Source organism: Petromyzon marinus (assembly GCF_048934315.1).
Source record: "Petromyzon marinus isolate PM22_M1 ecotype Great Lakes invasive population chromosome 67 unlocalized genomic scaffold, UKy_Petmar_22M1.pri1.0 chr67_unloc.1, whole genome shotgun sequence".
Lineage (NCBI taxonomy): Eukaryota > Metazoa > Chordata > Hyperoartia > Petromyzontiformes > Petromyzontidae > Petromyzon > Petromyzon marinus.
The window spans coordinates 353948-426036 of NW_027422591.1; the positions used below are offsets into that span (position 1 = coordinate 353948).

Genomic DNA, 72089 nt, shown 5'->3' on the forward strand with positions numbered 1-72089 from the left:
CCCGTGACCACGTGACCCCGTGACACGTGTCTCCCCCACGTGTCTCCACCCCGTGTCTCCGTGACCCCGTGTCTCCGTGACCCCATTACCCGTGTCTCCCCCACGTGTCTCCGTGACCCTGTGTCTCCTCCACGTGTCTCCGTGACCCCGTGACCCCCCCACGTGTCTCCGTGACCCCGTTACCCGTGTCTCCCCCACGTGTCTCCGTGACCCCGTGACCCCGTTACCCGTGTCTCCCCCACGTGTCTCCGTGACCCCGTGACCCCGTTACTCGTGTCTCCCCCACGTGTCTCCGTGACCCCGTGACCCGTTACCCGTGTCTCCCCCACGCGTCTCCGTGACCCCGTGACCCCGTTACCCGTGTCTCCCCCACGTGTCTCCGTGACCCCGTGACCCCGTTACCCGTGTCTCCCCCACGTGTCTCCGTGACCCCGTGACCCGTGTCTCCCCCACGTGTCTCCGTGACCCCGTGACCCCGTTACCCGTGTCTCCCCCACGTGTCTCCGTGACCCCGTGACCCGTGTCTCCCCCACGTGTCTCCGTGACTCCGTGACCCCGTTACCCGTGTCTCCCCCACGTGTCTCCGTGACCCCGTGACCCGTGTCTCCCCCACGTGTCTCCGTGACCCCGTTACCCGTGTCTCCCCCACGTGTCTCCGTGACCCCGTGACCCCGTTACCCGTGTCTCCCCCACGTGTCTCCGTGACCCCGTGACCCCGTGACCCCGTTACCCTTGTCTCCCCCACGCATCTCCGTGACCCCGTGACCCCGTGACCCCGTTACCCGTGTCTCCCCCACGTGTTCCACAGCAGCAGAGATTTATCCCCTCGCGTCACCGACGTCCCCAGCAGAGGGAAGGCGTGGAACCCTCCCAGAGCATCTACGTCGACAACATCGTCATCGTCATCATCATCATCATCGTCATCAACATCGTCATCAACATCGTCATCATCATCAACATCGTCATCATCAACATCGTCGTCGTCATCAACATCGTCGTCGTCATCAACATCACCATCATCGTCATCAACATCGTCACCATCATCATCATCAACATCGTCACCATCATCATCATCAACATCGTCATCATCATCATCAACATCGTCATCAACATCGTCACCATCACCATCATCATCATCGTCGTTGTCATCAACATTGTCATCAACATCGTCACCATCATCAACATTGTCACCATCATCAACATCGTCATCATCAACATTGTCATCAACATCGTCATCATCATCAACATCGTCATCATCATCAACATCGTCATCATCTACAGCGTCGTCATCAACATCGTCACCATCATCAACATTGTCATCGTCATCAACAACGTCATCATCAACATTGTCATCGTCATCAACATCGTCACCATCATCAACATTGTCATCGTCATCAACATCATCATCATCAACATTGTCATCGTCATCAACATCGTCATCAACATCGTCATCATCAACATCGTCATCAACATCATCATCAACAACATCGTCATCAACATCGTCATCAACATCGTCATCAACATTGTCATCAACATTGTCATCAACAACATTGTCATCAACATCGTCATCAACAATATTGTCATCAACATCGTCATCAACATACAGGAGGGATGCACCACCACCATCACCACCACCATCACCACCACCATCACCACCACCGACGCCACTATCACCACCACTGCACCACCACCACCACCACCACCACCGACGTCACCATCACCACCACCACCATCACCACCACCATCACCTGTGCTTGAGCCATGATGGACGCAGCACGTCACCCATCCTCCCTCCGCCAGCCGTCCCAGCCTCTCGAACCAATCGCAGGGCAGGGAGCGCCTCACCGCTCGGCCCCCGTCACCACCATCGCCATCGACGCCATCACCGTCGCGGCCGCCATCCCCATCACCGCCACCACCGCCATCGCGATGGTGGAGGTGCTCACCGGCTCCGGCCGTGGTGATGCCATCACCACAATGGTGGTGATGGTCTGGCAGCTGCTGCTGCTGGTTGTGGTGGTTGTGGTGGTGGTGGTTGTGGTGGTGGTGGTTGTGGTAACGCCGTGTGTACCACTTCTCTGCCACGCCCCCCGTGAGGCTCACAATGGCGTCGGTCACCTGACCCGAGCCCAGGGCTTCGTAGCAGCCGTAGAGCCTGTGAACAACAACAACAACAGCCATAGAGCCTGTCAACAACAACAGCCGTAGAGCCTGTCAACAACAACAACAACAACAGCCGTAGAGCCTGTAAACAACAACAACAACAGCCGTAGAGCATGTCAACAACAACAACAACAGCCGTAGAGCCTGTAAACAACAGCAACAGCCATAGAGCCTGTCAACAACAGCCGTAGAGCCTGTCAACAACAACAACAGCCATAGAGCCTGTCAACAACAACAACAACAGCCGTAGAAGCCTGTCAACAACAACAACAGCCATAGAGCCTGTCAACAACAACAACAACAGCCGTAGAGCCTGTCAACAACAACAACAGCCGTAAAGCATGTCAACAACAACAACAGCCATAGAGCCTGTCAACAACAACAACAGCCATAGAGCCTGTCAACAACAACAACAACAGCCGTAGAGCCTGTCAACAACAACAGCCGTAGAGCCTGTCAACAACAACAACAGCAGTAGTACAGACTGTCAACAACAACAGCCGTACAAACTGTCAACAACAACAACAGCCGTACAGACTGTCAACAACAAGAAAAGCCGTAGAGCCTGTAAACAACAACAACAGCCATACAGACTGTCAACAACAACAGCCGTAGAGCCTGTCAACAACAACAACAGCCATACAGACTGTCAACAATAACAACAGCCGTACAGACTGTTAACAACAACAACAGCCGTAGAGCTTGTCAACAACAACAACAACAACAGCCGTACCGACTGTCAACAACAGCAGCCGTAGAGCCTGTCAACAACAACAACAGCCATACAGACTGTCAACAACAACAACAGCCGTACCGACTGTCAACAACAACAGCCGTACAGACTGTCAACAACAACAGCCATAGAGACTGTCAACAACAACAACAGCAGCCGCACGGCCTGTCAACAACAACAACAACCACAACAATACAGACACTTTGTCTACGTAGGGTGCAACAGGCAGTTGTGTACAACTCACTTTGTCTACGTAGGGTGCAACAGGCAGTTGTGTACAACTCACTTTGCCTACGTAGGGTGCAACAGGCAGTTGTGTACAACTCACTTTGTCTACGTAGGGTGCAACAGGCAGTTGTGTACAACTCACACTGTCTGCGTAGGGTGCAACAGGCAGTTGTGTACAACTCACTTTGTCTACGTAGGGTGCAACAGGCAGTTGTGTACAACTCACTTTGTCTACGTAGGGTGCAACAGGCAGTTGTGTACAACTCACTTTGTCTACGTAGGGTGCAACAGGCAGTTGTGTACAACTCACACTGTCTGTGTAGGGTGCAACAGGCAGTTGTGCACAACTCACTTTGTCTACGTAGGGTGCAACAGGCAGTTGTGTACAACTCACACTGTCTGCGTAGGGTGCAACAGGCAGTTGTGTACAACTCACTTTGTCTACGCAGGGTGCAACAGGCAGTTGTGTACAACTCACTTTGTCTACGTAGGGTGCAACAGGCAGTTGTGTACAACTCACTTTGTCTAAGTAGGGTGCAACAGGCAGTTGTGTACAACTCACTTTGTCTACGTAGGGTGCAACAGGCAGTTGTGTACAACTCACACTGTCTACGTAGGGTGCAACAGGCAGTTGTGTACAACTCACACTGTCTACGTAGGGTGCAACAGGCAGTTGTGTACAACTCACTTTGTCTACGTAAGGTGCAACAGGCAGTTGTGAACAACTCACTTTGTCTACGTAGGGTGCAACAGGCAGTTGTGTACAACTCACTTTGTCTACGTAGGGTGCAACAGGCAGTTGTGTACAACTCACTTTGTCTACGTAGGGTGCAACAGGCAGTTGTGTACAACTCACTTTTGTCTACGTAGGGTGCAACAGGCAGTTGTGTACAACTCACTTTGTCTACGTAGGGTGCAACAGGCAGTTGTGTACAACTCACTTGGCGAAGGCCTTCTCAAGGAGTGGCAGCCAGAAGAGACGTGGATTTGGGCAGCGGGCGAAGCAGAGGACGGGCGGCGACAGCGGCAGCACGGGGAGTCGGTCATCAACCTCCACCTCCACCCACCCGCCGTCTGCACAACAACAACCACAACAACAACAACCACTACCACAACAACCACCACAACAACCGCAGCAACAACGGCAAGTCAATCACGGTTCCACAACAATCACAACGACTACCACAACAACCGCAACAACAACCACAACAACAACAACCGCAAGTCAATCACGGTTCCACAACAATCACAACAACTACCTCCTCCACCCACCCACTGGCTACACCGCCATCGCCACCACCACCCACAGCAACAACAACAACCAAACGTCAACCACGATTACACAAAAATCATAACAACCAGCTCCATCCACTACCACCATCGCAACAACAACAACAACTGCAACAACAAATGCAACAACCGCATAAAAACAACAACAACCACTTCCACCCACCCACCACCTTCACCACCACCACCTCCACAACAACCACACGCCAACCACAATTACCTCCACCTCCCCACCACCACCACCACCACAACAACCACAATTACCAACACCGCCATTTCCAACCACCGCCGCAACAACTGCACGTCAAGCACAACTACACAGCAACCACAATTACCACCTACCCACCCGCCACCACCACCACCACCACCACCACAGCAACCACCGCATGTCAACCACGGCTAAACAACAACAACAACAACCACCACTGCCGCAGGCCCCTTACCTGTGCTGTCTCTGTGTGGTTGCCACAACCGTACACACAGGCGGCCTGTGTAGGCCTCACCGGGACACAACACCTGGCCCGGAGGGAACACCTGCACACAGGTAGACACACACACAGTGTACACACACAACAACAACAACAACCGCCACCTATTCTGAACACCTCCTATGTCAGCCAGGGTCTCTGGGGAGGTCTGGACCGCGTACCCAAAGCGGCCATTGCAGCTGCATGAGTCACAGTCCTAAACCTCGCCCATTTACCCTCGACATCAGGAGGAGTGGGGGACGATGCCAACCCCAGCCGCAAGCGATGATGAAATTCTCGCTTGCAACTTTCATCAGATAACTGAGGCCAGGCCACTTTAGGTTGGAATGGGGTCCTGGGTGTACACCCACCACCGGAGTGGAAGAATGGCAGACGCATGTTACAGATGACAAGTCGATGGTAAGTGGGCAGATGAGCTCCGCGGTAGGTCCTGGTGTCAAGGACATGGGCCCGCATCCGCTGGTCCGTTACTACGTAGTCCAGCAAATGTTCTTGCTTGGACCCGGCATGCATCCATGATGTTGTGTGGATGCGCCGATGCCGGAACAGCGTGTTGGTAATTACAAGCCCATGGGCTGCACAAAAATCTAGCAGCCTCCTAATGTTGTTATTGAGCTGATCTGGCCCATGCCCTACAATCACTCCAGACCAAGTGCCAGCATCATGACCAACTCAGGCATTAAAGTCACCCAACAAGATGACTCTATTCCGAGGGGCCACTTTAGCCAGCACCTGTGACAGGAGGTCATAGAAGGCATCTGACTCATCGGCTTTGCCTGCATCCCTCCACGGATGTTCGTCTTCGGTGGGGGCATAAGTAACCATGACCACCACTCCTCGCCTCTGGTTGATGGGAAGGCGAGCCCAAAGTAGCCTGGGGCTTACAGCTTCCAACACCTCACCGCCACACTCCCACGCCCCCTTCATTCTTTTGTTCAAAAGAAGAGCCACACCCTGTTGTTTGGTAGTCTGCTGCCCCGAGTAGAGGACTGTCCACCCCTCATGGTGGCAGGAGCCAGAACCAGTCCACCGGACCTCCTGAATGCCACAGAGATCCAGGCGGTACCGGTCCAGCTCCCGACAGAGGAGTGGCAGCCTCTCCTCCGCAGTGAGCGTTCGAATATTCCACGTGGCCACACGAAGTGGCTTTTCGTTGTTTCTGGAGGAGCCTCAAGGGTAGAGATTCAATCTCCTGGCTCCGCCAATTGGGGTTTGGCCAGGAGATGTCATAGACGCCTGTCCCCCCGGGGCCTCCAGCACAAGCTTATTAGTTATTTTTTTTTACTCGTGGTTTCGTGGTAAAATTGTTGAAGGTGGAGGGGTTACCAGCCCCTTGCACTCGTCCAGAGCCCCCGTTTAGCCACTGTGGTGGTCACAGACGCCATGAGAGGAGGGCCAATCAGAATTGGCCCTCCCCCCACAGCACTGTCCACGACAGAGTTTCCTGTCCGGCACCGCGAGGAGGAAGGGGGTTGTTTTTACGGACTAGGTACACACACACAGTTACACACACAGTTACACACACACACAGGTACACACAGGTAGACACACAGGTAGACACACACACAGGTAGACAACAACAACTGCCATTCGCCACTAAGTGGCGGTGACGTCACCACGACGCTTGTGCCAGGCCATGTGCACCTTGAGGCCACGTGAAGTGTCGAACGCCCGCTGGCAGGAGGTCACGGGGCAGACCCAGCAGGTGCCACGGGTCGACTGACTGAGATGACTGAGATGACTGGCTGATGCACCACCTGTGCCCCCTACTGTGCCAACCTGCTGTGCTTTAGCCAGGTAGACACACACACACACACAGGTGTACACACGCACGTAGCGCTTGCCCCGACAGCCCCGCTTGGGGCTCCACGGGGGCGACCTTTAACCTTCGCCAGTCCCCCCCCTGCTCCCCCGACCCCCCACCCCCACCCTCCGCTCACCATCTCCAGGAGGTGAGGGTTCCTCAGCAGCGCCACGCTGGCGCTCAGCAGCCAGCAGTCCCCCAGCGCGCCCTGTACGGGCCGGGCCTGGGCCCACAGCCCGGCCCAGGCCTCAGCCGGGCCCTCCTCCGTCGGGGGCAGCAGCGTGGGGGCATCGCACAGCTCCTGGGGGGCACAATGCCGCCGTCACCACCGCACTGCCGCCGTCACCACCGCACTGCCGTTGCCACCACCACCAGCGCGCTACCACCAATACCGCCACCACCACCACCACCATTACCACACCGCCACCACCACCACCATTACCACACCACCACCACCACCACCATTACCACACCACCACCATTACCACACCGTGCCCACCTCCATTACCACACCGCCACCACCACCATTACCACACCGCCGCCACCACCACCATTACCACACCACCACCACCATTACCACACCACCACCACCATTACCACACCACCACCACCACCACCATTACCACACCGCCACCACCACCACCATTACCACACCACCACCACCATTACCACACCACCACCACCATTACCACACCACCACCACCATTACCACACCACCACCACCACCACCATTACCACACCACCACCACCACCATTACCACACCGCCGCCACCACCATTACCACACCACCACCACCATTACCACACCACCACCACCATTACCACACCACCACCACCATTACCACACCACCACCACCACCACCATTACCACACCACCACCACCACCACCATTACCACACCGCCACCACCACCATTACCACACCGCCACCACCACCACCACCATTACCACACCGCCACCACCACCACCACCATTACCACACCACCACCACCATTACCACACCGCCACCACCACCACCATTACCACACCACCACCAGCAGCACCACCATTACCACACCGCCACCACCACCACCATTACCACACCGTCACCACCACCACCACCACCACCATTACCACACCGCCACCACCACCACCACCATTACCACACCACCACCATTACCACACCACCACCACCACCACCATTACCACACCGCCACCACCACCACCACCATTACCACACCACCACCATTACCACACCACCACCACCACCATTACCACACCGCCACCACCACCACCATTACCACACCACCACCACCACCATTACCACACCACCACCACCACCATTACCACACCGCCACCACCACCACCATTACCACGCCACCACCACCACCATTACCACACCGCGCGAGCGCCGCTGCGTACGTGCGGGCGCCTCCACTCGACGGCACGCAGACGCCGGCGGAACTCGGCTCCGGCGCCTCCTCCTCCTCCTCCGCCTCCGGCGTGACGGCGCCGGAACAGCGAGGAGGGAGCAGCCGGGAAGTCGCCATCCTTGTGGAGACGCGGGCCGGGCATGGCCAATGGAGGGTTGCGGATGCTGCGGAGACACAGACCCACACACACACACACACCACTCACCACACACACACACACCACTCACCACACACACACCACTCACCACACACACACCACACGCCACACACACACACACCACTCATCACACACACACACACACCACTCACCACACACACACCACACACCACTCACCACACACACACACACCACACCACTCACCACACACCACTCACCACACACACACCACACACCACTCACCACACACACACTCACCACACACACACACACCACTCACCACACACACCATCCACCACACACACACACCACTCACCACACACACACACCACTCACCACTCACCACACACACACACACCACTCACCACCCACACACACACCACTCACCACACACACACACACCACTCACCACTCACCACACACACACACACACCACTCACCACTCACCACACACACACACCACACACCACTCACCACACACCACACACACACCACTCACCACACACCCACACACACACACACACACCACACACCACTCACCACTCACCACACACCACACACACACTCACCACTCACCACACACCACTCACCACACACCACTCACCACTCACCACACACACACACACACCACACACCACTCACACACACACCACTCACCACACACACACACACCACTCACCACACACACACACACACCACTCACCACTCACCACTCACCACACACCACTCACCACACACACACACACACACCACCCACCCACCCACACAAACACACCACCCACCCACACACACACACCACTCACCACACACACACACACCACACACCACTCACCACACACACACACACCACTCACCACACACACACACACCACTCACCACTCACCACACACACACACCACTCACCACTCACCACACACACACACACCACTCACCACTCACCACACACACACACACCACACACCACTCACCAATCACCACTCACCAATCACCACACACCACTCACCACACACCACTCACCACTCACGCCCGCCACTGTGTGCGCATTGCAGGAACCCTCCTCGACCTACGAACGCTCGAACTTACGAACTCTTCCGAGATACGAACTGAAATCAAGGGACCCCTCCTCGACCTACGAACGCTCGAACTTACGAACTCTTCCGAGATACGAACTGAAATCAAGGGACCCCTCCTCGACTTACGAACGTTCGAACTTACGAACTCTTCCGAGATACGAACTGAAATCAAGGGACCCCTCCTCGACTTACGAACGTTCGAACTTATGAACTCTTCTGAGATACGAACTGAAATCAAGGGACCCTCCTCGATTTACGAACGTTCGAACTTACGAACTCTTCTGAGATACGAACTGACATGCACAGACCCTCCTCGACTTATGGACGTTCGAACTTACAAAACTCTTCCGAGATACGAACTGACACGCAGGGCCCGCTCCTCGACCTACGGACGTTCTTCAGTCTCGGCACCGCCAAACGCCGGGAGGCTTTAACCGAGAGGTTGTCATCAGCCGCTCGCGACTGCTGCCGCCTGCCACGAGTTCATTCGTGAAGAGGCAAACAACAGAGGGCAGACACCTCCCGGTAAGTTGTTGTTCAAGAGATTAGAGAGGAAAATACGAGCACCGAGGTGAATGAGTGTCTACATGTGCAGAACGTGAAGAACCAGCGGCATCTACATCTGCAGAACGTGAAGAACCAGTGCATCTACATCTACAGAACGTGAAGAACCAGTGGCATCTACATCTAGAGAACGTGAAAAACCAGTGGTATCTACATCTGTAGAACATGAAGAACCAGTGGCATGTACATCTGTAGAACGTGAAGAACCAGTGGTATTGACATCTATAGAACATGAAGAACCAGTGGCATCTACATCTACAGAACATGAAGAACCAGTGCATCTACATCTACAGAACGTGAAGAACCAGTGGTATCTATATCTGCAGAACGTGAAGAACCAGTGGCATCTACATCTACAGAACGTGAAGAACCAGTGGCATCTACATCTGTAGAACGTGAAGAACCAGTGGCATCTACATCTGTAGAACGTGAAGAACCAGTGGCATCTACATCTGCAGAACGTGAAGAACCAGTGGTATTGACATCTATAGAACATAAAGAACCAGTGGCATCTACATCTACAGAACATGAAGAACCAGTGCATCTACATCTACAGAACGTGAAGAACCAGTGGTATCTATATCTGCAGAACGTGAAGAACCAGTGGCATCCACATCTACAGAACGTGAAGAACCAGTGGCATCTACATCTGTAGAACGTGAAGAACCAGTGGCATCTACATCTGTAGAACGTGAAGAACCAGTGGCATCTACATCTGCAGAACGTGAAGAACCAGTGGCATCTACATCTGCAGGACGTGAAGAACCAGTGGCATCTACATCTGTAGAACGTGAAGAACCAGTGGCATCTACATCTACAGAACGTGAAGAACCAGTGGCATCTACATCTGTAGAACGTGAGGAACCAGTGGCATCTACATCTGCAGAAGGTGAAGAACCAATGGTCTTTACATCTACAGAACGTGAAGAACCAGTGGCATCTACATCTAGAGAACGTGAAAAACCAGTGGTATCTACATCTGTAGAACATGAAGAACCAGTGGCATGTACATCTGTAGAACGTGAAGAACCAGTGGTATTGACATCTATAGAACATGAAGAACCAGTGGCATCTACATCTACAGAACATGAAGAACCAGTGCATCTACATCTACAGAACGTGAAGAACCAGTGGTATCTATATCTGCAGAACGTGAAGAACCAGTGGCATCTACATCTACAGAACGTGAAGAACCAGTGGCATCTACATCTGTAGAACGTGAAGAACCAGTGGCATCTACATCTGTAGAACGTGAAGAACCAGTGGCATCTACATCTGCAGAACGTGAAGAACCAGTGGTATTGACATCTATAGAACATGAAGAACCAGTGGCATCTACATCTACAGAACATGAAGAACCAGTGCATCTACATCTACAGAACGTGAAGAACCAGTGGTATCTATATCTGCAGAACGTGAAGAACCAGTGGCATCCACATCTACAGAAAGTGAAGAACCAGTGGCATCTACATCTGTAGAACGTGAAGAACCAGTGGCATCTACATCTGTAGAACGTGAAGAACCAGTGGCATCTACATCTGCAGAACGTGAAGAACCAGTGGCATCTACATCTGCAGGACGTGAAGAACCAGTGGCATCTACATCTGTAGAACGTGAAGAACCAGTGGCATCTACATCTGCAGAACGTGAAGAACCAGTGGCATCTACATCTGCAGAACGTGAAGAACCAGTGGCATCTACATCTGCAGAACGTGAAGAACCAGTGGCATCTACATCTGCAGAACGTGAAGAACCAGTGGCATCTACATCTGCAGAACGTGAAGAACCAGTGGCATCTAGATCTATAGAACGTGAAGAACCAGTGGCATCTACATATGCAGAACGTGAAGAACCAATGGCATCTACATCTGCAGAACGTGAAGAACCAGTGGCATCTACATCTGCAGAACGTGAAGAACCAGTGGCATCTACATCTGCAGAACGTGAAGAACCAGTGGCATCTACATTTGCAGAACGTGAATAACCAGTGGCATCTACATCTGCAGAACGTGAAGAACCAGTGGCATCTACATCTGTAGAACGTGAAGAACCAGTGGCATCTACATCTGCAGAACGTGAAGAACCAGTGGCATCTACATCTGCAGAACGTGAAGAACCAGTGGCATCTACATCTGCAGAACGTGAAGAACCAGTGGCATCTACATCTGTAGAACGTGAAGAACCAGTGGCATCTAGATCTATAGAACGTGAAGAACCAGTGGCATCTACATATGCAGAACGTGAAGAACCAATGGCATCTACATCTGCAGAATGTGAAGAACCAGTGGCATCTACATCTGCAGAACGTGAAGAACCAGTGGCATCTACATCTGCAGAACGTGAAGAACCAGTGGCATCTCCATCTGCAGAACGTGAAGAACCAGTGGCATCTTCATCTGCAGAACGTGAAGAACCAGTGGTATCTACATCTGCAGAACGTGAACAACCAGTGGCATCTACATCTGCAGAACGTGAAGAACCAGTGGCATCTACATCTGCATAACGTGAAGAACCAGTGGCATCTACATCTGTAGAACGTGAAGAACCAGTGGCATCTACATCTGCAGAACGTGAAGAACCAGTGGCATCTACATCTGCAGAACGTGAAGAACCAGTGGCATCTACATCTGCAGAACGTGAAGAACCAGTGGCATCTACGTCTGCAGAACGTGAAGAACCAGTGGCATCTACATCTGCAGAACGTGAAGAACCAGTGGCATCTACACCTGTAGAACGTGAAAAACCAGTGGCATCTACATCTGCAGAACGTGAAGAACCAGTGGCATCTACATCTGTAGAACGTGAAGAACCAGTGGCATCTACATCTGCAGAACGTGAAGAACCAGTGGCATCTACATCTGCAGAACGTGAAGAACCAGTGGCATCTACATTTGCAGAACGTGAAGAACCAGTGGCATCTACATCTGCAGAACGTGAAGAACCAGTGGCATCTACATCTGTAGAACGTGAAGAACCAGTGGCATCTAGATCTATAGAACGTGAAGAACCAGTGGCATCTACATATGCAGAACGTGAAGAACCAATGGTATCTACATCTGCAGAATGTGAAGAACCAGTGGCATCTACATCTGCAGAACGTGAAGAACCAGTGGCATCTACATCTGCAGAACGTGAAGAACCAGTGGCATCTCCATCTGCAGAACGTGAAGAACCAGTGGCATCTTCATCTGCAGAACGTGAAGAACCAGTGGTATCTACATCTGCAGAACGTGAACAACCAGTGGCATCTACATCTGCAGAACGTGAAGAACCAGTGGCATCTACATCTGCATAACGTGAAGAACCAGTGGCATCTACATCTGTAGAACGTGAAGAACCAGTGGCATCTACATCTGCAGAACGTGAAGAACCAGTGGCATCTACATCTGTAGAACGTGAAGAACCAGTGGCATCTACATCTGCAGAACGTGAAGAACCAGTGGCATCTACATCTGCAGAACGTGAAGAACCAGTGGCATCTACATCTGCAGAACGTGAAGAACCAGTGGCATCTACATCTGCAGAACGTGAAGAACCAGTGGCATCTACATCTGTAGAACGTGAAGAACCAGTGGCATCTACATCTGCAGAACGTGAAGAACCAGTGGCATCTACATCTCCAGAACGTGAAGAACCAGTGGCATCTACATCTATAGAACGTGAACAACCAGAAGCATCTACATCTACAGAACATGAAGAACCAGTGGCATCTACATCTACGGAACGTGAAGAACCAGTGGCATTTACAGAACGCGAAGAACCAGTGGCATCTACAGAACGCGAAGAACCAGTGGCATCTACAGAACGTGAAGAACCAGTGGTATATACATATACAGAACGTGAAGAACCAGTGGCATCTACAGAACGTGAAGAATCAGTGGCATCTACAGAACGTGAAGAACCAGTGGCATCTACAGAACGTGAAGAACCAGTGGCATCTACAGAACGTGAAGAACCAGTGGTATATACATCTATAGAACGTGAAGAACCAGTGGCATCTACAGAACGTGAAGAATCAGTGGCATCTACAGAACGTGAAGAACTAGTGGCATCTACATCTACAGAACGTGAAGAATCAGTGGCATCTACAGAACGTGAAGAACCAGTGGCATCTACAGAACGTGAAGAACCAGTGGTATCTACATCTGCAGAACGTGAAGAACCAGTGGCATCTACATCTACAGAACGTGAAGAACCAGTGGCATCTACAGAACGTGAAGAACCAGTGAAAGGGCCACTGGTTGGGTTTATCTTTGATGGCTTTTGCGAGATATTTCAGATTCAAGCGAGATTTCAAAAAAAAGAATAATTCCGCATTGTATGACCTTAACATCTGAATAATTCGAAAACGCTAAACCGTAGGCGAACGGAAATGATGGCTGAGATATTTTTTTAATGTACATACTACCAACGAGAAAACGTGGCGTGCATATCGTGTCATTCCTTCACGTAAAGTCCCGGTCACAGAAGCAAAGCTTGTGGTGAATACGTGTGAGACATAAGCAATTCGAAAACAACACTTACTACCCAGGAACAAAAATGGGTGACCAAATAATGCCCGTCAATACGGTAACGCGCATTGAGCTATAGGGTAGCGCTCTAGACTAGGCTGTGTACGGTAACCCCGTCAATACGGTAACGCGCATTGAGCTATGGGGCAGCGCCCTAGACTAGGATGTGTACGGTAACCCCCGTCAATACGGTAACGCGCATTGAGCTATGGGGTAGCGCCCTAGACTAGGATGTGTACGGTAACCCCCGTCAATACGGTAACGCGCATTGAGCTATGGGGTAGCGCCCTAGACTAGGATGTGTACGGTAACCCCGTCAATACGGTAACGCGCATTGAGCTATGGGGTAGCGCCCTAGACTAGGATGTGTACGGTAACCCCCGTCAATACGGTAACGCGCATTGAGCTATGGGGTAGCGCCCTAGACTAGGATGTGTACGGTAACCCCGTCAATACGGTAACGCGCATTGAGCTATGGGACAGCGCCCTAGACTAGGATGTGTACGGTAACCCCGTCAATACGGTAACGCGCATTGGCTATGGGACAGCGCCCTAGACTAGGATGTGTACGGTAACCCCGTCAATACGGTAACGCGCATTGAGCTATGGGGTAGCGCCCTCGACTAGGATGTGTACGGTAACCTCGTCAATACGGTAACGCGCATTGAGCTATGGGGTAGCGCCCGCGACTAGGATGTGTACGGTAACCCCGTCAATACGGTAACGCGCATTGAGCTATGGGGTAGCGCCCTAGACTAGGATGTGTACGGTAACCCCGTCAATACGGTAACGCGCATTGAGCTATGGGGTAGCGCCCTAGACTAGGATGTGTACGGTAACCCCGTCAATACGGTAACGCGCAATGAGCTATGGGGTAGCGCCCTAGACTAGGATGTGTACGGTAACCCCGTCAATACGGTAACGCGCTATTTGGATACACGCGGTAGCAGTAACGCGCACTTTGGAAAAAATACTCGGAGACCCACAGACTCACACAGAGACCCACAGACTCACACAGAGACCCACAGACTCACACAGAGACCCACAGACTCACACAGAGACCCACAGACTCACACAGACACCCACAGACTCACACAGAGACCCACAGTCTCACACAGAGACCCGTAGACTCACACAGAGACCCGTAGACTCACACAGAGACCCATAGACTCACACAGAGACACATAGACCCGCACAGAGACCCATAGACTCGCACAGAGACCCACAGACTCACACAGAGACCCACAGCCTCACACAGAGACCCACAGACTCACACAGAGACCCACAGACTCACACAGAGACCCACAGACTCACACAGAGACCCACAGACTCACACAGAGACCCACAGACTCACACAGAGACCCACAGACTCACACAGAGACCCACAGACTCACACAGAGACCCACAGACTCACACAGAAATCCACAGACTCACAAACAGACCCACAGACTCACACAGAGACCCACAGACTCACACAGAGACCCACAGACTCACACAGAGACCACAGACTCACACAGAGACCCACAGACTCACAAACAGATCCACAGACTCACACAGAGACCCACAGACTCACACAGAGACCCACAGACTCACACATAGACCCACAGACTCACACATAGACCCACAGACTCACACAGAGACTTACACAGAGACCCACACTCACACAGGGACCCACAGACTCACACAGGGACCCACAGACTCACACAGACTCACACAGAGACCCACAGACTCACACAGAGACCCACAGACTCACACAGAGACCCACAGACTCACACATAGACCTACAGACTCACACAGAGACCCACAGACTCACACATAGACCCACAGACTCACACATAGACCCACAGACTCACACAGAGACTCAAGAGACCCACACATATACCCACAGACACACACAGAGACTCACACAGAGCCCACAGACTTACTCAGAGACCCACAGACTCACACAGAGACCCACAGACTCACACATAGACCCACAGACTCACACAGAGACTCAGAGACCCACACATCTACCCACAGACACACACAGAGACTCACACAGAGACCCACAGACTCACAGAGACCCACAGACCCACACAGAGACCCACAGACTCACACAGAGACCCACAGACTCACACAGAGACCCACAGACTCACACAGATAAAGGTCCCCCGTGTAGCCTCAACAGACTGTAGGGGCAAGTGCTGTTAGTAGCGAGTAGCAGCACCTATGAAGGTAGACACAGACAAAGATCCCCCGTGTAGCCTCTAACAGACTGTAGGGGCAAGTGCTGTTAGTAGCGAGTAGCAGCAGCTATGAAGGTAGACACAGACAAAGGTCCCCCGTGTAGCCTCTACAGACTGTAGGGGGAAGTGCTGTTAGTAGCGAGTAGCAGCACCTATGAAGGTAGACACAGACAAAGATCCCCCGTGTAGCCTCTACAGACTGCTGGGGCAAGTGCTGTTAGTAGCGAGTAGCAGCAGCTATGAAGGTAGACACAGACAAAGATCCCCCGTGTAGCCACTAGACTGCTGGGGCAAGTGCTGTTAGTAGCGAGTAGCAGCAGCACCTATGAAGGTAGACACAGACAAAGATCCCCCGTGTAGCCACTACAGACTGCTGGGGTAAGTGCTGTTAGTAGCGAGTAGCAGCACCTATGAAGGTAGACACAGACAAAGATCCCCCGTGTAGCCTCTAACAGACTGTAGGGGCAAGTGCTGTTAGTAGCGAGTAGCAGCAGCTATGAAGGTAGACACAGACAAAGGTCCCCCGTGTAGCCTCTACAGACTGTAGGGGGAAGTGCTGTTAGTAGCGAGTAGCAGCACCTATGAAGGTAGACACAGACAAAGATCCCCCGTGTAGCCTCTACAGACTGCTGGGGCAAGTGCTGTTAGTAGCGAGTAGCAGCAGCTATGAAGGTAGACACAGACAAAGATCCCCCGTGTAGCCACTACAGACTGCTGGGGTAAGTGCTGTTAGTAGCGAGTAGCAGCACCTATGAAGGTAGACACAGACAAAGATCCCCCGTGTAGCCTCTAACAGACTGTAGGGGCAAGTGCTGTTAGTAGCGAGTAGCAGCAGCTATGAAGGTAGACACAGACAAAGGTCCCCCGTGTAGCCTCTACAGACTGTAGGGGGAAGTGCTGTTAGTAGCGAGTAGCAGCACCTATGAAGGTAGACACAGACAAAGATCCCCCGTGTAGCCTCTACAGACTGCTGGGGCAAGTGCTGTTAGTAGCGAGTAGCAGCAGCTATGAAGGTAGACACAGACAAAGATCCCCCGTGTAGACACTAGACTGCTGGGGCAAGTGCTGTTAGTAGCGAGTAGCAGCAGCTATGAAGGTAGACACAGACAAAGATCCCCCGTGTAGTCACTACAGACTGCTGGGGCAAGTGCTGTTAGTAGCGAGTAGCAGCTGCTATGAAGGTAGACACAAAGGTCCCCCGTGTAGCCTCTACAGACTGCTGGGGCAAGTGCTGTTAGTAGCGAGTAGCAGAAGCTATGAAGGTAGACACAGACAAAGATCCCCGGTGTAGCCTCTACAGACTGCTGGGGCAAGTGTTGTTAGTAGCGAGTAGCAGCAGCAGCTATGGATGGTACCGGCAATGTGGCACACGAGGGGGGTGGGTGGCCAGCGCCACGCCCGGCCGCCTTTGTCTCTCCCAGTGGCGACGTTTCACACTACGCACCGTGATACCAGGTAACTCACTCGAGGCCGAGTCGACCTAGGGGAGGCCCAGGACCGGTTCTGTGGGGTCCGGGCTAGGGGGTCTGGGACCCCCCCCAAAATTAAATCCCCGTCGCCGCTGAAACAGCCAAGCCGAGTGGGGCCCCACCTCGTAGCGTCTTGAGCGGGATGGTGGTAGGCGTCTCTATCAGAGTGAATACGACAGCGAGGGGGCGTGGCTAGGCGCCCCGATCAGAGTGATTACGACAGCGAGGGGGCGTAGCTAGGCGCCTCTATCAGAGTGATTACGACAGCGAGGGGGGCGTGGCTAGGCGCCTCTATCAGAGTGAATACGACAGCGAGGGGAGCGTGGTAGGCGCCTCTTTCAGAGTGAATACGACAGCGAGGGGGGGTGACTAAGCCCCTCTATCAGAGTGCACACGACAGCGAGGGGGCGTGGCTATGCGCCTCTATCAGAGTGAATACGACAGCGAGGGGGGCGTGGCTAGGCGCCTCTATCAGAGTGAATACGACAGCGAGGGGGGCGTGGCTAGGCGCCTCTATCAGAGTGAATACGACAGCGAGGGGGGGGGCAGGCGCCTCTATCAGAGTGAATACGACAGCGAGGGGGGCGTGGCTAGGCGCCTGTATCAGAGTGAATACGACAGCGAGGGTGCGTGGCTAGGCGCCTCTATCAGAGTGAATACGACAGCGAGGGGGGCGTGACTAAGCGCCTCTATTAGAGTGAATACGATAGCGAGGGGGCGTGGCTAGGCGCCTCTATCAGAGTGATTACGACAGCGAGGGGGGCGTGGCTAGGCGCCTCTATCAGAGTGAATACGACAGCGAGGGGGGGTGACTAAGCCCCTCTATCAGAGTGCATACGACAGCGATGGGGCGTGGCTATGCGCCTCTATCAGAGTGAATACGACAGCGAGGGGGGCGTGGCTAGGCGCCTCTATCAGAGTGAATACGACAGCGAGGGGGGCGTGGCTAGGCGCCTCTATCAGAGTGAATACGACAGCGAGGGGGGCGTGGCTAGGCGCCTCTATCAGAGTGAATACGACAGCGAGGGGGCGTGGCTAGGCGCCTCTATCAGAGTGATTACGACAGCGAGGGGGGCGTGGCTAGGCGCCTCTATCAGAGTGAATACGACAGCGAGGGTGCGTGGCTAGGCGCCTCTATCAGTGTGAATACGACAGCGAGGGGGGCGTGACTAAGCGCCTCTATTAGAGTGAATACGATAGCGAGGGGGCGTGGCTAGGCGCCTCTATCAGAGTGATTACGACAGCGAGGGGGGCGTGGCTAGGCGCCTCTATCAGAGTGAATACGACAGCGAGGGGGGGTGACTAAGCCCCTCTATCAGAGTGCATACGACAGCGATGGGGCGTGGCTATGCGCCTCTATCAGAGTGAATACGACAGCGAGGGGGGCGTGGCTAGGCGCCTCTATCAGAGTGAATACGACAGCGAGGGGGGCGTGGCTAGGCGCCTCTATCAGAGTGAATACGACACCGAGGGGGGCGTGGCTAGTCGCCTCTATCAGAGTGAATACGACAGCGAGGGGGGCGTGGCTAGGCGCCTCTATCAGAGTGAATACGACAGCGAGGGGGCGTGGCTAGGCGCCTCTATCAGAGTGATTACGACAGCGAGGGGGGCGTGGCTAGGCGCCTCTATCAGAGTGAATATGACAGCGAGGGGGGGTGACTAAGCCCCTCTATCAGAGTGCATACGACAGCGAGGGGGCGTGGCTATGCGCCTCTATCAGAGTGAATACGACAGCGAGGGGGGCGTGGCTAGGCGCCTCTATCAGAGTGAATACGACAGCGAGAGGGGCGTGGCTAGGCGCCTCTATCAGAGTGAGTACGACAGCGAGGGGGGCGTGGCTAGGCGCCTCTATCAGAGTGAATACGACAGCGAGGGGGGCGTGGCTAGGCGCCTCTATCAGAGTGCATACGACAGCGAGGGGGCGTGGCTATGCGCCTCTATCAGAGTGAATACGACAGCGAGGGGGGCGTGACTAGGCGCCTCTATCAGAGTGAATACGACAGCGAGGGGGCGTGTCTAGGCGCCTCTATCAGAGTGAATACGACAGCGAGGGGGGCGTGGCTAGGCGCCTCTATCAGAGTGAATACGACAGCGAGGGGGCGTGGCTAGGCGCCTCTATCAGAGTGATTACGACAGCGAGGGGGGCGTGGCTAGGCGCCTCTATCAGAGTGAATACGACAGCGAGGGGGGTGACTAAGCCCCTCTATCAGAGTGCATACGACAGCGAGGGGGCGTGGCTATGCGCCTCTATCAGAGTGAATACGACAGCGAGGGGGGCGTGGCTAGGCGCCTCTATCAGAGTGAATACGACAGCAAGAGGGGCGTGGCTAGGCGCCTCTATCAGAGTGAGTACGACAGCGAGGGGGGCGTGGCTAGGCGCCTCTATCAGAGTGAATACGACAGCGAGGGGGGCGTGGCTAGGCACCTCTATCAAAGTGAATACGACAGCGAGGGGGGCGTGACTAAGCGCCTCTATCAGAGTGAATATAACAGTGAGGGGGGCGTGGCTAGGCGCCTCTATCAGAGTGAATACGACAGCGAGGTGGGTGAAGAGGCGCCTCTATCAGAGTGAATACGACAGCGAGGGGGGCGTGGCTAGGCGCCTCTATCAGAGTGAATACGACAGCGAGGGGGGTGTGGCTAGGCGCCTCTATCAGAGTGAATACGACAGTGAGGGGGGCGTGGCAAGGCGCCACTATCAGAGTGAATACGACAGCAAGGGGGGGGTGACGAGGTGCCTCTATCAGAGTGAATACGACAGCGAGGGGGCGCGTCGCTAGGCGCCGCTATCAGAGTGAATACGACAGCGAGGGGGGGGGCGTGACTAGGCGCCTCTATCAGAGTGAATACGACAGAGAGGGGGGGGGGGCGTGGCTAGGCGCCTCTTTCAGAGTGAATACGACAGCGAGGGGGGGAGACTAAGCCCCTCTATCAGAGTGCATACGACAGCGAGGGGGCGTGGCTATGCGCCTCTATCAGAGTGAATACGACAGCGAGGGGGCGTGGCTAGGCGCCTCTATCAGAGTGAATACGACAGCGAGGGGGGCGTGGCTAGGCACCTCTATCAGAGTGAATATAACAGTGAGGGGGGCGTGGCTAGGCGCCTCTATCAGAGTGAATACGACAGCGAGGTGGGTGAAGAGGCGCCTCTATAAGAGTGAATACGACAGCGAGGGGGGCGTGGCTAGGCGCCTCTATCAGAGTGAATACGATAAACTCACACAGAGACCCATAGACTCACACAGAGACCCAAAGACTCACACAGAGACCCATAGACCCACACAGAGACCCATAGACTTACACAGAGACTCATAGACTCACACAGAGACTCATAGACTCACACAGAGACCCATAGACTCACACAGATACTAATAGACTCACATAGAGACCCATATATTCACCCAAAGACCCATAGACTCACACAGAGACCCACAGACTCACACAGAGACCCATAGACTCACACAGAGACCCATAGTCTCACACAGAGAACCCACAGACTCGCACAGAGACCCATAGACTCACACAGATACTAATAGACTCACACAGAGACCCATAGTCTCACACAGAGACCCATAGACTCACACATATACCCGTAGACTCACACAGAGACCCACAGACTCCCACAGAGAGCCACACAGAGACCCACAGACTCACACAGAGACCTATACATTTCCCCAGAGACCCATAGACTCACACAGAGACCCATAGACTCACACAAAGACTCACAGACTCACAGAGACCCACAGACTCACACAGAGACCAATAGACTCACACAGAGACCCACAACAGAGACCCACAGACTCACACATAGACCCATAGACTCACATAGAGACCCATAGACTCACACAGAGACCCACAGACCCACACAGAGACCCACAGACTCACACAGAAACCCACAGACTCACACAGAGACCCACAGACTCACACATAGACCCATAGACTCACACAGAGACCCACAGACTCACACAGACCCACAGGCTCACACAGAGACCCACAGACCCACACAGAGACCCATAGACTCATACAGATACCCGTAGACTCACACAGAGACTCACAGACTCACACAGAGACCCACACAGAGACCCACAGACTCACACAGACACCCACAGACTCACACAGAGACCCACAGTCTCACACAGAGACCCATAGACTCACACAGAGACCCGTAGACTCACACAGAGACCCACAGACTCACACAGACACCCACAGACTCGCACAGAGACCCACAGACTCACACAGAGACCCGTAGACTCACACAAAGACCCACAGACTCACACAGAGACCCACAGACTCACACACAGAGACCCATAGACTCACACAGAGACCCGTAGACTCACACAGAGACCCACAGACTCACACAGAGACCCACAGACCCACACAGAGACCCACAGACTCACACAGACACCTACAGACTCACACAGAGACCCATAGACTCACACAGAGACCCACAGACCCACACAGAGACCCACAGACTCACACACACAGACCCACAGACTCACACAGAGACCCACAGACCCACATAGAGACCCACAGACTCACACAGAGACCCACAGACTCGCATAGAGCCCCATCGTCTGTCGTCCGTCCTCCGCATTTCCGATTTGCACCGTTGGCTAAGTACGGTGCAAAATAAGTTCAACGTACACACATTCAGCTTCGTAACTGCAAGCAGATAAAAAAACACAATTCTACTGCCACTGCATGCCTCATGTAATTTATTTAACACCTAGTAGGCTTCTGCAAGCAATATCATACATAACAGAGGTTTGTTGGGTGAGATCGCCTAAATACAAATGTGTCAGGAAACCCCCCACCACCCGACACAGTCAATTAGTAAGAGGGTTTGTCACGTAAACAGAACGTGGGCAATTCGTTACTGGTACAGCACGAGTGTATAGTGTAGTGTATAGTGTAGTGTACTAGTGTATAGTGTAGTATATATTATAGTGTATCGTGTAGTGTATAGTGTAGTGTATAGTATAGTGTATAGTGTAGTGTATAGTGTAGCATACTAATACAGCACTAGTGTATATTGTAGTGTATCGTGTAGTGTATAGTGTAGTGTATAGTGGCAATGTATAGTGCAGTGTATAGTGTAGTGTATAGTATAGTGTATAGTGTAGTGTATAGTGTAGTATACTAGGACAGCACTAGTGTGTAGTGTAGTGTATAATGTAGTGTACTAGTACAACACTAGTGTATATTATAGTGTAGACTAGTACAGCACTAGTGTATAATGCAGTGTATAGTGTAGTATACTAGGACAACATTAGTGTATAGTGTAGTGTATAGTGTAGACTAGTACAGCACTAGTGTATAGTGTAGTGTATAATGCAGTGTATAGTGTAGTATACTATTACAGCACTAGTGTATAGTGTAGTGTAGTATACTAATACAGCACTAGTGTATAGTGTAGTGTATAGTGTAGTGTATAGTGTAGTATACTAGTACAGCACTAGTGTATAGTGTAGTGTATAGTGTAGTATACTAGTACAGCACTAGTGTATAGTGTAGTGTATAGTGTAGTATACTAGTACAGCACTAACCGGTTGTGTTTTGAAGAACAAATCCACAACATTTACCGCCTGATGTTACTGGTTGTAATTACTGGCGAAACGTCGTACTCAGATTGTAAGTCTTGTGGATTTGCTCTCCAACACGCAGCCGGTTAGGGCTGTACTAGTACACTACACTATACACTACACTTTGCACTACATCATACACTACTATACACTACACTATACACTACACTTTGCACTACATCATACACTACTATACACTACACTATACACTACACTTTACACTACACACTACTATAGACTACACTATACACTAGTATACTACACTATAGACTACACTATACACTACACTATACACTACACTATACACTACACTATACACTACTATACACTACACACTACTATACACTACACACTACACTAGTATACTACACTATACACTACACTATACACTACTATACACTACACACTACTATAGACTACACTATATACTACACTATACACTACACTATACACTAGTGCTGTACTAGTATACTACACTATACACTACACTATACACTAGTGCTGTACTAGTATACTACACTATACACTACACTATACACTACACTATACACTACACTATATACTACACTATAGACTACACTATACACTACACTACACACTACACTTTACACTCGTATACTACACTATACACTAGTACACTACACTATACTATATGCTACACTATATACTACACTATACACTAGTATACTACACTATACACGACACTATAAACTACACTATATACTACACTATACATTACACTATACACTAGTATACACTATACACTACACTATAAACTACTACACTACACTATATACTAGTGATGTACTAGTAACGAAATGGCCACGTTCTGTTTACGTGACAAACCCTCATACTAATTGGCTGTGTCGGGTGGTGGGGGGGTTCACGACACATTTGTAATAATAGGGTTTTTACCCTTTTTTCTGGCAACAAAACTGAAACCTTTTTACGAGGATTCATGTTACTGCATTAACCACAATACCTGCAGTCAAAATGCAAATAAAAAAAAACATACTATGATAACATATGCATTGTCCTTGAAACTGATTGGTCCACACCAAGGGACGGCTTTCTTTTGAGCCCCGATCCAATTGGTGCTCGACAAGATGACGTCTTTTGGCGTCATCTTGCGTCAAATGAAATGACGCCTTTTGGCGTCATCTGGTCGAGCACCAATTGGATCGAGGCTCAAAAGAAGCCGTCCCTTGGTGTGGACCAATCAGTTTCAAGGACAATGCAACATCATATTATCATAGTGTGTTGTTTTTTGTTTGCATTTCGACTGCAGGTATTGTGGTGAATGCAGTAAACATGAATCCTCGTAAAAAAAAGGTTTCAGTTCTGCTGCCAGAAAAAAATGGAAAAAAACCCCCTATTATTACATTTTGGTACTGGCAAAGGAGGTCTAATGATGAGACACTTGTATTTACGCGATCGAACCCAAAAACAGAAACCCTGTCTCATGGGCTGATGTCATTTGTTCGCGCCCGCCGGTTACACCTGGAAGCTCACATCGCTTACGATCGGCGAAGTCCGGAAAGGTTTTTTTGTTTTTCCACCCATCGTTCTGGGTGACCGCGTGGATTTGAAATTTGTGTCGTCATCGGCAGCTCTCACGCGACGCGATTCGTCGCCCAAAACGACTCTCGCGTACGGCGGCATCAATCCGCGCATTAAAATGATCGCTTAAACCAGACGTGGGGCAATACGGCCCCAATGGGCTTTTTAATCCGGCCCGCTGAACTTGTCCAAATATTATTATTATCGTTTCGATTTAAAGCTTTCGTGACTGCAAGGATTCATCTTCTTTGGTTCTTTCGGTAAAGTCACCACCACCACGTAGAATGAGAATAAAATAATAAATTGATAAAATAAAATAACGCAGTAAAATTCCCACGACGTTTTGGCCACGACACAAGCGGCCTTCATCAGGTGAAGGGACGAGACTGTCTGGAGGACAGCGCTGGAGCGAACACAGCCACGCTCAGATCGCGACCTTTAAGCTATTTCAATGCTAAATTCTATGCTAATTCCTTTGTCAAGGCGCTTTGTTTCTTCTCACACAGCTTAAAGGTCGCGGTCTGAGCTTGGCTGTGTTCGCTCCAGCGCTGTCCTCCAGACAGTCTCGTCCCTTCACCTGATGAAGGCAGCTTGTGTTGTGGCCGAAACGTCGTGAGAATTTCACTGTGTTATTTTATTTTATCAATTTATTATTTTATTCTCATTCTACGTGGTGGTGACTTTACCGAAAGAACCAAAGAAGATTATTAATGTTATTAAATTAAATTTTACCTTTCTCCTGTAATGCCCCCATTTCCCCATTAGATGGCGCACTTTGACCGGGAGTTACGACACGTTTCTGTATCGTTCACGTTCGTGCAATTTTGTTAAATTGCCTCGCAAGTAAACGCTTTGCTACCTGTCGAAGGCCAAATCCTTTCACGTAATGATTTTTAACACGTCATCTATATTAAGTTCACGCGAACGCTCTGTCCATCTGCTTCCTGGCCCGGCCCCTCTGTCAAACTTTAGAAGTCATTCAGGCCCGCGAGTCAAAAAATGTGCCCACCCCTGACTTAAACCGTACGTAACCCCCAGGGGCCAGCCACGTACCGTACCCCCCCCCCCTCCCCCCCCCCCCCGCCCAGGTCGAGAAACCACCGATGTTTAAGCGTCTGCGAAATAGAGCGTTGTGCAGCTCATCGGATTCCGCCAGTACGAATGAATGTTCAGATTTTTATCGCTCCGGCCTACCGTGGGCAGCATCAACGTTAACAAAGCAACGACGACAACAACAAACAAACAACGCTCGTGCGGCCTACGGAACTCCATCGCGGTAACCGTTGCGCGCGCGCATGTGCTTTCGGGAAAACGGAGGAAAAAAATAATCCATTTTTGGAATTTGTGGCTCGGTAGAGCCTTAGAACTGGCCAATCGGACACGGGCAACTGTTACTGGCATTGTAAGCGCGACGGCCAATCAGAAATCGAGCACACCGGCCGCCAACAACGTAGGCCAATCAGAACACAGTACGAGTTCCGCCCGTGCCTTACACTGCCCAATCGGATACAAGGAACTGTCACTAGCATTATAAGCGTAACGGCCAATCAGAAACCAGCACACTGGCCGGCAACGACGTAGGCCAATCAGAACACAGTACGAGTTCTACCCGTGCCTTACACTGCCCAATCGGACACAAGGAACTGTCACTAGCATTATAAGCGCGAAGGCCAATCAGAAACCGAGCACACCGGCCGCCAACAACGTAGGCCAATCAGAACACAGTACGAGTTCTACCCGTGCCTTACACTGCCCAATCGGACACAAGGAACTGTCACTAGCATTATAAGCGCGAAGGCCAATCAGAAACCGAGCACATCGGCCGCCAACAACATAGGCCAATCAGAACACAGTACGAGTTCTACCCGTGCCTTGCACTGCCCAATTAGACACGAGGAACTGTCACTAACATTATAAGCGTAACGGCCAATCAGAAACCAGCACACTGGCCGGCAACAACGTAGGCCAATCAGAACACAGCACGAGTTTTACCCGCGCCTTACACTGGCCAATCAGACACGAGGAACTGTCACTACCTTTTATAAGCACAACAACCAATCAGAAACCGAGCACACCGGCCGCCAATAACGTAGGCCAACCAGAACACAGCACGAGTTCGACCCATGCCTTGCACTGGCCAATCGGAGACAAGGCCCTCATCCAAACATTTAGTGCCAGCCCCAACACTCGCACGAAGCCCCGACGACCCCCAACCAACCAGCTCCAGCGCTTGCCCCACCTCTAAGACGGCCCCAACAGACTTTACTTCGACTCCTGACCCTAACCACGTTGGCCAGATGGTGGTCAGATTAGTGGTCAGCCAGTGGCCTTGACGGAGGTCAGTTTTGGCCATGATAGTGAACAGCTGGTGGCTATGGTGGTGATCAGCCGTTGGCTTTAGAGGAGGCCGTAATGGTGGTGATTTGGTGGCCATGATGGTCATCAGCTGGTGACCATGATGGTGGTCATCTGGTAACATGGTGGAGACCATGATGGTGATCAGCTGGTAACCTGGCGGAGACCATGATGGTGATCAGCTGGTGGCCATGATGGTGGTCAGCTGGTAACCTGGCGGAGACCATGATGGTGATCAGCTGGTGGCCATGATGGTGGTCAGCTGGTAACCTGGCGGAGACCATGATGGTGATCAGCTGGTAACCTGGCGGAGACCATGATGGTGATCAGCTGGTGGACATGATGGTGGTCAGCGACACCCAAGATACCCTGTATGGCCTCATCAGAATGTTGGGGCAAGTGCTGTTAGCGAGCAGCGCCTATTAAGGCCGGCACAGCACACGAGGGGGTGGGTGGCCAGAACCACGCCCGGCCGCCTTTGTCTCCCCAGTGGCGATGCTTACTACACACCGCAACCAGGTACTCATTTGAGGTCGAGTCGACCTCGGGGAGGCCCAGAACCGGTTCAGACAATCGTCACCGTGAGCGGGAATCGAACTCTCGGGCCGCCGGGTTTTCATAGGGTCGCTGACCGCTGCGCCACCGCTCCCCACCACCGCCACCGCCACCGGCACCATCACCGCAAGACTCACACTGGCCTAGCTGCCTCCTCCCACCCCCCACCCAGAACCAGCGACGCCCGCTCTCACTCCTTGGCCTCCGCCAGTTTATTATTCGTCTCGGCGGCCCCCTTGCCGACCCGCGGGGCCGCGTCCCCCTCCCGCCGCTGCTTCGCCGCGACGGCCTGGGCGCCGCCGTCCCTCGCCCCGTCGCTCTCTCCGCCCCCCTTCGCCAGCCTTGCCCCGTCGCCCGCTTCCCCGCCCGATCCCGGCGCAGCGACGCCCTTACCCCTGACCCTCCCTGCGTCCCGACCGCCGACCCCTCTGGGTTCCTTCGCCCCGCCGCCTTTGACCTCCGCGGCTCCGCCCCCTCTGGGTTCCTTCGCGCCGCCGCCTTTGACCTCCGCGGCTCCGCCCCCTCTGGGTTCCTTCGCCCCGCCGCCTTTGACCTCCGCGGCTCCGCCCCCTCTGGGTTCCTTCGCTCCGCCGCCTCTGACCTCCGCGGCTCCGCCCCCTCTGGGTTCCTTCGCCCCGCCGCCCTTGACCTCGTGGCTACCGCCCCACCTCGTCTCCTTGGCGGCGCCCCCCAGCGTGCCCCTGCGACCCCTGGCCTGACCCCTCGCCCTCCCCTGCTGCCGCTGCCCCTCCACCGCCGCATCGCCCGGGGGAGTCTCCTGGCTGCCACGCGTCGCCGCCGCCCCTTCCCGGCCGCCCCTCCGGCCTCCCCGCCCGACCGGGCCGGGGCTGCCTCCCGCTCCGGCGGTGGCCGCCGGCGTCCGCCATCGGCCCTCGGTGGGGGTCCGCGGTAACGGGGGCCCGGTGCTGGCCGCGCCAATCGTCAGGGGGCGGGTGGCGGCCGGTTTGGCGGGCGGCCGTTTCTTTTGTTGCGGCGTTTGCTGCTGTTGTTGGTGCTGTTGGTGGTGGCTCGCCGTTTCCTGCCGCAACTTCCTGCCCGTGGGGCTGATGGGTAGCTGCTTGCCCTAGTAGTGGGGGAAGGGGGAGCAGAGGTTTGGTGGAAAAAATTCAGTGATGCTAATGATGACGATGATGACGACGATGTCAATGATGATCATCATTATGCTGATGATCTATAAGTATCTTGGGGTCATCCTTGATTCAAAACTGAATTTTTAAGATCACATTGATTATATTGGTAAAAAGACAAAAATAAAAAATTGGTTTTCTGTATCGACACAAGCACTGCGTCCCCCCTATGTTCCGTTTGGAATTGATAAAAACTACCATACTGCCTCTACTTGATTCCTGTGACATCGTGTATAAATCAGCCCCCAGTACTGTACTGAAGAAGCTTGACTCAATTTATTACTCGGCCTTAAGATTTGCATTGAACTGCCCATATAGGACTCACCACTGTGATTTCTACATTGGGTCAAACTTAACATCTCTTAATGTTCGATGGCTCGTGCACCAGATCTTATTTATTCACGATGTACTTACAAAAAATCCGCAGACTACCTGCTGGATCTCCTCTCTGATTCGAAGAACAAATGTAACCTAAGGTCATCGCTCATTTACCAGCTTCACATTCCCTATTGCCGTACAAATACTGGAGGAAGGGCCTTTGCTATTGATGCCCCCAGGGTCTGGAATGCTATTGCCAATAAACTGCAACTTGAATCACTATCTATGAGATCTTCACTCAAAACTGCTCTAGAGGAGTTGTACACCCCTAGCTGCCACTGCTATTCAGTGGCCTAAAATCAAATGTTTTCGTTCCGGATGACCGCTGCAAAGTATGATCTTGTGTTTTGATTTAGTGGGCTGATCTTTAAAGGTGCATTGAACATTTTTGGTACTTCGGCTGATGCCGCTTCTGTTGTGGAGTGACTCATGCAGCCAGCTATGGGTACGGGGTTTGGTGGTACATGTTATTTATTCCTATGATCACTGCTACATTGCTTATGTATTTATTTTGGCGATTCCGAAAATGTTTATTGGTTTGGCCATCTTTGTTTGTTGCAGTACGGAGTTAGACTAATGGCTTTAATCTAAGTTGTTTTGTGGTTGTTGTTGTTGTTTGACTTGCATGCCATTGGGATTTTTGCACACAGCGTTGGTGTACGGTGCTTTTTCTGGAATATTTTGCAGTTTTTTTCTGGATTTTTCTGTTTGCGCAGTCACATAATCATTCTAAGATGTTTTCTTGTTCATGTTTTTGTTTTTTGTTTGTTGCGGTTGCACCCGATTCAAGAGCCGAATGGCTCACAGGGCTATACAAAAATAAATGAAACTGAAAACTGAAACTGATGATCATGATGTTGCTGCTGATAATGATGATTATGATGACGCTGTTGACAACAACGATGATGATGATAATGCTGCTGCTGCTGTCGACGATGCTGCAGATGATGACAACGATGATGATGATGATGATGGCGATTGTAATGACGACGACGATGACAATGATGACAATGATAACAATGGTAATAATGATGACGATGAGGACGATTGTGAAGATGACGACAATGATGATGACGATGATGATGACGACGATGACAACGACGATGACAACGACGATGACAACGATGATGACGACGACGACAATGACGTTGACGACGAGGTCAGTGGCGATGATGACGACGTCAATGACGATAGTGACAATGGCGATGACGACGATGATGACGACGATGACGACAATGACGACGACGACAATGACGTTGATGACGACGAAGACGACGGCAACAATGACGACAACGATGACGACAACGATGACGACGACGATGACGACGATGACGACGACGACAATGACGTTGATGACGACGAAGACGACGGCAACAATGACGACAACGATGACGACAACGATGACGACGATGATGACGACGACGACAATGACGTTGATGACGACGAAGACGACGGCAACAATGACGACAACGATGACGACAACGATGACGACGACTATGACGATGATGATAACAATGACGACAACGATGACGACAATGATGACGACGACTATGACGATGATGATAACAATGACGACAACGATGACGACGATGATGACGACGATGACGACGACGACAATGACGTTGATGACGACGAAGACGATGGCAACAATGACGACAACGATGACGACAACGATGACGACGACTATGACGATGATGATAACAATGACGACAATGTTGACGACGACGATGACGACAATGACGACGAGGTGGAGGAGTGCGTGGGCCCCCCCCCCTCCACTCCCCCTCCACCCCCCCACCTCCGCGGCCTGGATGTCCTGCTTGCGATATCCAAAGTGTTGTTCCTGGGGGGCCGCCCGAGCGGGCTGGGTTCCGCGAGGGGGCGTCCACCGTGGGCCCCCCCCCGCTGCGTCGGGGCTGGGGAGGCCTCGGAGTGGGGGGCACGAGCCCGGGGAGGTCATGGCGCTGTAGCTCGTCTCGTAGGAGGAGGCGCGGGGGGCCACCGCGAAGGAGGAGGAGGAGCGGCCGTGCTGCTGCTGCTGCTGGTGGTGTTGGTGGAGCGGAGCGGGCGGGGGTCTGATGGGACGTCAGCAATGACAACGATGCCGCCAGCATCACAACAACGGCGACAGCAACGGCGACAGCAAGATGTTGCAACGCCACCGTCAACACCGCCGCTACCAACACCATCAACACCACCATCGTCAACACCACCACCATCATCATCAACACCACCATCGTCAACACCACCATCGTCAACACCACCACCACCATCAACAATACCACCACCAACACCACTATCAACACCACCATCAATACCGCCACCATCAACAACACCACCATCAACACCACCACCATCAACAATACCACCACAAACACGACTATCAACACCACCATCAACACCACCATCGTCAACACCACCACCATCATCAACACCACCACCATCAACAACACCACCAACACAACCATCAATACCACCACCACCATCAACAACACCACCATCAACACCATCAACACCACCACCAACACCACCGTCATCAACACCACCATCAACACCACCACCGTCAACACCACCACCGTCAACACCACCACCGTCAACACCACCACCGTCAACACCGCCGCTACCAACACCATCAACACCACCACTATCAACACCATCACTATCAACACCACCATCGTCATCAACACCACCACCATCAACACCACCACCGTCAACACCGCCGCTACCAACACCATCAACACCACCATCGTCAACACCACCACCACCGTCAACACCGCCGCTACCAACACCATCAACACCACCATCGTCATCAACACCACCATCAACACCACCACCATCAACACCGCCGCTACCAACACCATCAACACGACCATCATCAAGACCACCACCATCAACACCACCACCATCAACAACACCACCATCAACACCACCACTATCAACACCACCACCGTCAACAACACCACCAACACCACCATCAACACCACCACCATCATCAACACCACCATCAACAGCACCACCACCAACACCACCATCATCAACACCACCACCATTAACAACACCACCAACACAACCATCAACATCACCATCAACACCACCACTATTAACACCACCACTATCAACACCACCAACACCATCAACACCACCACAATCAACAACACCACCACCATCAACACCACCACCATCAACACCACCACCGTCAACAACACCACCAACACCACCATCAACACCACTACTATCAACACCACCACTATCAACACCACCACTATCAACACCACCACCACCAACACCACTATCAACACCACTATCAACACCACCATCAAATCCACCACCATCAACAACACCACCATCAACAACACCACCACCAACACCACTGTCAACACCACCGCTACCAACACCATTAACACCACCACTACCAACACCATTAACACCACCACTAAGACCACCACCAACACCACCATCATCAACACCACCAACATAAACACCACCACCATCAACAACACCAACAACACCACCACCACCAACACTATCAACACCACCGTCAATACCACCACCATCAACAACACTACCACCACCAACACCACCATCAACACCACCACCACTATCAAAGCCACCATCAACACCAACAACCGCCATTCGCCACTAAGTGGCGGTGACGTCACCACGGCGCTTGTGCCAGGCCATGTGCACCTTGAGGCTACGTGAAGTGTCGATCACCCGTGGCAGGAAGTCACGGGGCAGACCCAGGTGCCACGGGTCGACTGACTGAGATGACTGGCTGATGCACCACCTGTGCTCCCTACTGTGCCAACTTGCTGTGCTTTAGCCACCCGGCACTTCGCTCGTTGTTGTTAGCGTCGCTCCTCCGCCCTTCATTATTGCTGGAGTCGATGGTCAGTGGGAAGATCAGCTCCACGGTAGGCCCTGGTGCAAATAACATGGGCCCGCATCCGCTGTTCCATCACTATGTAGTCCAGCAGATGTTCTTGCTTGGACCCGGCATGCATCCATGATGTTGTGTGGATGCGCTGTTGCTGGAACAGCGTGTTGATAATTACAAGCCCATGGGTTGCACAAAAATCTAACAGTCTCCTACCGTTATTATTGAGCTGATCTGGCCCATGCCTTCCAATCACTCTAGACCAGGTGCCAGCATCATGACCAACTCGGGCATTGAAGTCACCCAAGAAGATGAATCTATATACCGAAGGGCCATTTTAGCCAGCACCTGTGACAGGAGGTCATAGAAGGCATCTGACTCATCGGCCACACCTGAATCCCTCCACTGATGTTCATCTTCGGTGGGGGCATAGGTAACCACGACCACCACTCCTCATCTATGTTTGATGGACAGGCGAGCCCTAAGTAACCTGGGGCTTACAGCTTCCCACATCTCACCGCCACGCTCCCACACCCCTTCATTATTTTGTGCAGAAGAAGAGCCACTCCCTGTTGTTTGGCAGTCTCCTGCCCCGAGTAGAGGACTGCCCACCCCTCATGGTGGCAGGAGCCAGAGCCGGTACACCGGACCTCCTGAATACCACAGCAATCCAGACGGTACCGGTCCAGCTTCTGACGGAGAAATGGCAGCCTCTCCTCCGCAGTGAGCATTCGAACATTCCACGTGGCCACCCGTAGTGGCTTTTTGTTGCTTATGGAGGAGCCCCGAGGGTAAAAATTCTGTCTTCTGGCTCCACCAATTGGGGTTTGGCCAGGAGACGTCATAGACGCCTGTCCCTCCGAGGCCTCCGGCACAAGCTTCGTTTGATATTTTTTCCGTGGTATCGTGGTAATTATTTGAAGGTGGAGGGGTGACCAGCCCCTCGCACCCGTCCAGAGCCCCAATGTGGCCGCTGTGGTGGCTACAAACGCCATGAGGGGAATGGCCAATCGGAATTGGCCCTTCCACCACAGCACCGCTCACCACAGCGTTGCCGTCCGGCACCAAAGAGGAGCTTGGTTAGTTTAACACGTAGGTTTGGTGCCATCAACACCACCACCAACATCACCATCAACACCACTGCCAATGCCACCATCAACACCACCACCACGACCAACATCACCATACAACACCACTGCCAACACCACCATAAATACCACTACCACCACCACCATCAACACCACCACCACGACCACCAACATCACCATCAACACCACTGCCAACACCACCACCACCACCATCACCACCACCAACATCACCATCAACACCACTGCCAACACCACCATCAATACCACCACCACCACCACTACCACCACCACCACCACCAACACCACTGCCAAAACCACCATCAATACCATTACCACCACCACCATCAACACCACCACCACCACCACCAACATCACCATCAACACCACTGCCAACACCACCACCACCACCATCACCACCACCAACATCACCATCAACACCACTGCCAACACCACCATCAATACCACCACCACGACTACCACCACCACCACCACCAACACCACTGCCAAAACCACCATCAATACCATTACCACCACCACCACCACTATCAACACCACCACCACCAACATCATCATCATCAACACCACCGCCAACACCACCACCACCACCATCACCACTACCACCACCACCCACAACACCACCACCACCACCACCATCACCACCACCACTACCCACACCACCACCATCAACACCACCACCACCATCACCACCACCACCACCACCATCACCACCACCACCACCCACATGCCCGCTTCCTGTGTGGACCCCCACGTGCCCCCCCGCCAACGTACCCCCCTCCCCCATACCCCCCCCCACCCCGTGCCCCCCCCCCCCCCACCGTGCCCCCTCCCCCCACCGTGCCCACCCCCGGTGGTGATCCCTGATGTAGGCGTTGGCCTGGTCTCTGTGTCTCCGCGCCCGCTCACGCCCCCTCTCCACCTCCGCACCTCGCAGCTGCACAGTTGACAACCCCGCCGGCTCCCGCCACTGGGACCCTACGGGGGGGCGGGGGGGGGGTCATGGGGGGGAGGGCCGGGGGGGTCACGGGGCGGGCAGGGGGGGTCACAGGGGGGGTTAGCGGTCACACAGTGGTAGAGGGTGGGTCTCTGTGTGAGTCTGTGGGTCTCTGTGCGAGTCTGTGGGTCTCTGTGTGAGTCTGTGGGTCTCTGTGTTAGTCTGTGGGTCCCTGTGTGAGTGTGTGGGTCTCTGTGTATTAAGTCTATGGGTCTCTGTGCGAGTCTGTGGGTCTCTGTGTGAGTCTATGGGTCTCTGTGTGAGTCTGTGGGTCTCTGTGTGAGTCTGTGGGTCTCTTTGTGAGTCTGTGGGTCTCTGTGTGAGTCTGTGGGTCTCTGTGTGAGTCTGTGGGTCTCTGTGTGAGTCTCTGTGTGAGTCCGTGGGTCTCTGTGCGAGTCTGTGGGTCTCTGTGTGAGTCTGTGGGTCTCTGTGTTAGTCTGTGGGTCTCTGTGTGAGTGTGTGGGTCTCTGTGTATTAAGTCTATGGGTCTCTGTGCGAGTCTGTGGGTCTCTGTGTGAGTCTATGGGTCTCTGTGTGAGTCTATGGGTCTCTGTGTGAGTCTTTGGATCTCTGTCTGAGTGTGTGGGTCTCTGTGCGAGTCTATGGGTCTCTGTGTGAGTCTATGGATCTCTGTGCGAGTCTGTAGGTCTCTGTGCGAGTCTGTGGGTCTCTGTGTGAGTGTGTGGGTCTCTGTGTGAGTCTGTGGGTCTCTGTGTGAGTGTGTGGGTCTCTGTGAGTTTGTGGGTCTCTGTGTGAGTCTATGGGTCTCTGTGTATTGAGTCTATGGGTCTCTGTGTATTGAGTCTATGGGTCTCTGTGCGAGTCTATGGGTCTCTGTGTGATGCTATAGGTCTATGTGTGAGTCTATGGATCTCTGTGCGAGTCTGTGGGTCTCTGTGTGAGTGTGTGGGTCTGTGTGAGTCTGTGGGTCTCTGTGTGAGTCTATGGGTCTCTGTGTATTGAGTCTATGGGTCTCTGTGCGAGTCTATGGGCCTCTGTGTATTGAGTCTATGGGTCTCTGTGTATTGAGTCTATGGGTCTCTGTGCGAGTCTATGGGTCTCTGTCTGAGTGTGTGGGTCTCTGTGAGTCTGTGGGTCTCTGTGAGTCTGTGGGTCTCTGTGTGAGTCTATGCGTCTCTGTTTGAGTCTATGGGTCTCTGTGTGAGTCTATGGGTCTCTGTGTGAGTCTGTGGGTCTCTGTTTGAGTCTATGGGTCTCTGTTTGAGTCTATGGGTCTCTGTGTGAGTCTATGGGTCTCTGTGTGAGTCTATGGGTCTCTGTGTGAGTCTATGGATCTCTGTGTATTAAGTCTATGTGTCTCTGTGTGAGTCTGTGGGTCTCTGTGTGAGTCTGTGTGTCTCCATGCGAATCTACGTGTCTCTGTATATCGAGTCTATGGATCGGGGGGGGGTGTATGGGGAAGCGTGCTGTGAGGCGGGGGTGGGGGGCTGTGTGTACAGGGAGGTGCCTCACCGACATGTCCGTGGGGTCCCGCCCTCCACGCGTCCCTAGAGCCCTCCTCCGGTGCCGACCAGGCCCGCCGGCCCGGCGGCCTCCACGTGGACCCCGCGGCCCACGAGCCCTGGGTGTGCTCGGCCAGCGGCCAGCCGCGGAAGTCGTCACGATACAGCGTGATGCCCTGCGCAGGACGGTCGGTGGTGGGGGCGGGGGGGTGGGGGGGCAGGGGTAGAGGTCGAGCGGTTTGACCTCGACGGCCTCTTGTGATTGGTCGCCTGGACCAGCGACCGAGCAGAGCTCTAAAGGCCTCCAGCTGCCCGTCCCACAACGGTTTGAGAACTACACTGTACACTACACTGTACACTACACTGTACACTACACTATACACTACACTATACACTACACTATACACTAGTACACTACACTATACACTACACTATACACTACACACTACACTACACACTCCACTATACACTCCACTATACACTACACTATACACTACACTATACACTAGTACACTACACTATACACTACACTATACACTAATACACTACACTATACACTACACTATACACTATACACTACACCATACACTACACTATACACTACACACTACACTATACACTCCACTATACACTATACTATACACTACACACTACACTATACTATACACTACACTACTATAGTCTACACTATTCACTACACTATACACTACACTACTATACACTACATTATACACTACACTATACACTACACTATATACTATGCACTATACACTACACTACTATACTATACACTACACTACACTATACACTACACTTTATACTATACACTAGACTATACACTACACTATACACTACTATACATTACACTACTAAACACTACACTATACACTATGCACTACACTATACACTACACTATACACTACACTAAACACTACACTATACACTACACTATACACTACACTACTATACACTACACTACACACTACACTATACACTACACTACTATACACTGCACTATACACTATACTATGCACTACACGACTATACACTACACTACTATACACTACACTACTCACTACACTATACTACTATACACTACACTATACACTACTATACACTACACTATACACTACACTATACACTACTATACACTATACACTACACTATACACTACACTTCTATACCCTACACACTACACTATACACTACACTCTACACTACACTGGTGGTGGTGATGGTGGTGGTGATGATAAGTGGTGGTGACGGTGGTGGTGAGGATGATGGTGGGGATAATGGTGTTGATTGTGGTGGTGATGATTATGGTGATAGTAATGATGGTAGTGATGGTGGTGATGGTGGTGATGATGATGGTGGTGATGATGATAGTGGTGATGATGGTGATAATGGTTGTGATATTAGTGATAATGGTGGTTGTGATTATGATGATGGTGGTGATGATGATGGTAATGATGGTGGTGATGATCATGAAGGTGGATGTGATGATGATGGTAATGATGTTGGTGGTGATGGTGATGACGACGATGATGCCAATGATGACGGTGGTGATGGTGGTGGTGATGGTGATGATGGCTGTGATCATGATGATGATGGTGGTGATGATGATGGTAATGATGGTGGTGATGATCATGAAGGTGGCTGTGATGATGATGGTAATGATGATGATGGTGGTGATGATCATGATGGTGCCTGTGATGATGGTAATGATGTTGGTGGTGACCGTGATGACATTGATGACAATGATGACGGTCGTGATGGTTGTGGTGATGATGGTGATAATGGTGATGATGTTGGTGGTGATGATGATGGTGGCTGTGATCATGATGATGATGATGGTGGTGGTGATGGTGGTGGTGGTGATGGTGGTGGTGATGGTGGTGGTGATGATGATGATGGTGACTGTGATAATGATGACGATGGTGATGATGATGATAGTGATGATGGTGATAATGATGATGGTAATGATGGTGGCTGTGATGATGATGATGATGGTGGTGGTGGTGATGGTGGTGATGATGGTAATGATGGTGATGATGATGATGGTGACTGTGATCATGATGATGATGGTAATGATGGCGGTGGTGATGGTAATGATGGTGGCTGTGATCATGATGATGATGGTGGTGGTGATGGTGGTGATGATGGTGATGATGGTGGTGGTGATGATGGTGATGATGGTGATGATGGTGGTGATGGTGGTGGTGGTGATGATGGTGGTGGTGATGATGGTGGCTGTGATCATGATGATGATGGTGGTGATGGTGTTAGTGATGGTGATGATGATGGTGACTGTGATCATGATGACGATGGTGGTGATGATGATGATGGTAATGATGGCGGTGGTGATGGTAATGATGGTGGAGGGATCACACTCCCACGCCCCCCCCCCCCCCCCCCCCCTCCGGAGTACCTGGAAGGGCCCTGCAGGAGGATGGTAGGTGGCCCGGGGCCTGTAGGCCATCTCGGGCCGCACGAACTCTCTCGGGCAGAAGTCTCGGCGGGTTACGGATTCACCACAGGCTCCCTGACGGGACACGGGGTGCTCGATGAGACACGGGAAGCTGACAAGACACGCAAATTGCCCGCGTGCTTGCTTGCTTGTAGTTTTACCAGGTAGTAAAACGTCGCCACTGGGGGAGACAAAGGCGGTCGGGCGTGGTTGCTGGCCACCCCCCCCCAACCCCCTCGTGTGCCGCAGCGCCGGTAGCCTTCATAGGCGCTGCTCGCTGCTAACAGCACTTGCCCCAGCAGTCTGTTGAGGCCACACGGGGGACCTTTGTCTGTGTCTACCTTCATAGCTGCTGCTGCTACTCGCTACTAACAGCACTTGCCCCAGCAGTCTGTTGAGGCCACACGGGGGATCTTTGTCTGTGTCTACCTTCATAGCTGCTGCTGCTCACTACTAACAGCACTTGCCCCTACAGTCTGTTGAGGCTACACGGGGGATCTTTGTCTGTGTCTACCTTCATAGGTGCTGCTACTCGCTACTAACAGCACTTGCCCCAGCAGTCTGTAGAGGCTACACGGGGGATCTTGGTCTCTCTCACCCCTCTAGTCCTGCGCTGGGGTTCCCCCCGGTATCTTCCTGCCAGCAGTATTATCAGCAACAGTAGCAGGAGCAGTAGTAGCAGCAGTATTAGTATTAGCAGCAGTAGTAGTTGCAGCAGTAGTAGTAGTTGCAGCAGTAGCAGCAGTAGTATTAGCAGCAGTAGTAGTAGCAGCAGTAGAAGTAGTAGCAGTAGTAGTAGTTGCAGCAATAGTAGTAGTAGCAGCAGTAGTAGTAGCAGCAGTAGTAGTAACAGCAGTAGTAGTAGTAGCAGCAGTAGCAGCAGTAGTAGCAGTAGCAGCAGTAGTAGTAGCAGCAGTAGTAGTAGTTGCAGCAGTAGTAGTAGCAGCAGTAGTATTAGCAGCAGTAGTAGTAGCAGCAGTAGTAGCAGTAGTAGTAGCAGCAGTAGTAGTAACAGCAGTAGTAGTAGTTGCAGCAGTAGTAGCAGTAGTAGCAGCAGTAGTAGCAGTAATAGTAATAGCAGTAGTAGTAACAGCAGTAGTAGTAACAGCAGTAGTAGTAACAGCAGTAGAAGTAGCAGCAGCAGCAGTAGTAGCAGTAGTAGCAGCAGCAGTAGTAGCAGCAACAGTAGCAGCAGTAACAGCAGCAGTAGTTGCAGCAGTAGTAGTAGTAACAGCAGTAGTAGTAGCAGCAGCAGTAGTTGCAGTAGTAGTTGCAGTAGTAGCACCAGTAGTAGTAACAGCAGTAGTAGTAGTAACAGCAGTAGCAGTAACAGCAGCAGTAGTAGTAGCAGCAGCAGTAGTAGTAGCAGTAGTAGCAGCAGTAGTAGTAGCAGTAACAGTAGTCGTAACAGCAGTAGAAGTAGCAGCAGTAGTAGCAGTAGTAGCAGCGGTAGTAGTAACAGCAGTAGCAGTAGTAACTGCAGTAGCAGTAGTAGCAGCAGTAGTAGCAGCAGTAGTAGCAGCGGCAGTAGTAGCAGCGGTAGTAGTAACAGCAGTAGCAGTAGTAACTGCAGTAGCAGTAGTAGCAGCAGTAGTAGTAGCAGCAGTAGTAGTAGTAGCAGCAGTAGTAGCAGCAGTAGTAGTAACAGCAGTAGCAGTAGTAACTGCAGTAGCAGTAGTAGCAGCAGTAGTAGTAGTAACAGCAGTAGCAGTAGTAACTGCAGTAGCAGTAATAGCAGCAGTAGTAGTAGCAGCAGTAGTAGTAGTAACAGCAGTAGAAGTAGCAGCAACAACAGTAGCAGCAGTAGCAGTAACAGCAGCAGTAGTTGTAGCAGTAGTAAGGAAATGAATGACTATTACCACAGACATCGGGACAAATCGATTCCTGCCAATTACAACAAAGGTAAAGATCCCCCGGATAGCCTCTTAATAGACTGTCAGGGGCAAGTGCTGTCACCTATGACGGCCGGTAGAGTACAAAGAGGTGGCGGGTGGCCAACGCCACAACCCGGCCGCCTTTGTCTCCCCCAGTGGCGATGCTTACTGCACCACCGCTACACCGGGTAACTCATTTGAGGCTGAGTCGACCTAGGGGAGGCCCAGGACTGGTTCAGACAATCGTCACCGGTGTTGGCCGTGAGCGGGAATCGAACTCGGGTAACCGGGTTCGTAGCGCAGCGTAGCGCTAAACACGACACTACCGCTCCCCACTCACACAGACACACAGACACACACATAGACACACACACAGACACAGAGACACACATACAGACACACACAACAACAACCGCCATTCGCCACTAAGTGGCGGTGACGTCACCATGACGCTTGTGCCAGGCCATGTGCACCTTGAGGCCACGTGAAGTGTCGAACGCCCGCGGGCAGGAGGTCACGGGGCAGACCCAGGTGCCACGGGTCGACTGACTGAGATGACTGGCTGATGCACCACCTGTGCCCCCTACTGTGTCAACCTGCTGTGCTTCAGCCACCCGGCGCTCCGCTCGTTTTTGTGATCGTCGCTCCTCCGCCCTCCGTTGTTGTTGGAGGGCGACTACCTCCAACTGCCCAGTAGCGTCCTTCACGAGCCTCCTGCATAGAGGCCGATCTTGACACCGCTGGTACCGGTCATCGGCAAGTCCACTCAGCTCCATGTCCTCCTGTACCACATCACTCCATCTCCTCTCTAGTCTGTGCCGTGCCCGCTTAGCCCCCTCGATCCAGCGCAACAAAAGCTCTTTAGGCATGCGGTGGCTAGGCATGCGGTGGCTAGGCATGCGGGCTACATGACCCAGCCAACGCAGCCATGCCGGCCGGAGGACCTCACCGATGGGACTTTGCCCAGATCTTTCAAGGATTTGTGAGCTCCTCACACAATCCAGCCTGGTTAAACCCAGGATGGATCGTATGCAGGCCAGCCTAAATGTTTCTAACCGGCAAAGATGTTCCATTAGGGGGGGTCCACGTGTCGCAAGCGTAGGGAAAGGAGGGAATGACCGTGGCCGAGAAGACCTGAAGTTTCGTGCGGAGCAACAGACCAGGCAGCTTCCACACAGCGTTACGCAACCGATAAAAATATATTGCCGCTCGACTGATTCGGAGTGAGACCTCCGCTGCCAAACCAGAGCCGGTCATGAGCACACTGCCCAGGTATGGGAAACTCTCCACTCTCTCCACAACTGCCCTATCACCAATTGGGAGTTGTGGGGGTGGAGTGCCTGATGGTGCAAAATACCCAGGCAGGTGCTTTGTTTTGGTGGGGCTGATGGTAAGTCCCCACATCTTAGTGGCACACTCCAGTTTCAGCAGCAGCGTCTCCAACTCCTCCTCTGAGTGAGCTGCAATTACCAGGTCGTCGGCATACATAACGTGGTTGACCAATAGGGAGCCATCCCTTGACCGCACCCAGGCATCGATCAGCCTCCCATTGTATCTGTACCAGATGGAAATTCCTCCAGTACAGCTGCTGAAGGCTTCACGAACTGTGTGGTCGAAATAGATGTTAAATAATGTTGGAGCCAGAGGAAATCCCTGTCGCACCCCAAGGTGTACATGGAATGGCTCTGACTCCAGGCCACATAGTATTACCCGGGCCCGCTCACCATCATGAAGGTCCTTAATGAGCGTGAGCAGAGGGTCAGGGACTCCGAAAGCACGAAGAACAACCCAGAGCCCAGGCCTCCTGATGGTATCATAGGCCTTGACCAGGTCAATAAAGCAGAGATGTAGGTCTTGTTGGAATTCCCTACACCTCTACTGTAGCAGACGGACAGACAATATGGCATCTGTGCAGGACTGCCCTTTCCTGAAACCGCATTGGGGCTCCGCAAGCCTCTCCTCAGCGTGCCTGGCAAGGCGATGTTGAATAATCCTTGTCAGGAACCTTCCCGGTACACTGAGGAGTGAGATGCCCCTGTAGTTGTTACAGTCTGTGCGGTCCCCATTCTTAAAGAGGGGGACCACCAGGGCATCATTCCAATCTTGCGGAACCCATCCAGTGGCCCAGACTCTTGTTATGATGTCATGTAGGGCAGTTTGCGCACAAACGCCACCCTCCCTCAGCCTTTCCTGGACTCAGACTCTGGATCGCCTTCAGTACTTACTCAACGGATGGCACCTCAGCCAGCCACTCAAAGGGGGTGACTTCCTCCTCCAATAATTGAGGCACCACAGTCTCAGCAGGGTCATCCCAAAATTTGTCCCATGATGTTTTCCAGGCTGAGGGATTCCTTCTCCAGGACCACACAGAAATGCTCAGCAAATCTGCAAACCTGTACCTGGGGGTCGGAGATTGGATCACCGTTCTTTCCCCTAATGATGGTAATAGGTGTGGTGCTGCAGGTTACTTTTTTGATGGACTTAAATAGGGATTTGTGATCGCGAGCCATTGAGCCAGACTCCATCTCCTCAGCAACCCGCGACCACCACCCAGCGAAGGCTGCGGTAAGCCTCCTCATTCAATGACATGGGATGCTGTAGCCGATGAGAGTGGGCCTGTCGCTTTTTCTCAACCATCCTGAACACCTCCTCTGTCAGCCAGGGTCTCTGGTGGGGTCTGGACTACCTACCCAAAGCAGCCATTGCAGCTGCATGAATCACAGTCCTAAACCTCGCCCATTTTCCCTTGACATCAGGAGCAGTGGGGGACGATGCCAACCCCAGCCGCAAGCGATGATGAAATTATCGCTTGCAACTTCCATCAGCTAGGTGAGACCAGGCCACCTTAGGTTGGAATGGGGTCCTGGTATACACCCACCACCGGAGTGGAAGAATGGCAGGCGCATCTTACAGATGACAAGTCGATGGTCAGAGGGCAGATCAGCTCCACGGTAGGTCCTGGTGTCAAGGACATGGGCTCGCATCTGCTGGTCCATCACTATGTAGTCCAGCAGATGTTCTTGCTTGGACCCGGCATGCATCCATGATGTTGTGTGGATGCGCCGATGCCGGAACAGCATGTTAATTACAAGCCCATGGGCTGCACAAAAATCTAGCAGTCTCCTACCGTTATTATTGAGCTGATCTGGCCCATGCCTTCCAATCACTCCAGACCAGGTGCCAGCATCATGACCAACTCGGGCATTGAAGTCACCCAACAAGATTACTCTATCCCGAGGGGCCACTTTAGCCAGTACCTGTGACAGGAGGTCATAGAAGGCATGTGACTCATCGGCCTTGCCTGCATCCCTCCACGGATGTTCGTCTTCGGTGGGTGCATAAGTAACCACGACCACCACTCCTCGCCTCCGGTTGATGGGATGGCGAGCCCAAAGTAGCCTGGGGCTTACAGCTTCCCACACCTCACCGCCACGCTTCCACGCCCCCTTCATTCTTTTGTTCAGAAGAAGAGCCACACTCTGTTGTTTGGCAGTCTCCTGCCCCGAGTAGAGGACTGTCCACCCCTCATGGTGGCAGGAGCCAGAACCGGTCCACCGGACCTCCTGAATGCCACAGAGATCCAGGCGGTACCGGTCCAGCTCCTGACAGAGGAGTGGCAGCCTCTCCTCCGCAGTGAGCGTTCGAACATTCCACGTGGCCACACGTAGTGGCTTTTCGTTGTTTCTGGAGGTGCCCCGAGGGTAAAGATTCCATCTCCTGGCTCCGCCACACACACTCACGCACGCACACACACAGATACACACACACACACAACACAACCCCCACGCAAACACCAATAGACAGACGATCCGGACACAAACCTGGGACGGGTGGCAACCGCAACGAATAGAGACCCCACCCACCCATCCAGCAGTGGGGAAATCATCGCAGCCCTGCCGCTCGCTCACCTCCCTGCTGGTCGCGGGCGGCTGCTGCACCACCACCGCCGTCACCCCCGGGTGAGTCAGCCCATAGTGAGTCAGCCCAGGGTGAGTCAGCCCAGGGTGAGTCACCCCAAGGCGAGCCAGCCCCGAGTGAGGCTGTGGGCTCTGCTGGGCCCTGGCCAGGCAGCAAGCCCGTGACAGCAGAGGCCAGGACATGAGGAGCGCGAGTGTGGTGGTGGTGGTGGTGGTGTGGTAGTGGTGGTGGTGTGGTAGTGGTGGTGGTGGTGGTGGTGGTAGTGGTGGTGGTGTGGTGGTGGTGGTGTGGTGGTGTGGTGGTGGTGGTAGTGGTGTGGTGGTGGTGTGGTAGTGGTGGTGGTGGTAGTGGTGGTGGTGGTGTAGTGGTAGTGTGGTGGTGGTGGTGTGGTGGTGGTGGTGGTGTGGTGGTGGTGTGGTAGTGGTGTGGTAGTGGTGGTAGTGGTGGTGGTGTGGTAGTGGTGGTGGTGGTGTGGTAGTGGTGGTGGTGGTAGTGGTGGTGGTGGTGTAGTGGTAGTGTGGTGGTGGTGGTGTGGTGGTGGTGTGGTGGTCGTGGTGGTGTGGTGGTGGTAGTGGTGGTAGTGGTGGTGGTGTGGTAGTGGTGGTGTGGTGGTGGTGTGGTAGTGGTGGTGTAGTGGTGGTGTAGTGGTAGTGGTGTGGTAGTGGTGGTGTGGTAGTGGTGGTGGTGGTAGTGGTGGTGGTGGTGGTAGTGGTGGTGTGGTAGTGTAGTGGTGGTGTGGTAGTGGTGGTGTGGTAGTGGTAGTGGTGGTGGTGTGGTAGCGGTGGTAGTGGTGGTGTGGTAGTGTAGTGGTGGTGTGGTAGTGGTGGTGGTGGTGTGGTAGTGGTGGTGGTGTGGTAGTGGTGGTGGTGGTGTGGTAGTGGTGGTGGTGGTGGTAGTGTGGTGGTGTGGTAGTGTAGTGGTGGTGTGGTAGTGGTGGTGGTGTGGTAGTGGTAGTGGTGGTGGTGTGGTAGTGGTAGTGGTGGTGGTGGTGTGGTAGTGTAGTGGTGGTGGTGTGGTAGTGGTGGTAGTGGTGGTGTAGTGGTAGTGTAGTGGTGGTGGTGGTAGTGGTGGTGGTGGTAGTGGTGGTGGTGTGATAGTGGTGGTAGTGGTGGTGATGTGGTAGTGTAGTGGTGGGGTGGTAGTGGTGGTAGTGGTGTAGTGGTGGTGTGGTGGTGGTAGTGGTGGTGATGTGGTAGTGGTGTGGTGGTGGTAGTGGTGTGGTGGTGGTAGTGGTGGTGTGGTAGTGGTGGTGTGGTGTTAGTGGTGGTGGTAGTGGTGTGGTGGTGGTGGTAGTGGTGGTGTGATGGTGGTAGTGGTGGTGTGGTGGTGTTAGTGGTGGTGTGGCAGTGGTGGTGTGGTGTTAGTGGTGGTGGTGTGGTGTTAGTGGTGGGGGTGGTAGTAGTGGTGGGGGTGTGGTAGTGGTGGTGTGGTGGTGGTAGTGGTGTGGTGGTAGTGGTGGTGGGAGTAGTGGTAGTGGTCACAGCAGTCTGTTAAAGGCAATACGGGGGATCTTTGTCTTTGTTGTGGTGGTTGTGGTGGCGTGGTGGTGCTTTTGAATGGTTGATGCAGTGGTGTGGTGGGATTGGTGTGGTTGCTGTAGTGGTGTGGTGGTTTTCAGTGGCTGGTGTGGTGGGGATGGTGTGTTGGTGTTGGCGTTGATGGGTGTATTTATGGTGGCGTTGTTGATGATGGTGGTGGTGGTGGTGATGTTGATGGTAGCGATGTTGATGGTGCTGGTAGTGATGATGGTAGTGATATTGATGGTGCTGGTAGCGGTGATGGTAGTGATGATCGTAGTGATGTTGATGGTAGCGATGATGATGGTGCTGGTAGTGATGATGGTAGCGATGTTGATGGTGCTGGTAGTGATGGTGGTAGCGATGTTGATGGTGCTGGTAGTGATAATGGTAGTGATATTGATGGTGCTGGTCGCGGTGATGGTAGTGATATTGATGGTGCTGGTAGTGATGATGGTAGTGATATTGATGATAGCGGTGATGGTAGTGATATTGATGGTGCTGGTAGTGATGGTGGTAGTGATGTTGATGGTGCTGGTAGTGATGGTGGTAGTGATATTGATGGTGCTGGTAGTGATGATGGTAGTGATATTGATGGTGCTGGTAGCGGTGATGTTGGTAGTGATATTGATGGTGCTGGTAGTGATGGTAGTGATATTGATGGTGTTGTTCGTGATGGTAGTGATATTGATGGTGCTGGTAGCGGTGATGGTAGTGATATTGATGGTGCTGGTAGTGATGGTGGTAGTGATATTGATGATGTTGGTAGCGGTGATGGTCGTGATATTGTTGGTGCTGGTAGTGATGGTAGTGATATTGATGGTGTTGTTCGTGATGGTAGTGAAGTTGATGGTGCTGATGGTAGCGATGCTAGTGATAGGGATGGCGGTGATGTTGATGATGGGTGTCTGTCAGTCAATCTCCGTGTCTCTGCCCCAGTCACTACGTCTCTGCGTGTCTCTGTGTGTATACCAGCGTCTGTCTCCCTGCGTCTCTCTGTGTCCCTGCGTCTCCGTGTCGCTCCGCGGACCCTCCGTGTCTCATCTCCGTGTCTCTCTCTCTCTGTCTCCGTGTCTCTGTCTCCGCGTGTCTCTCTGTCTCCCCGCGTCTCTCTGTCTCCGTGTCTTTCACTGTCTGTGTGTGTCTCTCTCTCTGTCCCCCCGCGTGTCTCTCTCTGTCTGTCTCCGCGTGTATCCCGCGCGTGTCTCTCTCTCTCTCTCCGTGTCTCTCTCTGTCTCCCCGCGTGTCTCTCTCTGTCTCCCCGCGTGTCTCTCTCTGTCTCCGTGTCTCTCTCTGTCTCCCCGCGTGTCTCTCTCTGTCTCTGTCTCCGTGTATCTCTGTCTCCCCGCGTGTCTCTCTCTGTCTCCCCGCGTGTCTCTCTCTGTCTCCGTGTCTCTCTGTCTCCCCGCGTGTCTCTCTCCGTCTCCGTGTCTCTGTCTCCCCGCGTGTCTCTCTCTGTCTCCGTGTCTCTCTCTGTCTCCCCGCGTGTGTCTCTCTGTCTCCGTGTCTCTCTCTGTCTCCCCGCGTGTGTCTCTCTGTCTCCGTGTCTCTCTCTGTCTCTCTGTCTCCCCGCGTGTCTCCCTAACGCCCGAGACACAGGCGACGAGGCGCTATGAATGGGAGTGAGCTCTTGCGCAACAACAACATCACCGCCACCACCACCATCACCACGTCCACCACCATCACCTCCCCCTGCTCGCTCGCTCGCTGCACGGCGCAAAACGCCGTGCCATCAACACGGCAGCTTCCTCCCCCCCTCCTCCTGCCCCTCCTCCTGCTCCTCCCCCCCCTCCTGCTCCTCCCTCTCCACCTCCCCCCCACCTCCTCCCCCCCTCCTCCTCCCCCCTCCTCCTCCCCCCCTCCTCCTCCCCTCCTCCTCCTCCCCCCTCCTCCTCCTCCTCCCCTCCTCCTCCTCCTCCTCCCCCCCTCCTCCTCCTCCTCCCCCCCTCCTCCTCCTCCTCCCCCCCTCCTCCTCCCCCTGCATCAACCCGGCCCACACCCCCACCCCCTATCACGCATCCTCCCTCCCTCCCTCCTCTCCTCCCTCCCTCCCACCCCTCCCTCCTCCCCTCCCTCCCTCCCTCCCACCCTCCCTCCCTCCCTCCCCACCTCCCTCCCACCCTCCCTCCTCCTCTCTCCTCCCCTCCCTCCCCTCCCTCCTCCCCTCCCTCCCCTCCCTCCTCCCCTCCCTCCCCTTCCTCCTCCCCTCCCTTCCCTCCTCCCCTACCCCCTCTCTCCTCCCCTACCCCCCTCCTCCTTTTCCCCCTCCTCCCTCCCTCCTCCCTCCTCCCCCCCACGTCTCCCTCTGCTCATTCACTCAGCAGCAGCAGCGGCAGCAGCGGCGCCTCCCACATCAGCACCAGGGGAGGGACGGTCAGTACCAGCAGTGTCCACCATGAGCAGTGTCCACCATCAGCAGTGTCCACCACCAGCAGTGTCCACCACCAGCAGTGTCCACCAACAGCAGTGTCCACCATGAGCAGTATCCACCGTCACCACTGTCCACCAGGGGGCAGTGTCCACCACCAGCAGTGTCCACCAACAGCAGTGTCCACCATGAGCAGTATCCACGAGGGGGCAGTGTCCATCACGGGCAGTGTCTAGACTGGCATTGCCCATAGACTAACATTGCCCATAGACTAACATTACCCATAGACTAACATTGCCCATAGACTAACATTGCCCATAGACTAACATTACCCATAGACTAACATTGCCCATAGACTAACATTGCCCATAGACTAACATTACCCACAGACTAACATTACCCATAGACTAACATTACCCATAGACTAACATTGCCCATAGACTAACATAGCCCATAGACTAACATTACCCATAGACTAACATTGCCCATAGACTAACATTACCCATAGACTAACATTGCCCATAGACTAACATAGCCCATAGACTAACATTGCCCATAGACTAACATTGCCCATAGACTAACATTACCCATAGACTAACATTACCCATAGACTAACATTGCCCATAGACTAACATTACCCATAGACTAACATTACCCATAGACTAACATTGCCCATAGACTAACATTACCCATAGACTAACATTACCCATAGACTAACATTGCCCATAGACTAACATTACCCATAGACTAACATTACCCATAGACTAACATTACCCATAGACTAACATTACCCGTAGACTAACATTGCCCATAGACTAACATTACCCATAGACTAACATTACCCATAGACTAACATTACCCATAGACTAACATTACCCGTAGACTAACATTGCCCATAGACTAACACTACCCATAGACTAACATTACCCATAGACTAACATTGCCCATAGACTAACATTACCCATAGATTAACATTGCCCATAGACTAACATTACCCATAGACTAACATTACCCATAGACTAACACTACCCATAGACCAACATTGCCGATAGACTAACATTACCCATAGACTAACACTACCCATAGACTAACATTGCCCATAGACTAACATTGCCCATAGACTAACATTACCCATAGACTAACATTGCCCATAGACTAACATTGCCCATAGACTAACATTACCCATAGACTAACATTACCCATAGACTAACATTGCCCATAGACTAACATTGCCCATAGACTAACATTACCCATAGACTAACATTGCCCATAGACTAACATTACCCATAGACTAACATTACCCATAGACTAACATTACCCATAGACTAACATTACCCATAGACTAACAGCGCTGTCCTACCAGACAGTCTCGTCCCTTCACCTGATGAAGGCCGCTTGTGTTGTGGCCGAAACGTCGTGAGAATATTATTGTGTTATTTTATTTCATCAATTTATTATTTTATTCTCATTCTACGTGACTTTACCGAAAAAACCAAAGAAGATGGATCCTTGCAGTCACGAAAGCTTTAAATCGAAATTACCTATAGACTAACATTACCCATAGACTAACATTGCCCATAGACTAACATTACCCATAGACTAACATTGCCCATAGACTAACATTGCCCATAGACTAACATTACCCATAGACTAACATTGCCCATAGACTAACATTACCCATAGACTAACATTACCCATAGACTAACATTACCCATAGACTAACACTACCCATAGACTCACATTACCCATAGACTAACATTACCCATAGACGAACATTGCCCATAGACTAACATTACCCATAGACTAACATTGCCCATAGACTAACATTACCCATAGACTAACATTGCCCATAGACTAACATTACCCATAGACTAACATTGCCCATAGACTAACATTACCCATAGACTAACATTGCCCATAGACTAACGTTACCCATAGACTAACATTATCCATAGACTAACATTGCCCATAGACTAACATTGCCCATAGGCTAACATTGCCCATAGACTAACACTACCCATAGACTAACATTGCCCATAGACTAACACTACCCATAGACTAACATTACCCATAGACTAACATTACCCATAGACTAACATTGCCCATAGACTAACATTACCCATAGACTAACATTACCCATAGACTAACATTACCCATAGACTAACACTACCCATAGACTCACATTACCCATAGACTAACATTGCCCATAGACTAACATTACCCATAGACTAACATTACCCATAGACTAACACTACCCATAGACTAACACTACCCATAGACTAACACTACCCATAGACTAACACTGCCCATAGACTATCATTGCCCATAGACTAACATTACCCATAGACTAACACTGCCCATAGACTAACATTGCCCATAGACTAACATTGCCCATAGACTAACATTGCCCATAGACTAACATTACCCATAGACTAACACTACCCATAGACTGGCATTGCCCATAGACTAACATTACCCATAGACTAACACTACCCATAGACTAACACTACCCATAGACTGGCATTGCCCATAGACTAACATTACCCATAGACTAACACTGCCCATAGACTAACATTGCCCATAGACTAACATTACCCATAGACTAACATTACCCATAGACTAACATTACCCATAGACTAACACTGCCCATAGACTAACATTGCCCATAGACTAACATTGCCCATAGACTAACATTACCCATAGGCTAACATTGCCCATAGACTAACATTACCCATAGACTAACACTACCCATAGACTAACACTACCCATAGACTAACACTGCCCATAGACTAACATTGCCCATAGACTAACATTACCCATAGACTAACACTGCCCATAGACTAACATTGCCCATAGACTAACATTGCCCATAGACTAACATTGCCTATAGACTAACATTACCCATAGACTAACAGCGCTGTCCTACCAGACAGTCTCGTCCCTTCACCTGATGAAGGCCGCTTGTGTTGTGGCCGAAACGTCGTGAGAATATTATTGTGTTATTTTATTTTATCAATTTATTATTTTATTCTCATTCTACGTGACTTTACCGAAATAACCAAAGAAGATGGATCCTTGCAGTCACGAAAGCTTTAAATCGAAATTACCTATAGACTAACATTACCCATAGACTAACATTGCCCATCGACCAATATTGCCCATAGACTAACATTGCCCATAGACTAACATTGCCCATAGACTAACACTACCCATAGACTAACATTACCCATAGACTAACATTGCCCATAGACTAACATTGCCCATAGACTAACACTGCCCATAGACTAACATTGCCCATAGACTAACATTGCCCATAGACTAACATTACCCATAGACTAACATTACCCATAGACTAACATTGCCCATAGACTAACATTGCCTATAGACTAACACTACCCATAGACTAACATTGCCCATAGACTAACATTATCCATAGACTAACATTACCCATAGATCAACATTATCCATAGACTAACACTACCCATAGACTAACATTACCCATAGACTAACACTACCCATAGACTAACACTACCCATAGACTAACACTGCCCATAGACTCACATTACCCATAGACTAACATTTCCCATAGACTAACATTACCCATAGACTAACATTGCCCATAGACTAACATTGCCCAAAGACTAACATTGCCCATAGACTAACATTACCCATAGACTAACATTGCCCATAGACTAACATTACCCATAGACTCACATTACCCATAGACTAACACTACCCATAGACTAACATTGCCCATAGACTAACATTGCCCATAGACTAACATTACCCAAAGACTAACATTGCCCATAGACTAACATTACCCATAGACTAACATTGCCCATAGACTAACATTACCCATAGACTAACATCGCCCATAGACTAACACTACCCATAGACTAACATTGCCCATAGACTAACATTACCCATAGACTAACATCCATAGACTAACACTACCCACAGACTAACATTACCCATAGACTAACATTGCCCATAGACTAACATTACCCATAGACTAACATTGCCCATAGACTAACATTGCCCATAGACTAACTTTGCCCATAGACTAACATTGCCCATAGACTAACATTACCCATAGACTAACATTACCCATAGACTAACATCGCCCATAGACTAATACTACCCATAGACTAACATTGCCCATAGACTAACATTACCCATAGACTAACATTATCCATAGACTAACACTACCCACAGACTAACATTACCTATAGACTAACATTGCCCATAAGCTAACATTACCCATAGACTAACATTGCCCATAGACTAACATTGCCCATAGACTAACATTGCCCATAGACTAACATTGCCGATAGACTAACATTACCCATAGACTAACATTACCCATAGACTAACATTGCCCATAGACTAACATTACCCATAGACTAACATTTCCCATAGACTAACATTTCCCGGAGACTAACATTGCCCATAGACTAACATTACCCATAGACTAACATTGCCCATAGACTAACATTACCCATAGACTAACATTGCCCATAGACTAACATTACCCATAGACCAACATTGCCCATACACTAACATTGCCCATAGACTAACATTGCCCATAGACTAACATTGCCCATAGACTAACATTGCCCATAGATTAACATTACCCATAGACTAACATTGCCCATAGACTAACATTGCCCATAGACTAACATTACCCATAGACTAACACTACCCATAGACTAACATTACCCATAGACTAACATTACCCATAGACTAACATTACCCATAGACTAACATTACCCATAGACTAACATTGCACACTAGACTAACATTACCCATAGACTAACATTGCCCATAGACTAACATTGCCCATAGATTAACATTGCCCATAGACGAAGATCGTGATGCTATATTTCAATACCTTTATTGGGTGCGTCTTATGATCAGGAAAATACGGCAGCCTATATAGGTAGGGTCTGCAGTTATAATAACTTTATTGGTAATAATTTACACTGTACAGTCCAGCCTCCCACAGTCTGTTCTTAGACTCACACAGAGACCCATAGACCTACACAGAGACCCACACAGAGACCCATAGACCTACACAGAGACCCACACAGAGACCCATAGACCTACACAAAGACCCACACAGAGACCCACAGACCCACACAGAGACCCATAGACCCACACAGAGACTCATCGACTCAGACAGAGACCCACAGACTCACACAGAGACCCACATACTCATCACACAGAGACCCATAGACTCACACAAAGACTGACAGACTCACACAGAGACTCACACAGAGACTGACAGACTCACACAGAGACCCACAGACTCACACAGAGACTGACAGACTCACACAGAGACCCACAGACTCACACAGAGACCCACAGACTCACACAAAGACCCACAGACTCACACAGATACCCACAGACTTATCACACAGAGACCAACAGACTCACACAGAGACCCACAGACTCACACAGAGACCCATAGACTCACACAGAGACCCACAGACTCACACAGAGACCCACAGACTCACACAGAGACCCACAGACCCACACAGAGACCCACAGACTTATCACACAGAGACCCATAGACTCGCACAGATACATTATAGAGACAAAGATTCCCCGTGTAGCCTTCAACAGACTTGGGCCAAGTGCCATTAGCGAGTACCACCACCACCCCGGGGGTTGTGGCCAGAACCACGCCCGGCCGCCTTTGTCTCCCTTATCGGTTGGCGATTTCATTACAAATCGCTACGCGGTGCTCACTTGAGGCCGAGTCGAGCTTGAAGGAGAACCAGGACTGGGTGGGAATCGAGCTCAGGCCGGTGCGCTAACCGCAGCGCCACCGCTCCCTAACAACAACAACAACAACAACCGCCGCCGCCGGCCACCACGAGGTCGCTGTGGCATCACCACGGAGCTGGTGCCAGGCTAGGTGCAGGAGGTCACGTGGACAGACCCAGCAGGTGCCGTGGGGTCAACCTACTGAGATGACTACTGGCAGATGCATCACCGCCTGTGCCAGGCTAGGTGCAGGAGGTCACGTGGACAGACCCAGCAGGTGCCATGAGTTGACTGAGATGACTGGCAGATGCACCACCAGCTGTAACCCCCCCTACTGTGCCAGGCTAGGTGCAGGAGATCACGGGACAGACCCAGCAGGTGCCATGGGTTGACTGAGATGACTGGCAGATGCAGCACCAGCTGTGCCCTCCTACTGTGCCAGGCTAGGTGCAGGAGGTCACGTGGACAGACCCAGCAGGTGCCATGGGTTGACTGAGATGACTGGCAGATGCACCACCAGCTGTACCCCCCTACTGTGCCAGGCTAGGTGCAGGTAGATCACGGGACAGACCCAGCAGGTGCCATGGGGTCGACCTTTTGAGATGAGTGGCAGATGCACCACCGCCTGTGCCAGGCTAGGTGCAGGAGGTCACGTGGACAGACCCAGCAGGTGCCATGGGGTCAACGTACTGAGATGACTGGCAGATGCACCACCAGCTGTGCCAGGCTAGGTGCAGGAGGTCACGTGGACAGACCCAGCAGGTGCCATGGGTTGACTGTGCTGCGTCTCTCCCCACACACACACACGGGGGGAGGGGGGAGGGGCAGCCAGCCGATTCGCCACGAGGTGCCAGTGAAGTCACCAAGCCGCTCGTGCCAGGCGAGGCAGAGACACCAAAATTGTTGATGGTGGCTTCACAAAGTGGCTTATTATCACGTGGGCATGTACAGCATCACGTGGGCATGTACAGCATCACGTGGGCATGTACAGCATCACGTGGGCATGTACAGCATCACGTGGGCATGTACAGCATCACGTGGGCATGTACAGCATCACGTGGGCATGTACAGCATCACGTGGGCATGTACAGCATCACGTGGGCATGTACAGCATCACGTGGGCATGTACAGCATCACGTGGGCATGTACAGCATCACGTGGGCATGTACAGCATCACGTGGGCATGTACAGCATCACGTGGGCATGTACAGCATCACGTGGGCATGTACAGCATCACGTGGGCATGTACAGCATCAGCCAAATACTCTAAATAATTGAAATGGCAGTGAGACGCAGGGGCACGTGCGTTAAATGACAAAGGTCCCCCGTGTAGCCTCTACAGACTGCAGGGGCAAGTGCTGTTAGTAGCGAGTAGCAGCAGCTATGAAAGTAGACAAAGATCCCCCGTGTAGCCTCTACGGAGTGCTGGGGCAAGTGCTGTTAGTAGCGAGTTGCAGCAGCAGCTATGAAGGTAGACACAGACAAAGGTCCTAAGTGTAGCCTCTACAGACTGCAGGGGCAAGTGCTGTTAGTAGCGAGTAGCAGCACCTATGAAGGTAGACACAGACAAAGATCCCCCGTGTAGCCTCGACAGACTGCTGGGGCAAGTGCTGTTAGTAGCGAGTAGCAGCACCTATGAAGGTAGACACAGACAAAGGTCACCCGTGTAGCCTCAACAGACTGCCGGGGCAAGTGCTGTTAGTAGCGAGTAGCAGCAGCTATAAAGGTAGACACAGACAAAGATCCCCCGTGTAGCCTTAACAGACTGCTGGGGCAAGTGCTGTTAGTAGCGAGTATCAGCAGCTATGAAGGTAGACACAGACAACGATCCCCCGTGTAGCCTCGACAGACTGCAGGGGCAGGTGCTGTTAGTAGCGCGTAGCAGCGCCACCTATGAAGATAGACACAGACAAAGATCCCCCGTGTAGCCTCTAACAGACTGTAGGGGCAAGTGCTGTTAGTAGCGAGTAGCAGCAGCACCTATGAAGGTAGACACAGACAAAGGTCCCCCGTGTAGCCTCGACAGACTGCTGGGGCAAGTGCAGTTAGTAGCAAGTAGCAGCACCTATGAAGGTAGACACAAAGATCCCCCGTGTAGCCTTAACAGACTACTGGGGCAAGTGCTGTTAGTAGCGAGTAGCAGCACCTATGAAGGTAGACACGAAGGTCCCCCGTGTAGCCTCTACAGACTGCCGGGGCAAGTGCTGTTAGTAGTGAGTAGCAGCAGCACCTATGAAGGTAGACACAGACAAAGGTCCCCCGTGTAGCCTCTTAACATACTGCTGGGGCAAGTGCTGTTAGTAGCGAGTGGTAGCAGCACCTATGAAGGTAGACACAGACAAAGGTCCCCCGTGTAGCCTCTTAACATACTGCTGGGGCAAGTGCTGTTAGTAGCGAGTAGCAGTAGCAGCAGCAGCTATGAAGGTAGACACAGACAAAGGTCCCCCGTGTAGCCTCTTAACATACTGCTGGGGAAAGTGCTGTTAGTAGCGAGTAGCAGCAGCACCTATGAAGGTAGACACAGACAAAGGTCCCCCGTGTAGCCTCTTAACATACTGCTGGGGCAAGTGCTGTTAGTAGCGAGTAGCAGCAGCACCTATGAAGGTAGACACAGACAAAGGTCCCCCGTGTAGCCTCTTAACATACTGCTGGGGCAAGTGCTGTTAGTAGCGAGTAGCAGCAGCACCTATGAAGGTAGACACAGACAAAGGTCCTCCGTGTAGCCTCTTAACAGACTGCTGGGGCAAGTGCTGTTAGTAGCGAGTAGCAGCACCTATGAAGAAAGACACAGACAAAGCTCCCCCGTGTAGCCTCTAACAGACTGTAGGGGCAAGTGCTGTTAGTAGCGAGTAGCAGCAGCAACTATGAAGGCTACCGGCACGGCACATGACCGACTTGCTGTCGCCAATTCCACACGCCACGCCACGTGGTGCCCGTCAAATATGAAAACTAAAAATGATACCGTTTGTATTTTACCAGATAGTGAGACGCCACTGAACTGCTATGGAGCTTTCGCGTTTGCTTGTTTCAGAAGCGACGATAGCTCATCATCATCATCGTCGTGGTGGTGGTGGTGGTCGTCGTCACCGACACGTGGAAACTTATAGCAGCAGCCAATGACTCCAAACGCGTGACCTGACGTCGATTCTAGATGGGGTGGAGCGGAGGACCCGGAGAAAAATCCACGCGGCCACGGGGTGAGTGTTTGTTATTGTTGTTGTTTTCCCCGGACTTTCTGTTTAGAGGTGGCGTTGTGTCGCCAATTTTTAGGAAGGGTTTTAAACCAGAGACGGATCGATTTCATTTTTGGGTTCCGCGTTTTTGGGGCAAGCGTCGCTTGGCACACAAATGGGCAGCAGCGGTTTGGGGCGTTTGGGTCGATTCGATTTTGGTTGATCGGCGAGCACGGAGCAGCAGTAACCTGAACGCAGCTGAGCCGGTTTTGTGCGAGTTGCCCGGGTCAGGGATTTTTCGTCGTCTTCTATGGATTGGGGGCCAACCACCTTAGCACGACACCGGCGGCTTGTGGAGGCGTTCAGGCCGTGCACCATGGTGGCAGCGGCGTGCAAGTGGTTCAAGATTGACTTGGTGGTGCTATTTGGTGGAAGAGCGTTTAAAGTGGATCGCACGTTTGGCAGAGCTGAAGGGGAAAGTATGCGTGGATTTCATTTCCCTAGCAGGTGCAGGGGGGCTTTGAGTAGCTTTGTGCAAGGATGCGTTGTCGAGTGGCACGAAGCCAGATATTGATCGGTGAGAAGCTTGCGGAGTTCTTGACTCGGAAGAACTTTGGTTTCTTGGTGGAGATCGTCAATGGGTGCCATGAGGTGGCATCCTGTGGCTAGGCGAAGTGCCTGGTCTTGGGCGGTTTGGAGCTTTTGGTAACCTGCAGAGGAGAGGTTTGGGCACCAAATGGGACTGGCATAATTGATGATGGGACGTCCAATGGCTTTGTGGGTTAGGAGTAAAGTCTCCTTTCTGTTGACCGCAAGATGTGCCGCATAAAGCTCGCGAGACGTTATTTCGCTTGTTAACTTTCGCACGGACGTTTCTGCCGTGTTGAGCGAAGCTGAACATGGTGTCAAAGGTTACGCACCTATAATCCATGGGGTCTTTGCTAGTGGGAGGCGTTGGTTGTTTATTATGACGAGGATCAGGTGTGAAACGGGTGACTGTTGATTTGGATGTTGAGAGTTGAAGCGATCTATTGGCTAGGAAAGCGCTGAGCCGTTTTAGATAGGAGTTGATGGAGTTTCCCATTTTGGGTATATTTTTATTAGAAGTGTAAACTGTCATGTCGTCGCCATAGCTGACCGCTTGTACTCCTTTTAAAGGAGTTGGTAGATCGTGGAGGTAGGCGTTGAACAGCGCTGGGGATATTATGGAACCTTGGGGTACTCCTGCATGAATGTTTCGTGTGGAGGATTGAATATCACGAAATAGAATGCGTGATTGGCGGCCCCCTTAGTTAATTTGCAAGGCGGCGAACAAGGCCTGATGGTAGCGTAGAACCCTGGGTGATGTCGATGAGCGCGAGGTGGTTAACGGTGTCGAAAGCCTTTGTAAGGTCAACGGAGGCGACGATAGTGCGGGATGGGGGGGCTTTTTCTCATTGAAACCGTTTGCAATTTGGGCGGTCAGGTTGAGAAGAGCTGTTGTTGTTGAGTGTGCGGGGCGAAAGCCATGTTGATGAGATGAAGGAGGTAAGTCGGTGGTGATGATTGGAAGGATGAGGGCCTCTAAACTCTTGATTGATGGGCAAAGTAGGGAAATCGGCATGTAGGACGTTGCTTGATTTAGGCCTTTGCCGGGTTTTGGAAGTGGGATTGATTGTGGATGATTTCCAGATGGCCGGAATGAGGTTGCACTTTGAGTGAGGCGTTAATGGTGGAGGCGGGAAACTTCATGCCAAGGGGGCCGAGGTGTTTGAGGTGGGGCATAGCTATGCCATCGGGGCCAAATTGCTGAATAATTTTTGGCTTTTTTGATAGCTCGTTTCACCTCTTGAAGGCTAAATTTGGGGGCGTCGTTTAGAGGTAGTTCCTTGATTTGACGAATTTTTTGACGGGTGGATTTATTGGAAGAGTGTGGGATGACTTATGAGAAAAGTTTCTGTTGAAGTGGTTGGCGATGTTATTGTTGTTGTTTATGATGGATTTGTTGTTGAAAGTGATTGCACAATTGGGTGGCGGTTTGGAGTGTCCGTCTAAGGCTTTGATGGTCTTCCAAAGTTTTTATGAGTTTTGGCGGTGGTCAAAAGATTCAACATACTCATGCCAGCGTTCTGTTTTGGCTTGAATGATTAGCTTAGTGATTTCAGCGGGCAGTGTCAGGGTCGGGATCGAACCCACGACCTTCTGTAGACCAGGCGAGCTCGTTAACATCTCACCACGGGGATAACGTGCAACCACCAAATATACAGGAGTTACGGTTCGGATCGAACCCACAGTCAACATCTCCTAGCCACTGTGATGATGATGAGAGACACCACAAACTCCAAATATACAGCAGCAGGCGTCATCAGGGTCGAACCCACGAACCTCTTGCAAACCGCATCAAATCAACCACCACCACCGCCACCACCACCGCCCACCACCAGCATCACCACCTTCTCGATGTACCCCACGGAGTTGCGTGCTGTGCACCGGTAGCGACCCGAGTCTCGCATCTCCGCGGCCGCGATGAGCAGGGCGCCGTTGGAGCAGACGCTCATCCTGCCGTCAGTCAGGGCTGTAGCGGCGGCTATGCCTGGGTCACCACCGCCGCCGCCGCCGCCACCGCCGCCGCCGCCGCCGCCACCACCATCAGCGTGACCACCACCACCGCCACCACCGCCATCACCATCAACGCGACCACCACCACCGCCACCACCGCCATCACCACGGGCACCGCCACCACAACTACCACCACCACCACCACCACGACCACCACCACCACGACCGCCATGCGGTGCCTCCAGCCTGGTGCCGCCCGGCAGCACCCAGGCGATGCGAGGGCCCGGCACTCCGTGCGCGCTGCAGTCCAGCGTCACCTCGCGGCCCGGGGCCACGCGGAGGCGTCTGTTGAAGGGGTCCTGGAAGATGGCTCGCTCCTGTGGGGCAGCTGCACCAGCAGCAGGGGCAGCAGCAGGGGCAGCAGCAGGAGCATGGCCACCACCGCCACCAACACTTCCACGTCCACCAGCAGCACCACCACCAGCAGCAGAACCACCACCAACACCACCACCACGTCCATCAGCAGCACCACCACCACGACCACCCCGATCAATACCACCACCACCAGCACCACCACCCCTATCAATACCACCACCACCACCAACAGCTCCACGTTCACCACCACCACCACGACCACCCCTATCAATACCACCACCACCAGCACCACCACCCCTACCACCACCACCACCACCAGTGACTGCTGCTGCTACTGCTGCTTGTGCTGGTCCTCTTGTTGGTGCTGCTGCCGCCGGTGCTGCTACCGCTGCTGCTTGCGCCGGCGGTGCCACCACGAGGCGGACCGTGGCCGTGGCGCGGAGTCGCCCGCTGCGCGCCACGCACACGAAGTCGCCGGCGTCCGAGGGCCGCGCGTTGACGATGCGCAGGGACCCGCCGGTTCCACCGCCGCCGGTTCCACCGCCGTCGGGGTCGCTGGCGGCCACGCGGCTGCCCGCGAACGGCGCCTGCACCGCGACCCCGCCGGGGAGCCTCCAGAGGAGGGAGCGTGGCCCGGCCGGGGGGAGCCGCGCCAGCGACGGGCAGCGCAGCAGCGCCGTCGAGTGGCGCGCCGCCACCACCACCGCCGCCGCCGCCGACTCGTGGTGCTGGTGGTGGTGGTGGTTGGTGTTGCGAGGTGCCGCCTGCGAATGATGATGCTCCTGACGATTCTGCTGAAGCTGCCGCTGCTGATGTTTCTGCTGCTGCTGCGACCGCGTCCTCATATCATCATCATCATCCTCCTCTTTCTCCGCCACCTCCTCACCACCAGCGCTCCTCGGCACCACCACCTCCACCCTGACGACGGCGGCGGCGGCGGCGGCGGCGGCGGCCTCGCCGGACGAGAGCCGCGCCACGCACACGTAGTGCCCCGCGTCGCCCGCCACCGCGCCGCCCGCCACCAGCAGCGTCCCATTCGCCAGCACGCGGTGGCGGCCCACCGCCGACCCAGCCGTCCCGGTCAACCCAGCCGTCCCGGTCAACCCAGCCGACCCGGCTGAACCCGCTGAACTGGCCGACCCCGCCGACCCCGCGGCCAGCACGACCTCCCGGCTCGGCAGGAACCAGGCTGGCCTGGCCCCTGGCTGCGCACCGCCGGCACCGCAGTGCAAGCGGAGCGGCTCGCCCGCCTTCACGGTGACCGTGGCGGCGGCGGCGGCGGCACGCAGGGCGGGCCGCTTCACCGCGGCGGTGGTGGTTGTTGCGGTTGTTGGCGTGGTTGGCGTGGTTGTTGTTGTTGGGCGCACGGCCACGGTGGTTGTTGGTGTTGTTGGTGTGGTTGTTGTTGTTGGGCGTACGGCCACGGTGGTTGTTGGTGTCGTTGTTGGCATGGTTGTTGGTGTTGTTGTTGGTGTGGTTATTGTTGTTGTTGTTGGGTGTACGGCCACGGTGGTTGTTGGTGTGGTTGCTGCTGCTGTTGTTGTTGGGCGTACGGCCTCGGTGGTTGTTGGTGTTGTTGTTGGTGTGGTTGTTGGTGTTGTTGTTGGTGTGGTTATTGTTGTTGTTGCTGTTGGGTGTACGGCCACGGTGGTTGAACGGGCGTCGCTACCGGCCGAGTTGCGTGCCACGCACAGGTAGTTGCCCGCGTCGTTGTCGGAGAGCGGCCCCGCCAGGTGCAGAGAGCCGTCGGCCAGCACGCGGGTCCGTGTGTCCCACCTGTGTGTGTACAGGTGTGCGCGTGTGTACAGGTCCGGCAAAAATAACCCCCGACATCCTCGTTGGCGCCGGACGGCAACGCTGTGGTGGGCAGTGCCGTGGGGGGAGGGTCAACTTAGATTGGCCATTCCCCACCACAGCGGCCACATTGGGGCTCTGGACGGGTGCGAGTGACTGGTGACCCCTCCACCTTCAATTAATTACCACTATACCACGATTTAAAACTTTAATGAAGCTTGTGCCGGAGGCCCCAGGGGGGCAGGCGTCTACAACGTCTCCTGGCAAAACACCATTTGGTGGAGCCAGGAGACTGAATATCCACCCTCGGGGCTCCTCCAGAAACAACAAAAAGCCATCTTGGATGGCCACGTGGAATGTTTGAACTCTCACTGCGGAGGAGAGGCTGCCACTCCTTGGTCGGGAGGTGGACCGGTACCGCCTGGATCTCTATGGTATTCAGGAGGTCCAGTGGACAGATTCTGGCTTCTGCCACCATGAGGGGTGGACAGTCCTCTACTCGGGGCAGGAGACTGCCAAACAACAGGGAGTGGCCCTTCTTCTGAACAAAATAATGAACGGGGCGTGGAAGCGTGGCAGTGAGGTGTGGGAAGCTGTAAGCCCCAGGTTACTTTGGGCTCGCCTTCTCATCAACCAAAGGTGAGGAGTGGTGGTCGTGGTTACTTATGCCCCCACCGAAGACGAACATCCGTGGCGGGATGCAGGCAAGGCAGATGAGTCAGATGCCTTCTATGACCTCCTGTCACAGGTGCTGGCTAAAGTGGCCCCTCGGGATAAAGTAATCTTGTTGGGTGACTTCAATGCCCGAGTTGGTCATGATGCTAGCACCTGGACTGGATTGATTGGAAGACATGGGCCAGATCAGCTCAATAACAACGTTAGGAGGCTGCTAGATTTTTGTGCAGCCCATGGGCTTGTGATTACCAACATGCTGTTCCGTCATCGGCACATCCACACAACATCATGGATGCATGCCGGGTCCAAGCAAGAACTTCTGCTAGACTACATAGTGATGGAACAGCGGATAAGGGCCCATGTCAATGAAACCAGAACCTACAGTGGAGCTGATCTGCCCACTGACCATCGACTTGTCATCTGCAAGATGCGCCTGCCATTCGTGCACTCCGGAAGTGGGTGTACACCCAGGACCCCATTCCAATCTAAGGTGGCCTGGTCTCAGTTAGCTGATGAAAGTTGCAAGAGATAATTTCATCATTGCTTGTGGCTGGGGTTGGCATCATCTCCCCACTCCTGATATCGAGGGTAGATGGGCGAGGTTTAGGACTGTGGCTCATGCAGCTGCAATGGCTGCTTTGGGTACATGGTCCAGACCTCCTCAGAGACCCTTGCTGACAGAGGAGGTGTTCAGGCTGGCTGAGAAAAAGCGACAGGCCCACTCTCATCGGCTACAGCATCCCACGTCGGAGAATGAGGAGGCTTACCGCAGCCTTCGCTCGGAGGTACGGAGAGCCATGAGGCGCTGCAAGGATGGGTGGTGGTCGCGGTTTGCTGAGGAGATCGAGTCTGCCTCAATGGCCCGCAATCACAAATCGCTCTTTAATTCCATCAACAAAGTAACCTGTAGTGCCACACCTATTACCATCATTAGCCGAATGAACGGTGATTCAATCTCCGACCCCAGGAACAGGTTTGCAGATTTGTTGAGCATTTCTGTGAGGTTCTGGGGGAGAGGAAATCCCTCAGCCAAGAAAACAACATGGGACAAAGCGGGGATGACCCTGCCGAGGCTGCAGTGCCTCAAATATTGGAAGAAGTCACCCCCTGTGAATGGCTGACTGAGGTGCAATCTGTTGAGTAAATACTGAAGGCGATCCAGAGTCTGAGACCAGGAAAGGCACCGGGCAGAGATGATCTCCCAAGCGAAATGCTGAGGGAGGGTGGCGTTTGTGCACAGACTGCCCTACATGACATCACAACAACAGTCTGGACCACTGGACGGGTTCCGCAGGATTGGGAGGATGCCCTGGTGGTCCCCCTCTTTAAGAAGGAGGACCGCACAGACTGTAACAACTTCAGGGGCATCTCACTCCTCAGTGTGCCGGGAAAGGTGCTGGCAAGGATTATTCAACATTGCCTTGCCAGGCACGCTGAGGAGAGGCTTGCGGAGCCCCAATGCGGTTTTCATTAAAGTGCGGTCCTGCACAGATGCCATATTTTCTGTCCGTCTGCTACGTCAGAGGTTTAGGGAATTCCGACAAGATCTACATCTCTGCTTTATTGACCTATTTAAGGCCTATGATACCATCAGTAGGCCTGGGCTCTGGGTTGTTCTTCGTGCTTTCGGAGTCCCTGACCCACTGCTCATCATTAAGGACCTTCATGATGGTGAGTGGGCCCGTGTAAAACTACGTGGCCAGGAGTCGGAACCATTCTCTGTTCACTTTGGGGTGCAACAGGGATGTCCTCTGGCTCCCACATTATTTAACATCTATTTCGACCACGTAGTTTGTAAAGCCTTCAATAGCTGTACCGGAGGAATTTCCACCTGGTACAGATACAAGGGGAGGCTGATCGATGCCCAGGTGCGGTCAAGAGATGGCTCCCTATTGCTCAACCATGTTACATATGCCGATGATCTGGTAATTGCTCACTCAGAGGAGGAGTTGGAGGCGCTTCTGCTGAACCTGGAGCTTGCCACTAAGAGGTGGGGACGGACCATTAGCCCCACCAAAATTAAGCACCTGCCTGGGTATTTTGTACCATCGGACAATCCACCCCCACAACTCCCAATTGGTGATAGGGCAGTTGTGGAGAGAGTGGAGAGCTTTCTATACCTGGGCAGTGTGCTTATGACCGGCTCCGGTTTGACAGCAGAGGTCTCACTCCAAATCAGTCGAACAGCAATATCTTTTCATCGTTTGCATAACGCTATGTGGAAGCTACCTGGTCTGTTACTCCACACGAAGCTTCAGGTCTTCTCGACCACAGTCATTCCCTCCCTTCTCTACGCTTGTGAAACGTCGACCCCCCCTAATGGAATATCTTCGCTGGTTAGAAACATTTAGGCTGGCTTGCCTACGATCCATCTTGGGTTTAACCAGGCTGGATTGTGTGAGGAGCTCACAAATCCTTGAAAGATCTGGGCAAGGTCCCATCGGTGAGCTCCTCCAGCAGGCAAGACTGCGTTGGCTGGGTCATGTAGCCCGCATGCCCAGCCACCGCATGCCGAAACAGCTTTTGTTCGGCCGGATCGAGGGGGCTAAACGGGCGCGGCACGGGCTAGAGAAGAGATGGAGTGATGTGGTACAGGACGACGTGGAGCTGAGTGGACTTGCCGATGACCGGTACCAGCGGTGTCAAGATCGGCCTCTGTGGAGGAGGCTCGTGAAGGATGCTACTGGGCAGTTGGAGGCAGTCGCCCTCCAGCGACAACAGAGGGGGGAGGAGCGACGCTCACAACAACGAGCGGAGCGCCGGATGGCTAAAGCACAGGAGGTTGGCACAATAGGGGGCACAGGTGGTGCATCAGCCTGTCATCTCAGTCAGTCGACCCGTGGCACCTGGGTCTGCCCCGTGACCTCCTGCCAGCGGGTGTTCGACACTTCACGTGGCCTTAACGTGCACGTAGCCTGGCACAAGCGTCGTGGTGTGTGTGTATAGGTGTGTGTGTGTGGGGAGTGGTGGTGTAGCGGTTAGCGCTACGCTGCGCTACGAACCCGGCTACCCGAGTTCGATTCCCGTTCACGGCCAACACCGCTGCCAATTATCTGAACCGGTCCTGGGCCTCCCCTAGGTCGACTCAGCCTTAGCAGTCTGTAGTAAACATCGCCACTGGGGAGACAAAGGCGGCGGGGCGCGGTGTTGGCCACCCACCCCCTCGTGTGCCGTTCCGGCCTTCATAGGTGCTCGCTCGAAGCACTTGCCCAATGATAAAGATGCACACAGTGACAGCTGTCCCTGTGCATCAGTCTCTCAGTAGTAGGGGTGGTGATGATTGACTGCTGTGTGGTTCTAGCCTAGGGGCACCCCCAGTGGCAGCTGTCCCTGTGCATCAGTCTGTCAGCAGCAGGGTGGTGATGATTGACTGCTGTGTGGGTCTAGCCTAGGGGCACCCCCAGTGGCAGCTGTCTCTGTGCATCAGTCTGCTGTCAGTAGTAGGGGTGGTGATGATTGACTACTGTGTGGGTCTAGCCTAGGGGGCACCCCCAGTGGCAGCTGTCTCTGTGCATCAGTCTGCTGTCAGTAGTAGGGGGTGGTGATGATTGACTGCTGTGTAGGTCTAGCCTGGGGGCACCCCCAGTGGCAGCTGTCCCTGTGCATCAGTCTGCTGTCAGTAGTAGGGGTGGTGATGATTGACTGCTGTGTGGGTCTAGCCTAGGGGGCACCCCCAGTGGCAGCTGTCCCTGTGCATCAGTCTGTCAGTAGTAGGGGTGGTGATGATTGACTGCTGTGTGGGTCTAGCCTAGGGGCACCCCCAGTGGCAGCTGTCCCTGTGCATCAGTCTGTCAGTAGTAGGGGTGGTGATGATTGACTGCTGTGTGGGTCTAGCCTAGGGGGCACCCCCAGTGGCAGCTGTCCCTGTGCATCAGTCTGCCAGTAGTAGGGGTGGTGATGATTGACTGCTGTGTGGGTCTAGCCTAGGGGGCACCCCCAGTGACAGCTGTCCCTGTGCATCAGTCTGCTGTCAGTAGTAGGGGGTGGTGATGATTGACTGCTGTGTGGGTCTAGCCTAGGGGGCACCCCCAGTGGCAGCTGTCTGTGTGCATCAGTCTGTCAGTAGTAGGGGTGGTGATGATTGTTGCTGTGTGGGTCTAGCCTAGGGGGCACCCCTAGTGGCAGCTGTCTCAACGTGTGCGTGGGGGCACCTTACCCGGATCCGCTGCTGTCCACCACTCTCCCCGACGGCAGCCTCCAGAGGAGCGCCGGCGGCGGCCGTCCCGTGGCGGCGCATCCCAGCCGCAGGCTCCCGCCCAGCGCCGCCGCCACCCGCGCCGGCAGGGAGCCCGGCTCGATGCGGGCGCCTCGGACCGGCGGCGGCCGGGGAGGCCGCCCGGCGCCCGCGTGGGAGCCGGCACCGGCAGCGGCACCGGCAGCGGTACCGGCAGCGGTACCAGCAGCGGTACCAGCAGTGGTACTAGCAGCGGTACTAGCAGCGGCACCGGCAGCGGTACTAGCAGCGGTACCAGCAGCGGTACTAGCAGCGGTACTAGCAGCCGCACCAGCAGCGGTACCAGCAGCGGTACTAGCAGTCGCACCGGGGGTGGTACTAGCAGTGGTACCAGCAGCGGTACCAGCAGCGGTACTAGCAGCGGCAGCGGCAGCACCAACGCGAGCACTGTGGCCAATAACAGTGACAGCCCTACCCTCGCTAGTGCCAGCATTACCGCCACCAACACTACCACCAGCACTACCACCAACATTACCACGAGTACTACCACCAACACTACCACCACTAAAACTACCACTAAAACTAACACTACTACCGGCACTAGCAGCAGCACCACCAACACTACCACCAGCACTACCACCAGCACTGCCACCAACACTACCACCAATGCTACCACCAATACTACCACCAGCGCTACCACCAACACTACCACCAGCACTACCACCAACGCTACCACCAACACTACCACCAACACTACCACCAACACTAGTACCACTAAACCTACCACTAGCACTACCACGGGCACTAGCAGCACCAACAGCACTACCACCAGCACCACCGACACTAGCATTAGACGTACCAGCACTAACACCAGCACCACCAAGCCTACCACCAGCGCCATCACCACTACTACCAGCACTAGCAGCAGCAGTACCACCAGCACCACCACCAGCACCACCATCACGATCACCACCAGCAGCAACACCACCACCACGGCCACCACCGCCAGCAGCACCACCACCAGTGTGATGGCCAGTAACAGCACCATCACCACCAACACCATCGTCCCCTATATCTCCATCACGTCCACCACCGTTACTACCACCACCACCACCATCAGCACCACCAACACCATCACCGCCAGTATCTCCATCAAGACCACCATCATCAACCTCACCACCGCCAGCATCACCACCACCAGTGTGATGGCCAGTACCACCACCACCACCACCATCATCATCCCCTATATTTCCATCACGTCTACCACTGTCACCACCACCATCACTGCCAATATCTCCATGAAGACCACCATCAATATCACTACCATCATCACCACCACCATCATCTTCACCATCAACATCACCACCACCATCATCATCGTCTCCATCGTCCCCGTCAATGGTGACGACGTTGAGGAGGACGCGGGCAATCCTCTGGTTGACCCTGCCCATGCCCGTCGGGGCCACGCACTCATACACTCCAGCATCAGACACCCTCACCGCCCGCACCCGGAGACCTCCGTCTCCCCGCCAGATGGAGAAACGGCCTCCGAAGAACCACGCGGTGCGGCGCGGAGACCCGCCGAGCATCGTCCCATCCGGCAAGATCCACGACACCGCAGGTGGCGATGCCGCCGTCGCCACCGCCAATGCCGATGATGCTGCCCGTAGCCCGCGTGGCCAGCACGGCAGCTCCAGAGAGCTTCCCCAGCGACTCCACACGGCCCTGGTGTCCACCGCCAGTGGGACGCGAGCCGACGGAGCGCGGGGGGTGGAGGTGGTGGAGGAGGAAGAGGTCGGGGCTTTGTGGGAATGCGGGGGTCGGGGCACTGGTAGCGATTGTCTGGCGGTGGTCTGGCTTTGAGCTGGTGGAGAGATGGGTGGAGGAGGTCTGCTGGAGGTCTGGCTTTGAACTGGTGGAGAGATGGGTGGAGATAATCTACTGGAGGTCTGACTTTGGACTGGTGAAGGTCTGACGGAGGTCTGGCTTTGGACTGGTGAAGGTCTGACGGAGGTCTGGCTTTGGACTGGTGAAGGTCTGACGGAGGTCTGGCTTTGAGCTGGTGGAGAGATGGGTGGAGAAGATCTACTGGAATTCTGACTTTGGAACGGTGAAGAGATGGGTGGAGATAATCTAGTGGAGGTCTGGCTTTGGATTGGTGGAGAGATGGGTGGAGCAGATCTAATGGAGGTCTGGCTTTGGACTGGTGGAGGTCTGACGGAGGTCTGGCTTTGAGCTGGTGGAGAGATGGGTGACGAAGATCTACTGGAATTCTGGCTTTGGACTGGTGAAGAGATGGGTGGAGAAGGTCTACAGGAGGTCTGTCTTTGAACTGGTGAAGAGATGGGTGGAAAAGATCTAATGGAAGTCTGGCTTTGAACTGGTGAAGGTCTGACGGAGGTCTGGCTTTGCGCTGGTGGAGAGATGGGTGGAGAAGATCTACTGGAATTCTGACTTTGGATTGGTGGAGAGATGGGTGGAGATAATCTAGTGGAGGTCTGGCTTTGGATTGGTGGAAAGATGGGTGGAGAAGATCTACTGGAATTCTGGGTTTGGACTGGTGAAGAGATGGGTAAAGAAGGTCTACTGGAGGTCTGATTTTGAGCTACTGAAGACCTGCTGAAGGGCTGGCTTTGAGCAGGTGGAGAAATGGGTGGTGAACGGTTACCGGAGGTCTGGCTATCAGGTGTAGAGATGGGTTGAGAAGATCTGTTAGGTGTCTTTCGTTGAGGTGGAGACGTCCTGTCGAAGGCCTTACTTTGAGGTGGAGATATGGGCGGATAAAATCTACTGGCAGTCTGGTTTTGATATGCGGAAGACATGGACGGAGATGTCCTGTTGACGGTTTGGTTTTGAACTCCTGATGGTCGACTGGTGGACTGGTTCTGAGCTCGTGAAGAGATGGGCGAAGTCCTGTTGGCGCCCTGACTCTGAGCTGCTGGTGAGTTGGGTGGGGAGATCCTGTTGAAGGTCTTGTCCTGAACTGCCGATGGTCTACTGGAGGACTGCCGCTGAGCTTGTGGTGGAGAGATGACTGGCAGAGTCCTGTTGATGGTCTGGTGCTGATCTGGCGATAGCTCGCTGAAGGTCTGCTCGCGCGGTGTAGACATGGGTGACGCAGCCCTACCGAACCCCTGGCTTCGAGGTGGAGAAATGGGTACTGGAGACCTGCTCGAGGCATGGCTTTGAATCGGTATGTGCCTGCTGGAGTTTTGGTTCCGAGCTGGTGTAGGTCTTCTGGAATTTGCGCTTTGAGTCGGTGGTGGGATCTTGTCGGAGGTCTGGCTCTGAGCTGGAGGTCCGGGTGGAGAAGGCCTGCTGGAGTTTTGGTTCCGAGCTGGTGTAGGTCTTCTGGAGTTTGCGCTTTGAGTCGGTGGTGGGATCTTGCCGGAGGTCTGGCTCTGAGCTGGAGGTACTGGTGGAGAAGGCCTGCTGGAGTTTTGGTTCTGAGCTGGTGTAGGTCTTCTGGAATTTGCGCTTTGAGTCGGTGGTGGGATTTTGCCGGAGGTCTGGCTCTGAGCTGGAGGTGGGGGTGGAGAAAGCCTGCTGGAGTTTTGATTCCGAGCTGGTGTAGGTCTTCTGGAATTTGCGCTTTGAGTCGGTAGTGGGATCTTGCCGGAGGTCTGGCTCTGAGCTGGAGGTACTGGTGGAGAAGGCCTGCTGGAGTTTTGGTTCCGAGCTGGTGTAGGTCTTTTGGAGTTTGCGCTTTGAGTCGGTGGTGGGATCTTGCCGTAGACCTGGCTCTGACCTGGAGTTCCGGGTGGAGAAGGTTGACCGAAGGCCTGCCGAGGCACAGAGAAGTCTGTCAAAGGCCTGCTGGTCGGGCGCCAGGGCAGCGAGGTCATCGTCGGCCATGATTCCATCCCCACCTCATCGTCGGCTCTCAGAGGCGGTGGGGCGGAAGTCGCAACCTGGGAGCTTGGAGTCCTGACCCGTGGCGTTGCAACTGCAGATGTAGGGGTCGTGACCTTGTAAGCTGAGGTTGTCATCTGTTGCTGTTGCTGCTGCTGCTTATCTTGCTTCTCCCGCGCCTCTGTTTGCTTCTGCCGCTGCTGCTGCTGCTTTTGCTGTTCCTGTTGCCGCTTCTCATGTGGCTGCTGCGTCTCCTGCTTCTTATTCCGATGCTCATCGAGCTTCTTCTGCTGCTGCGGCCGCTGGACGGTTGCGCGCGCCCGTGCCCACTCCGCCGTCCCGCCACGGCGCCACCCGCCAGGGCCTCTAGCCCTCCACGACACCCTGTCCCGGGGGGCCTCCGACACCCCCTTTGCGGGCAAAGTGGTTGCCGCACTACCGCGTTCCTCCTCCTTCCCTCCTCCTCC

The 72089-nt window shown here is 53.1% G+C and overlaps 3 protein-coding genes across 4 annotated transcripts in view; all 3 read right to left on the bottom strand.

Moving 5' to 3' along the window:
* LOC116956742 (calpain-10-like) overlaps positions 1-18264 on the bottom strand; it is a 31088-nt gene extending 12824 nt beyond the window's left edge. Inside the window, exons 1-7 of the mRNA XM_076057977.1 lie at positions 18234-18264; positions 8102-8276; positions 6840-7004; positions 4855-4945; positions 4066-4198; positions 1749-2155; positions 783-879 (exon numbers count right to left, since the gene is read on the bottom strand). Of these exons, the coding sequence (XP_075914092.1) occupies positions 783-879; positions 1749-2155; positions 4066-4198; positions 4855-4945; positions 6840-7004; positions 8102-8254 (1046 nt within the window). The 5' untranslated portion in view covers positions 8255-8276; positions 18234-18264. The remainder of the gene's footprint in view (positions 1-782; positions 880-1748; positions 2156-4065; positions 4199-4854; positions 4946-6839; positions 7005-8101; positions 8277-18233) is intronic.
* A 4545-nt stretch (positions 18265-22809) lies between these two features.
* Positions 22810-48664, bottom strand: LOC116956791 (uncharacterized). 2 transcript variants are annotated; one of them, XR_012931433.1, is made up of 7 exons: positions 45378-45569; positions 39557-39670; positions 37140-37305; positions 35518-35647; positions 31488-31764; positions 27913-29247; positions 22810-27878 (listed from the first exon to the last, which is right to left on the bottom strand). XR_012931433.1 is itself a non-coding variant. In XM_076057971.1 (7 exons), exons 1-7 carry the CDS (start codon positions 48635-48637, stop codon positions 28354-28356), a joined length of 1779 nt encoding a protein of 592 aa, XP_075914086.1. In that variant the 5' UTR covers positions 48638-48664; the 3' UTR covers positions 22810-28353. The 2 variants fall into 2 exon arrangements, 1 of the variants encoding a protein (XP_075914086.1); XM_076057971.1 differs by adding an exon at positions 48591-48664 and having other exon boundaries at positions 22810-29247; positions 45378-45528.
* Positions 48665-58879: 10215 nt separating this feature from the next.
* LOC116956738 (uncharacterized) overlaps positions 58880-72089 on the bottom strand; it is a 17665-nt gene continuing 4455 nt past the window's right edge. Inside the window, exons 3-7 of the mRNA XM_076057979.1 lie at positions 67753-72089; positions 61411-62903; positions 60987-61140; positions 60632-60752; positions 58880-58924 (exon numbers count right to left, since the gene is read on the bottom strand). The exon at positions 67753-72089 is cut by the window's right edge and continues 1919 nt beyond it. Coding sequence (XP_075914094.1) covers positions 58880-58924; positions 60632-60752; positions 60987-61140; positions 61411-62903; positions 67753-72089 — 6150 coding nt within the window. The remainder of the gene's footprint in view (positions 58925-60631; positions 60753-60986; positions 61141-61410; positions 62904-67752) is intronic.

What these genes read in the sequence shown, in the direction of transcription:
- LOC116956791 (XM_076057971.1), bottom strand. Translation starts at nt 48,637, where the DNA reads ATGGCACGGCGTTTTGCGCCGTGCAGCGAGCGAGCGAGCAGGGGGAG. An exon ending in GAGCGAGCGAGCAGGGGGAG is followed by an intron (nt 45,529 to 48,590) that starts GTGATGGTGGTG and finishes CTGCCTGGCCAG; the next exon opens with GGCCCAGCAGAGCCCACAGC. An exon ending in ATCAGGGATCACCACCGGGG is followed by an intron (nt 31,765 to 35,517) that starts GTGGGCACGGTG and finishes ACGTCCCATCAG; the next exon opens with ACCCCCGCCCGCTCCGCTCC.